Raw genomic sequence first — 60,948 nt, forward strand, 5'->3', positions numbered from 1 at the left:
CAACGGAAAAAAATGGGGTTTCGTTTTTTTCGGAGCCCTGTTCGACAGAATTGTTGAAGTCAGCGCAGCAGAGCTCTTTTCTACAGTGCCGTATGTACCGTCTCCTCTCACTTTGAAGACATGTTAGACTTTAAAGGTGGTATGATTATAATTGGTCTTCTCTGAAACGCCGTATGTGTGGATTGTCTACCTCTCGTGAGTCCATGAGTTTTTCATGAAACTCTTCCAGCTTCTCCTTTACCCTGTAAACCAGTGTGGTATTGGCCTGGATCCAGTGGACTTAGTTTGGCCGGTGATGGATAACCTAGTTTCTGGCCTATCATCGCCCAGAAGCATGTGCGATGTGGTTGCAAGGAAATACCCCCCACACAGCGTGGTCTAGACACGGACACAGGAAATGGCAACATCCAACTTCCTGTCACTTCTCTGTGATTGAAATACATATTGCTGAGCGCTAATATGACATGGTAGCTAGGAACCACTTTCAATGCACAGTGCTCATCCATGCTAACTATTTAAACAAATATATATATCAGTCCTAACCCTAACTTTGAGTAGCCTAATGCAATCAGTAAATACAGTTTGCCTCAATCATATATTATGTACATAAATAATATATATACTTAAACTGCCAAGCTATTTTTATCTATTTGACACTAGAAGGGTTTATGTGTATGAATGTGGCATACAGTTTCATAGAGCTTACAAAACTATTGCGGTACAGACATCGGTATCATTGCCTGGAACATGGAATCTGTGCCGCAACATCTACAAGAGCAGCTTCTGGGATCCATGTTCTGGACAGTTATTTTCTCTCAGTCGAACCCCACGTGGCCAACGTCTAGTAGGACAGTGCACACAACTTTCCTTACGAGGAAAAAAAAAGATTTAAAAAGTTTCCCAGTAGGGTTTGTATTCAGTGTCTATAAAAATAGTAAGGGAGTAACTCACACCTCAGTGAAACAGAATCTCTCACTCCGCCAGAGCTGGGTTAGATCCATAGCATTAAAGACCTTTTAGTTTGAGTTTCAGATTTACAATGGGATTATGTCTTGCATTTCTAGCTAAAAGCTAATGATTATACTACCATCTCCTCTTGACTCTGCACTCCCTTTTCACTATCTGCTGTGTTTTCTAAATCCTGTGGAAAACTAAGTAAAGTATTGAAACGTGAACATCGTATCAAACGTTATGAAACGTGAAATGAGGGACACATGTTTGGAGCATGGCTGAGACATAAACAGCATAAAGACTGTGTGTGTTCCTTGGTGCAGGAGTGAAGCGCTGGCAGCGGGTCACAGCCCACAACACAGCAGAGATTTACACATGACACATTCGAGTCAGGCTGAGTTTTTATTCAAAAGAAACTTAAGCAAAGAACCACACACTTGTTTTTTTCATATTCACACTTTTAACATTTACAGTCTGTGAGAGGATGACATTTCATAGCCCTGTCCTCTCTTCTGGCTAATTCTTTTTAGACCCCGGGACATTACTAATCCCCGCCCTTTTTTTCCATAAGGACTCTCTTATTCATACAAGGAAATTTGGAAGATATCCGACTGGCATCACGTTGTAACCGTCGTGCATTTGGACTTGTGTAAACCGTCCGTAAACTAGACACACTGGAGTTCGATTGGTCCCCAACTTCCTCAGCGCACGAGGAGGTATCGCTCTCCATCCACAAGACATTTACTTCTCAGCATCAAAGTGCAGCTTGGCAGGTTTAATGGTGCACATCTTTCTTTGGTTAGACAGGACAGCTCACTGAGGAACCTCATGATTTATGCTGGGGCGGGTTGCGTAAGACTATGGGAAGTATCTGTGGTTTTTACCACAGGGGGGCCTTGTCTTACTGGAGGACACAAGGACGTTGGAAGAAAGGGGGGGGGGTGTTGACCTGCAGCTGGGATACGAACCAATAAAGGGCTGTGATTTAGACCGATGAAATTTCATTAATACATGAATGAGTCCATACATAACTGATCAGAAATCAATTTTCCTGCAAGATGACCAGGTCATTCTCATATGTGTTAGGTCACTCTGGCCAAGGCTAAATGAATAATGATTGAAGGGCTCGTTTCTAGGAGCGGCTGGTGTTGTGGTAATCTCCACCAGCCCCCCTCCCTTTTCCAGTTCAGATACATGGCACACACAGTCCTTCGATAATGACCACAATTATTAAATTTCACATTCACCATCACTCATTTAAATATTCACCTCAAAAATAGATTTTATTATGAACCCCAGCACCGCAAGGTCTCACTTTTCCGTACCAGTACGTCTAAAAGAACAGGTTTTGCTGCCTGCTATTCTATATTTAAGCCTTGCTGTCATGCATGATCCTCTATGGGATTTCACTGGCACCCATCATGCCTTGCACCCGTATCAAACCACCCGGCCTGCTGTCTCTCGCACCGAGCCCTCGCACAGAGCACCGACGCAAGGTAACCCTCCTCCGCATGTGTCCCGTTACTAATCTGATCTAATCTGGAGACTTTTGGAGGTCTTAGAGGGACTGTAGGGGACATCAAAAGGAAACATGTCTTAATTCCGGGACAAAGACACAGGGGTTTAGAGGGCTGGGTCTACTGCTTAAAATGCTTCTGTTGATAAACTTGGTCGACTGTTTTGTTCTGGCCGTCCAGTTTTAGATTGTGGAGCGGCAGGATTTCTGACCGTGAGGAGGGAGAGGGGATAGGGCCGGTTGTTGTTGTGCTATCGAATATTTATTAATTTCCACGTAATAACAAATACGTTTTCATAGGTGAGCTACGGCGATTCAGAGTGTTGGGGCATGATTTCTTTGTGGTGCGTTGGTAGAGAGTCAGACTGCACCAGGCAGCGTGTAAAGGGCAGCAGTAATGTGACTAGCAGCAGAGGAGGAGGGTTAAGCTCGCTGCGCTGACTGCCCAGCAGTTTAAGAGCCATGGGGGGGAGTTGCTCTTTAACGGTCAAGCACTCAATGTCCCTGCGCTGCATTTTCGTCTATTAACACATCCACCGTGTACCCTCTCAATCTGGGACGGTAACGGGAGGCAGATGAGAACGACTCTGTCGCCTCACACGGCCTGGAGGAGGGGGAGGGAGGGAGGGAGGGAGGGAGGGGGGAGGGAGGGAGGGAGGGAGGGAGGGAGGGATGAGTAGGGAGAGGAGGAGAGGGAGTAAGGGGAGTGTGAGAAGGAGGAGGGAGGGGGAGGAGGAGGAGGAGGAGGAGAAATTTGTCAGAGTGAAATCACCTCAACAGGGGGGAGCCCTTGAGGTCAGCGGTGCTGAAGTTTGGGGTGAGTGGAGCGCGGCTCCTGAGGGTGAGGAGCAGGGTGATCCATCACGCCCCGGAGACTCCAGTGCTCCCCGCGCTCCCAGCCACGGCTGCTTGATCAGCGCTGAGCTGAGCCACGTGGGGGACAAACGGCACCATTCATCACAAACACAGAAGGCAAAGTTTTTTGAAAAGATCCTCAGATGGAGGCTGATGATGAGGGCATAAAGCATTTCACTTGATGTGAAGTTGAAAAAACTCATATTTGCAGCAATCATTGATATTAAAATGACGATATATATATATAGTATATATAGTGTATGACTTCTATAGTGTGTTTTGGAATAACAAGAACTTTATAATCTCCACCACCACCTCATCTCTCAAATGTTAGTTTTTATCTGAACTTTCTCTCTGATAATCAAATTTTCGTCTATTAATATCGTGCGTAACGTAGTAAAGATCATGGACTCTGCGAGCATGGTAAGCTTTATGATGAGCTATTTGTAAAGCAGCCACATAAATCGAGTATTTTTTATCCCAGTCTGACCTGCGGCTGGTCCTGGCTCAGGACCTGAAGGTAAGAGGCTGGCCTCCTCCCAGGCTGGCCTCCTGCGAGGCCGGCCTCCTCCCAGTGTCTTCAGCCCAGCCTGGGATGGATTAGCATGGGAGCTACCGACTCCCCTGTGAAGAATGCTGCTGCTTTAAAACAAATGTTATTGTTTGTCACAGGAAACCAATGTGATTACTGTTTTTTCTTGCGCACACACTCATGCTGTGCGCAAAGCCATATTTATGCATGTGGTTTTCATTCCCCCCCCACCTTCCCCCCTCTCCCCCTCCCCTGGTGAGGCAAGCAGGCACCTTGAGTTTTTGTCTTGATGAAGTCACACCTAGGAAAGGTTAAACAAAACACCAGACTGTTTACTCAAAGTATTTGACATTCGGGAGAAGGCAATCTGTTCACTTCAAACAATAGATTGGGTTTCCTTGTGGCACAGTTTCAAAAGTGGGAACGAGCAGCTCTGGAGCCGTCGGTGTCTGTGTTATCTCAGACAGACAGTTAAACTGAGGACTTTTCACACAGTGTGGTGTCAATTCTGGAGTTATTTTAGGGTCTTTAGCTGTGGAAGTTGGCTGCTTTGGGAATGCTGGGGGTCTTCATGTGTGTGAGAGAGAGAGAGAGAGAGAGAGAGAGAGAGAGAGAGGGAGAGGTAGGGAGAGAGAGAGAGAGAGAGAAGGAGGGAGGGAGGGAGAGAGAGAGAGAGAAAGAGAGAAGGGGGGAGGGAGGGAGTCTTTTCTCATGTTTGTTTGATTTAACAGATGATTTACAAAATGAAAAGTCCTTCCAAAAAAGTGCCCCCCTCTACCTTCTCTCTCTCTGTCTCTCTCTGTCTCTCTCTCTCCCCCCTCTCTCTCTGTCTCTCTCTGTCTCTCTCTCTCCCCCCTCTCTCTCTGTCTCTCTCTGTCTCTCTCTCTCCCCCCTCTCTCTCTGTCTCTCTCTGTCTCTCTCTCTCCCCCTCTCTCTCTGTCTCTCTCTGTCTCTCTCTCTCCCCCTCTCTCTCTGTCTCTCTCTGTCTCTCTCTCTCCCCCCTCTCTCTCTGTCTCTCTCTGTCTCTCTCTCCCTCCCAATGTTTCACTTTCTCTAGGGATTAATAAAACACATACACACAAAAAAGGGGAGATAAAAAAAAAGAGAAACCGTAAAAACAAGAATAAAGGTCTTGAGAGGCGCATCTCGTATGGAGGCAGAGAGGCTGTCGGCCTGGTCTGCCCAGCCTCAGAAGTCAAGCTGTTTGTTTTGCCGTATGTCGACACCATCTCTCTGTTCTCCCAGTGTGGTTCCCTGCCACACAGCCTTCCACCGCACCATCTCTACAAGCTCTCTGCTCGCTTTCCTCCCTGCTCCTCCTCTACGATTCACCAGCCAATGGGCCGCCACGAACCCCCCCGCCCCCCAAAAAAGAGTATATACACGTTATGAATAGAGCCAATTAAGGAATTGATCTTGTTTGAAAGTCCTCGTAATATTTTAATTCCGAAAACATGTTCTCTGCCTCCCAAGTAATGCTTCTCATGTGAGGCTGTGGTTTCTGGAGAGGGAACTTGAACGTGCTTGGTGGCAAACATTTGTTTATGTTCTCGCTTGGCTGGTGCGTCGTTTCAAAGGGAGCCGTGCGTGTCACATAATGGGAGCTCATATCTCCTCCCAATTGAAAACACATTGGTGCTCAGAGCTGAGATGTCGGAGCAGCAGGCTTGTTTTGTGCAAGGCTGAATGGAAGACAGATTAGTAGAAGCAGCATTTTTTTCTTTCTCTGTTTTTGAGGGTGCAGAATGCTGATAATTGACCCATTCAATCTGCGTGTCAGTTGATTGGTTTAGTCACACTTGGCCTTACTCTACCCAGACTTGCAGGCCTGTGTTATTACAGTATGTGGACGTTATTTAAATGTGTGTGTGTGTGTGTGTGTTGGCTTGGGGGCAGTGTGGGGGCGTGCAATTAGGCAGAGGTGGAAGTCATAATTTGAGGCAATGAACATAAGGATGTTAGTGTGTGTGTGTGTGTGTGCATGTTTTTGTGAATGAGCTTGTGATTTTGTGTGTGTGATGTGTGTTTATATAGCAGTGTGTATATGTCGATGTCTTAGTGTGGCTTTGGAAGGCCATGAGATGACAATTTTTTTATTTTTCTCTACTTAATTTTCCACTTCCACTGTGCTAAGCTCAAGCACATGGTTAACAAGGCGACAGTTTTAATTGCTCCCACCGCACTGCTCACACATACGGCTTGAGCGATGACGAGCAATGTCATTGACTGGACCACCAACCTCACTGCTAGACTGTGGCAAGCTCACTTCCTCCTCCTCTTCCACGACACCCACATTTCATTTCATTCTAATATTCTGCGGAATGCAAGAGGTGCTTGGCTCTACAACTTTGATTGAATTTCTAGAATTAATAAATTCTGACATTTCGTTTATGTTTCATCACATGAAATCACAAGTAATATGTCTTCCTTTTTATAAAAGGTGTGCTGTTGAGTTGAACAGATTTTAAATTAAATTAGTATTCTTATGAAGTCACAACTTCACTGGGTGACATTTACAATGTCCTCAAAATGGTAGTTGACAAGGTTTTCATTAAATACCAGGCAAGTTATTTTCAGCTTGAAAGTAGGTTTAAAAAAAAAAACCCTGTTTATTCTCCCTTATTAGTGTTATGTGTTCTTCACCAGTGAAGCAGTTACACTTCATATTTAACACCCTACAGTATATAAAGTTCTTACGCAATCACCTCTTAATAAAACAAAACAAAAAAACACACCAACATCAAACTAGATATTAAAATGACTTGTCAGGTGGGTCAGGTGGTCACAGCGAAAGGAGTTTTAATGAACCAACCATATTAGATACAATACACTCTTATTACACTTAACTCTTCTTATTACCTGAATAAATACAGGCTCCAGCGCTCTGAGGCGATAAGCCTAATAGCTTCCCTGCGTAGCAGCGTGTTCTGCAGACAGAGGACAGTGGACACAGGGCTGAGAGACGCCCTGCTGTCAGCTTCCAGCCCTGCTCCTCCGAGGGCAGGGACAGATGGTCAGCACAGAGGCACAAGCAGGAGGACCAGGGAGGGAGCAGGGGAACACGTTTTATCTCCACTTTAATTTTTCTCCTGAGGTGAGCGTTGAGGAGATCAGTGACACTAAACCCGTGGTATTACCCGAGATATTGCCCCCCCCTGTGCTCTGCAAATGAAATCTTGCCGACGGCCGGGGAACATCATGGTTAACACTCTCAAAATCAGTTTCTGTGCCTCCAGACCACAGCTGGGTGCAACAGGGAAGGGTGGGAGGTGGGAGGAGGAGGAGAAGAAAGAGGGGGGGAGGGAAGTCAAAAAAGTCAGAGAGAGGGAGAGGGCAGGAGAGTGAGAGTGAGTCTGGAGAGGGAGAGAGAGAGGGAGAGTGACAGTGAGCCTGGAGTGGGAGAGGGGGAGAGGGCAGGAGGGTGAGTCTGGCAAGGGAGGGAGAGAGGGAGAGTGAGCGAGTGCCTGTTGACTGATGGATGAGCGAGCCATCCGCCAGCCCAGCGTCGGTGTGGAGCAGCTTCCTGCAACTGAGCGTGCTCCTTGTCAAGCGCAGGGAGTTTGATTTGAAAAAAGAAAATGGTGAAACTGGAACCATGGTCCACCTGTTTGGGGGGCTGGGGAGGGGGGGAGGGGAGGGCATCTGGTGGGAGTTGAGGTGGGGGAGGGGAGGAGGGTGGGAGGGATAGGAGGGGCGATGGAGCAGTGGGGTGCGCAGAGGAGCCCTCGCCAAACCCCTGTGATCATAACCTTCAGCATGGTGAAGTAGGCCAGCTGTGTGGGTCTGGGTGTCTCTGTTTCTAGTCTGTTCTCCTCATCGATGCCACTCCGCACTACCTCCACCCCTGCTAGCGACCCACGCTTCGCTTACACTCCCCAGAATGTTCAGTGGGAATCTAGAAGGCCATGTTTCCACAAACACACACACACACGTGCATCTACACATGCACACAGACACACACACACACCAAGTAGAGGACCTTTATTTATAGGCCCTGATCAGGAGTGAAAACAAGCCGTACTGTCTGTAGAAGACCCCCTGCCCTGTTCTCCTGAAATAGAAGGTGCACATCCAGTTAGCCAGCCGGGGGATTTGTGGCTTCTAAATAAAAAGCTGGATGTTTACTCATAGCCAAATCTACCTCCACTCTGTTCCAAGACCAAAAAGGTGCTAATCTCCAATCAAGTCAAAAAAGGCAGATAGTTAGCAAGGAGAGTCTAAACATAGATGCTGGGGGGAGGGGAACATATTCCACTTGAGATCGAGCTTAACTTTGATCTAACTACATGTTGGACCTTGTGCAGCAGTAATGGGGACTTCTTCTGTGGGGCACTGTGGGTAACATGCAGGCTGGAGGATGCAGATCCAGGAGGGTTAGGTTACATCTCTCTGGGATGGAAAGCACCCCTAGTGTGAGGGTGTGTTGATATAGAGATGGAAAACTGGGGCCTCAGTTTAGAGAGAGAGAGTGCAAGGCTGCATTACATTTACATTTTATTCATTTAGCAGAAGGTTTTATCCAAAGGGGGGCACATGTGGTGTGTGTAGCCATGGCAGTGGGACAGCAGGGACCAGAGGAGGGGTTGCTCACTGTCAACTCCAACTGTGTAAAAGATTATTGTTGCGCTGCGTTTCTTTAACCACAACGTTTATCTAGTTATTTCCTGGATTTCTGTATCTCAATATCTACCGCTCCATTTGTAGTAGTAAAGTTTGAGTGTGTGTTGTTAAGTGATTCATAGCAATTCAAAAGGCCTTAATCAAAAACTTTTAAAAAATCGATCTGGTTGTTTGTGAACACAACTTCCGTTTAATTGATTTATCTGCAGTAAAATTTGAGCATGGCTGATGTCCATGGTGACCAGAACAGCACAGGTATACAGTTCCTGCCTCCCTCCTCTCTTTCCAGCTGGTGTTTCTGACATCTCATGTTGCGTATCCCTAACACGTTACAGACAGAGAGGGCAGACGTCGTAAAAAGAAACGCACACACTCGCCCACCTGTCGTTCCGGCGTGGGGCTTCGTCGGCCTTCTGAAACCCACCTGCGATGCCTGGGTCTGGGGGAGCAGGAGCGGGGCTGCAGGGTTGGGTGGAAACCCAATCAAGCAATCTACGGATACCCTGGACACAAAGACCCAAACAGGTGGGGTTCCCCTGGACCCAGATCAGGTTTCCTCCTTCCACTCCCCATCACAGGCCTCGCTAATGTCCTCCGCCACGCAACCACTTTGACGGACAAACAAAACTCTGGCATGAGCACACCTCCATCGAGCTCGTAAGGACTTCACGGTTGTTTGACAGCATGTGCTTCCACATATGTAACGTGACCCTTAGGGGAAAACACACAAGCCCACGAGAGAGAAACTGGCCCTTGGAGACTTCGGACGGGTCAAATGAATAGGAACAACGTTGTGACTTCAGAAGTCTGGATGACTTCCTCACACACCCCGGAGAAAATATGATATCTCTCTCGTTTCACAATCTTTGCAAGGCATTACGTTTTCAACAAAGACAAAGGCTTTCAGTGAATGAGTAGGAGTATAATAATAAAAATAGATTAATTCTGTGAATGTTCAGGAATAATGACTTCTCCCCACCATAATGGAGACAAAGGAAATTGGGAAAGTGTAAAAAAAGAAGTCTCCAGAGCCTACGCACACTCTGCAAGTCATTCTGGGATCTCTCCCCAGGCCAGGGAACTTTACACCACATCTTAAGTGCAACCCCTCTGTGGACGGCCTGCTCTAATTTGCGCTCAAATCTGTTTTCTTGACATTGATTGGTTATTGTTGAACTCCGAGGACACCCAACACTCTGCCCCCGAGGACTCCAGTTGTGTGGTGACTCATCTCAACGTTTGGCTGTTGACACAGTGGAGCGGGCCGAACTTGGACTGCACTTGACTCCCTCCGTGTTCAGAACGGGGGGCGTCCGATATCCACAGACATGTCTGACATAGCTCCCCTCTAACAGAACAATGCCAGGGATTAGGACCCGGAGCTAAATTTAAAGAGCTGAAGCATCCGTATGTGAACTGGAGGGTCAGTTCGAACAACGACAGGAACATATGTGAAGTCAGCCATCCAGGCCATCCTGCAGTTTGTCTACCGTCATTCCTTAAAACATAACACTGAACAGGAAAAACACTGAGAGACGGCGCCCCAAATAACAGCGAGTTGGGGGAACACATCTTTTCGGTGTTTGTGTGAAAGAAGAAGCTGGAACAAGACGCTTTAATGAATTAAAAAAAGAGACCTGGAAAATAATCAAGAAAAACGTCACTTTATTTATGGTGACACATACATTGACCTATTTGAAAAGCAATTGTGTTGCTCTGTCTGGGCTCTGGCATGTTTTAGTGGCCATGGGGCTTGTCTGTCTCCCAGTGCCATGACAAGTATTAATGTGGAAATGAAACCTTGCCTGATCAACAAGCAAATGGGATCCACTTGTGTGGAGTTGTTTCAGGGATATCCATGGCACTTATTTTTAGTGAACTACCCAGTGAACCGTCCAGTCCAAAAACACATTCATGAGATAGTTGTGTTGCTATTGGCATTTTTGAAGCTGACTCTTGAGCCAGGAAAAAAAAATCTATAATATTTTTTGTTTTAAATATATTCCATAGAGAAGGATGGAATGGAGTTCGGAACTACCGGAGAGTTCCGTCTTCAGCGTATGATTTAGCTCTGGTCAATAGGCTTCCTGGAAGACTGATGGTATTTTTGGCCTCAACGTTTGTTAGAGCGCTCTTGGATGAGATTCACGATGCAGAAGCATCCATAAATTCATATTTTTTGTTGTTTCAAAGTAGCAGCAAGTGCCAAAAAGCTTACAAATCTAAACAACGTTATCAAATGAAGAGCAGTCCCTGTAGAATATCACAGCACCTAATGTTGTTTGTGTTGTTAACCTTTTTTTGTTTTTTGGGGGGGTAGTGGTTTACACATGCATCACTGTGGAGGTTAGCACAGGACAGTTGCTTGTGTGAAACACAGTGAATCCTCCCACCTCTAATTACCAAGGTCAGTAAATCATTACCCTCTGAACAAACCCGTTGTATCCCCAGTGCTAATTTACTGCAGAGAAGAAAACTCTAAGGCACAAGGCAATATGAGAAGACGAGAGAAAACCTCCCCCAAACCAAAGATGTGTTTTCCTGTTTGCTCGCCAAACAAAGCACAGGAATTAATGATATGTTGTTTGATGGAAAATTATATTGATCTTTCCTTTTTTCTTTTTTTTTTTCATTTCCCCTCTCGGAAACCAAATCCTCCCACGCAAGCTTTGTCTCCGAAAGATCGTTTTCCGAGAGTTTAAAGATGCCAGCCTTGCACCCACTAAATTAGGCTCCGAGAATATTTCCTCCAAATCCATATTGACTCCACTTATAGAAATGAAGCATTATGTGGGTGTTGAGTGGAGCAATCGGAGTGGGTTTGAAAAATGACACGGCGTTCTGGGGTATCAGTTACAGCATCTGACTGGGAAACATCTGGTTGGGCCGAACTCCAAAGATCCCAAACCCAGCTGAGAACAAAAGACTCTATAAGGAGGATAGACATCCTTCTGAACCAACACCACTGAGTTCTAATTCAGACTCTATTTGCACCCGGGTTCTTTATTCTGGGTCCTACTGTCGTACCGTTTTTGGTCCAGATGGTGAGAAGGACAAAGACTTAAGTAGAAATTAAAAAGTGAATGTGGGTCCTGCTCCGACCATGTGTTCTGAGTTTGATTCGCTGGGTCTGTTTGTAGTGTTAAATGTGAAAAATTCATCATGTTTTTTTTTATTTCTTCTAAACCTTGTCATGTCTGATGTCCATTTGGCTGAATCTGAACCTCTTTCACAGAAAGATCTTCAAGCATATCAATCATGTGTGGTCTGTTTTCCTTCTAAACAGGACTATATGGCTGAGAGCCAGATAGTGACACACAGTGACTAAGCACTGTACGTCTTAAACAGTAAGACTTCAAGCATATCTAGGTAGAGCTAGACATCTAACCCTTTCGGTATATGACCGCTCTCCTAACCTTTAATCACCAAAGACCAAAGACTATGACATTATGTTCACTCCACATGACCAGCAATGTCATACGCAGTCATCAGAGTGGAGTCTTCTGAGACAGTTTGCCTCAGGAATGTAGCATCGCAGAAGTGATTTACAACCCTCGGGAGGAGTTCATGACCTCACAAAACACCTTTCAAACGTTACATCCTCTGAACTGTAACTCTCTGGACATCCTCAGGTGGATCCATGACAGTTTTAAATATTTTGTGGATCTGTACCTGAACATGTAGAGGAAGGGAGTCTGTGTAGTTACTTAGATTGACATTTGATTCGTTTAGCGGTAGTCAGAGGGCGGGCTGTGTATCCTCGGGGCGTTGCAAAGCTACCACATCTCAGGTGCCAGGCATGGTGATCAACAAGAATACCTCATCTACACTGAAACATATTTATTGAGGTATAAACTAATATATTACAGGTTTCTAAAACAGAAATTTGAAAAAAAAAAAAAAAGTTTGTTGTGGCGAACCAGAGAGAGCATATTCCTTGTGAAACCAATGAACTCCAGAAATCATGTTTTCATAAACCTCCATTGTTGGTCTATTGTTGCCTCTTTGAACATCGTACATTGCTCTCTTTAGAGTAATCTATCAGCCCCCGGGTGAGAAATAGCCTTCTATATTTGGTTTTCCACTACTGAGGGTCACTCTCTCAGTGGGCTCCAGAGCAGCTGAGGCCAGCCTTTCTATCAGTCACAAACTCTGGCCCAGAGCCTGTATTCCCTGTCATCAAAAGGCTTACGCTAAAGAATCTCCATCCTAAATCTCATAAGAGCCGTGCAGGTCAAAAGGTTTTAAAACGATTTGACACAATCTTCCTTTCGTTGTGGATGAGGTAGTGAGTTTATGACTAGAGGCCGTCGTTGGTCGTGTGTCTGTCAGAGTTCCTGCGCCAACGATGTTTTGAAAACACCCCCCGTTCCTAGAAGGTCCAGCTGCAGGATGGGGTGAGGGCTGGGTTAGGATGTGATCATCACCTCAAAAGACAAACGCAGCCTTAATCCCAACAACGCAGGATCCAGCTCTTGCTTATCAGCAGCATGGGATTTCTCCTCTGTCTGTCTCCATTAAGTCAGATACACAGACCTTGCGACCACTGAGAGAAGAAGGAGCTAAACGTGTGTAAGACCAGAGTAAGAAAACATTCAAGGAAAAGAGTTGAAACTTGGAATTGCTACTGTAATGCTGCCGGCTGACCACAAAAATCTGGCTGTGAACCACGTTAGTCTGTTATCGTTATTTTGCTTTTTTTTCCCTCTCGTTCTTTTCGTCTGCAATCGTTTACCACTGTCTCAGCGTTTTTCCCTCACATCTGAAGGAAAGGCTTCCCACCCCGCGCCCTTAAGAAGCACTGGAGCCTCCATCAAAGCTGTAATGCTCCTCTCTTTACTGTGAGAAAAGGAAAAGCAACGAATAAGGTTTTGACGTCCCCCATTACAGTTATTCCGTTTTTATATGGGCCGTAAACCCTCGGGAGTGTGTGGACACGGAAGACGGAGCAGGAAAGGGAGAGAGAACTGAGGCTGATGTTGACGTGGAGAGTTCTGCCGTTATATCCGATGTTTCCATGTGCATGTTTTTTTTTTTGGTCACCACACTAAAGACTGAGCTAATTAATGACACCAGCAAGGGCACCAGTTGTATGTTGGTCTCTTACTTGCCAGTCTAGACTTTCTTCTGCAGGCTGATGTGGATACCAGAGAAATGAGGTACCAAGAAAATGTGGTGCAGAGTTTTTCAACAAGGCAACTTCTTAAAACAACAATTACCTTTTATAGTTGTGGGGTCTTGGCAGCTGACAAGATCCTTCAGTTTGGGCCAATTACTGAGAAAGCACTGCTGAAGATACCAAAGCACATAAACCCAAATGTTCAGTCAAAGCTCTGTGTAAATCTAGTCATGCTCCCTGCTTTGGGGTGACAAGGAGCTTACATTCTGGTTGGTGTTGGTCGGGCTAGCTGGGAGTCATGACTGTTCTGATCCACTCATGGTGTCTCACAATGTGAAATTCGCACCTCATAATTTGCTCAAAGCAACTGTGGATGGTGGCATCATTTCTCAATAGGAACATGAATGTTTCCTGGCAAAGTCACGAAGGATCATTTTGTATGTCGAGGGAGTAGTTGTTGGATGAACAAATCACACAGCTCCAGCACTCTCTTTTAATCCCAGGGCAACACATTCTACAACGCTGAAGATTAATTGTCACTAATCTGTCTCTCATTTATTTCTCCTTCCTTTGATTCATTTGCTATTGTTTGCAAGTTCGAGTTCCAGATTATTTGCAGTATCTGCTTTACACCGTGGGAAAACAAACAATACAAAACTCACATTCAAGGTCATTTTATTCCATTAATTAGTTAAACTTGTTTTGCAAGTATAAGACATGTCCAGATTAATTACTCTTCATAACACAGTCCATCAGGAGTGCAATCTCCTTTGGCGATTAATAAAGTACCACTCTCTCTACTTTCTGTGCTTGAAAAGCTGTGTTGGCACTTTGAGAGTGGGATTCCTGCTCACTGGTCAGGTTACCACTGTTTCACGAGTGAGGAAGGGCTGAATGAAGTCATCACACAGGAGAAGACAGCAATAGACTGCCCGGATGGGGATGTTAGTGGGAGAAGAAAACTTGGCAGAGACCTCGAAGGTCTCTTGAGTTGAGTGGGGAAGGAGAGAGGAGGCGATGGGAAGTGAAAGGAGAGAAGAGGGAGTTGAGAGGGAGGAAGGAAAAGGAGAAGACAGGGGAAGCTTGGGAGAAAGGGAGTGATAAGGGGGGAGGAGAAGGAGAGAGAAGTAAGGCTGGATCTAGTTGAAGCGGGAGAGGGGAGGCGGGCGGAGATAAGAAGGAAGAACGGATGGATCCTAAGATGGAAAGAAGTAGAAAGGAGAGCGTGGCGGAGCAGAGAGACGGCTCATCTGGCTGCAGGCCCAGCTGGTGTCTGTGCTCCACCGCTGAGGGTGTCAGATCTTTATTCCCCCCTGGAGACAGCTGAAGGTGTCAACACAGAGCCTCAGTTACCTCCCCAGCAAAACTGGATCTGTGTTTGTGCTCACAACTATTCCACTGTCACAACACACAGATCCCATGTTGACATGGAGTGTCTCATGCGTGCTCACAGAGGAGGGCTGGATTTTTTTTTCTTTCACTTTTCCATTAGTCACGGCGAATTACACGACAGTGATTCCTGGCTAGGAACATTCAATCTCATCAGAACAAACAAAACTGATAACCGGTATTGCTACCAGAAATTGTATTGTTTTAAAGAATAAAAAAGGTTTGTTTCATTCTTGTGTGTCCATTGTAAGAGACTCTGAAACAGCCATATGCAACAGACACTGTTGAGACAATCCGGCATGAGGGGGGAAACAGCACAGGCCTAGCTACCATGTTGAAGTTACGGTTCAGATGAACATTCAAGCCCCACCTACTACAAAACAATCCTTCTTGTCTGGGGTTTCAAGTTCTCAGAGATTACAGACAGACCGTTTAGGGGTTAACCTCCTAATAACAAATCATGCTGCTAGGAAGGCATTTAATACACTTCTTAATGGATTCCAGAGAAGACATGGTCTGGCGATTGAATGCGTTCGTCTGAAACACATCCCCATTTCGCTTTTTAACTTTGACAACTGTAAGAGGAGTGAGAAGAGAGAGCGTTTTAAACAGATAAGAGGAATCCATTTCCATTGCATTTGATTCCCTTAATGTATTGCGAGCTGTATAAAAATATAGTCAGTGGCCTTTTATCAGAAGATAGTAGAGGAGAGAGCTACAGTCAGAAACAGGAAAGGAACATTCCTGGGAAATGAGGTTAGTTATGGTCCACGAGGTTGGCGGGAGTGGCAAGGATTCCTCCAGGCATCTTTCTCATCCTGATGGATATGAATAACAGTGATATTAGGACAAACGCTTTATTTTTTTGAAGACACTGAGTATTTATGCGAGTACTTCGCATGTGCACTGAAGCTTTTTGTTTCAATCCAGTACAAATAATCCACTCTTAAACTCACACTTAAAATATATCATCCATGTATGATATGTCAATATATTGTACAGAAATGTACATATACACTGTGTAGTAGTGTGTGTATGTGTGTATGTGTATGTGTGTATATATACATATATACACATATATATGTAGAGAGAGAGAGAGAGAGAGAGAGAGAGAGAGAGAGAGTCTAATAACAATTTCATAAATCTCAAGCATAATGTCATTGAATTAGCAGGGACTTAGGTGCCAGCTACAATATTAAATCTGTATTTTCCGGTTCACTGATCTCGGTGGCCACATATCCAAGTCCCACATGATATACTTAGAGATCCTCCAGCGTTTTCCATCACCTTTAGCAAGGCCTTGGCAAGGAGACACAATAAATAATAAATGGACTTGAATTTTCTGATGGAATTCCGATTTGCGCATGGTACAATTTTCAGGAAAGAGGATTACAGTTAATTCCTCACGGTGGCCCTATCAACAGTTGCTGTTTGTAGAGCAGATTACCTGTGAGATCTCCATATTTTCATGACATGATACGATATGCGCTGTAGTTTAAAGAGATGCGTATTAGTCCAAAGCACACATTCAGATATAGCTCTCATAAGCTCAAGTAGAATTAAAGACACTTTCCCCTAGAATACAGGCTGGCTTCAAAGCTTATCTTAATTGTGCATTTGCACTAGAGCAAGCAACATAGAAGATGGTTGTGCATTAACTCGGCTAGAATTGTTTGTCAGTCTGAACCTATCATTCCGTAGCCAAAGTTGGTCATTTTTTTCCATGCGTTAAATGGAACTGGTCCCTGTTCAAGATCCCATTCACCTTGTAAACTGTATTAAGATAAAGACACTCTGTGTTGGATGAAAGCCGTTGCTGACATCACATAGGAACAGTGGGCATGTCTTCGGTACATCAGACTGATTTAGTGTCCCATCTGAATAGTGCTGACAGCATCTTCAGAGAACTACACAGGAAATGACACACACAAACACAGATGACACCCATGATCACAGACAAAACAATGTCCCAGCCCTCCCTAATATGGGGATGAATCATACAAACACACAAACATACACACACACACACGCACACACACGCACACACACAGAGCCACAACAATGTCCCAGTCTTCCCTAATACGGGGATGAATCAGATGCCTGCATGGCCGCGCCATTCCTCATTACCCAGCATTCCAGTGGGCTGCATGCCTGGCGCTGTGGGGCGAGGGAGGGTGGGTGTGGGGCGGGTGAGGGTCCTGGTGGGTTCTGGTGGGTCCTGGTGACAGTGATTGATTGAAGTAAGATTGATGGCTGCAGCTGATCTGCCAGCTCCGTTTTCAATTGTTGTGGACCGGCACTTCTCACCTTGTAAAGCCCTGAGAGAAGAGTCTGGCCTGGGCAAGGGCTAGGCGGTGGGAGGGGAGGGGTGGGGTGAGGGGTTAGGGGGAGGTGTGGGGGGGGGGGTGGAGAGGCATGATGTTTGGCAGAGGTGAACAGGTGCCACCCTACCCTCCTCCCCCCTGCCAGCGCCTGGCACGACATCAGCCTCCTCCAGGCTTACAGGGGCACCGTCGCTCAGCGGCCCAGCGGGGAGCACTTGGCCCTGGGCAACCGGGTTGGCAGGAGACCCATGGAGCTCCAGACCACATCACACCGACCCCCAACCCCCGTCCAGCCCCTCCCGCCCCTGGCCGTGACCTTCCGAGACACAGCCCTCTCCTGCCTTAACGGCGCTACGCTGTTCCCACATTCCAGAGCGTCGAGCCAATGCGGCCGAGCCTCTCTCTCTCTCTTTCCTTCAGCGTTGTTTGATGTCTGCTTCAGCCTCCTCCGGTTTCAACACCATCTTTTATTTGGCTCCTCTGGTCCTGAAGACGGGGGAATCTGCGTGTGTGTGTGTTGGACGCCGGGGTAATTGGACTGATACTTAATTGGGTGGAGAGAGCTCAGCAGCTGCTCTTCCTGCTTCCAGCCTTGATTTGCTGTGAAACAAGGAAAGGAAGACTTTTGTTGTTTGTTTAGTGTTTTTTGCTTTCAGCCCCAGTGTGAAAAAAGCTCATGGTTTTGCTGTCGCAGACTTGAAGTGACTGCTGGCATTGGATTTAAGGCCTGGATGTGGGTGAACCATGCCCTTCATGATTTATGATCTTATAGTTTTTGGCTGGTGGATCTGTCATGGCAAGGCATAGCAGTTGATCGATCTGTTTCCCCTAAAGATCCTAAGTTGAGTGGGATTGGCAGCAAAGCCTTGAACCTGTTAGTATACTCCCCTGATGACCTGGCGGTATTTGAAGTGCCCTCCAGGTCCAGTGAGCAGAGGATTGGTGGACCAGGGGAAGCGGTGAGGGTCAGGTACGGTGGTCTGCAGGGGACAAGCCTCGGACACGGGGGACTTTCTGCTTGTCTCTGTGGGGAGGAAGGGGCCCCCCTCTCAGACACTGTCAGAGCACCATGTCACACACACACACTGTGCACACTGTCAGAGCACCATGTCACACACACACACACACACTGTGCACACTGTCAGAGCACCATGTCACACACACACACACACACTGTGCACACTGTCAGAGCACCATGTCACACACACACACACACACACACACTGTGCACACTGTCAGAGCACCATGGCAACCATACACACACACACACATCGCCTCACCAAGGGTATAGGTGTAGCACACACACACACACACACACACCATGTCACCCCTACTGTCCTAGCAAGAGAACAAGCCAGGAGTGTCCCTTCCCTGGTCGACATCAGGAGAACCCAGGTCTTGTCATGTTCTGCCTGCTCCCTCACCGGGACACTACATGGTTCGTGTTATCTGGTGATGTGTCACGTTAGGATTGGGTATATTGGAATTCTGTCCCTGTGCTGCCCAGATACGAGCATCGGGCAACACTCACGTTCCGTTCAACTTCAATCTTGCCCAGGAATGCATCGCCAGTCAAACCTGAAGGGGTTACTTACAACAGGACCCAAGAAACGCAATGATCATACATCTGTCATACATTTATCTATCATACATAAAACATACAACTATCTATACACTGTTATATATATATACACCTAGCATACATACAACAAAGAACTATCTATTTATATACACACAGCTTCCAAACTCAGTCCACATCTTCGGCTTGGGTTACAGTTCCTTCAAACAGTGTTTGCTCGGTGCAAATCCAGTTTACAAGAAAGAAATGTATCCCAGCGATGCGTAAGGCAACAGATATGATGTTAGTTTGACCGAGGATCGTCTGGTTCACAGACATGATGGCTTTCCAACGGGAGACCCCTGGAGGTGCATTCATCAGCAACATGACCTTGTGTCTGGTCAGGGATCGGTCGACATCACTGTGAACTTCAGATAACTGTGGTCGAGATGTAAGGTGCTTTCCAGGGCTTCGGTTTAGGCTAATCAAAATGGAATGTGATGCAATAACATAGCAATTAATAACAATAATCAAATTCGTTTGGTGGCTTGTTCGCTATTAATTCCAGTTATCGGAGAGGGGACGCACCAGAAAGCTACAGGAGGGCCAAACATGGCCAAGATGAGACCCTCACCCCACACATGCAAAATGAGTCATCACAGGGGAAGGGAAGTACAGTATTAATATGATCTATCAAGTCAGCCACTATCAGCTCAGAGGACAGCTGTGCTCCCCTCCATGCTGTTTGGTCTCTGACTCTACCTCTGAGAAACCCTCCTTTTATTCAACACTCAAAGGTTTAATTTGAAATAAACTAGCCAACCCACATATTGGACACAGATAATGTAAATATATACATAAATAGTTACAGTACATTTACATTTATGCATTTAGCAGATGCTTTTATCCAAAGCAACTTCCAAAAGAGAGCTTTACAAAAGTGCATAGGTCACTGATCATAACAACGAGATAGCCCCAAACATTGCGGGGTAGCCAAAACATGAGGCATACATTAAGTCCCCCTTAGGGAAGAACCATAAGAGCATGTAGTTGAACAACTTACAATTAAACAATTTAATAGCGTGAACCTTTAAAAAAATGCAAGGGTGTACCTGTGGAAAAAAGCAGTAAATATATACTTTGTTACATACAGTATACTTTGAAGTGGCGTTCGTTAGGTGTAGGACAGGGAACAGCTCATGCTTCAACCACAGGAACGAGGCGGTAACGATCATCTGTTGAGGGGATGTCATGGCTGCCTGTGTCCCTGTTTTGACGTGTCCTTGTCTGTGTCCTGGCAGGGCAGGAGGGGAGGGGAGGGGGCACGTGAAACAGCCTGGAACAAGATTTAACACTTCTAATTACATCTATCAGCGATATAGGATTTTATGTCAAAGCCGGTGTGTTTCCTGTTAGCTAAACATTACTCGTGACAGCCCTGCAATTAATTGTAACCCCAGAGAAGGGGAATGTGAGCAGGCCTCATGTGGCCTTGACTGACACGCATCCAGGCCCCGCACACACACCACACACACACACGGAAAGCACAAGACATCCAACGACAGCTTAGCTATCGTGAGTCGACCAGCTTTCCCTCCCTCCAGGGGGCCCAGATGTAACTTAGCTCTCAGCGTTAGCGCTCGCATCGCACAGGGGCCAGCGCCAGACAGACCTCCAGCTCGTGACAGCGTTATTGCTGCGGGGTGTCATTTTGGAGCGGCCCTCTTAAGGAAGATACCCAAACAGGAAACGGAGCCGTCATCTGCTTAACGGGGGTGAGGTGATTTATTGGCATGTTGAAGCATAACTGAGAGAGAGGAACGTAAAGGTGTGAGATATGGAGGAGGAGGTGGCGTTGTGTGACTCATCAAGCATGCCGCTCCCCCGTGAGAAGCACACTTTGAACACATCTTCACACGGAGAGCAAACTAAATACAGGCTTTCTTACCAGCCAATCATCTACTGTATCTAACTGTCCAACGGGGTCATACTTTGTTAGATTGACCACAGTGAAACATGAAGAAGGGATTCAACATTTATTTCTTGTCCATCTTCCTAAGTGATACCTGACTCACACTGAACACACTTACATACGTTATGACTGTGTCTTCTGGTGTGTGTGTGTGGCATGGGGAGGGTATACGTTGTGTCCCCTGGTGTGTGTGTGTGTGTGTGTGTTTGCTGCCGCACCTGTGTGTGTGGGGGGTGTGTTACAATGGAAACTCCATTTACGTTCTGTAGCATGACGAGCATGCCAAGGTCACTGACGCAGCAGTAAACTAAGGTGTCAGTCACCAAGGTAGACTTGGGGACTTTATTTTCAGCTAGATTTACGAGACAAGCAACTGCCATTATAATGAATTACGATATCACCTAAGCTTAGCCCATTAAGCTTTTATTCAGTACTATGTAGCACCTCACATATCAACGCTGTCTTGTTGGTGTCGCCTACACCATCCACAACAACACAATTACATCTGCAAGCAGCTACAATGGATACAGATATGTAATATGTTGATTCTCCTTTCATTGTCAGACTTTAAGGTGAAGTTGTCATTTAAAACTTTTAATTACTTTTAATTATGACCTCAAATTGAAACAAGTACGAAGGTGTTGGCATTTGTTTTAGGAGGCCTAAGTCAACTAGCCGAGCAGTCAGACCCTGTTTCAAAGGTTCAAATTAAGGAGCAGTTTGGCCATCAAAAGAAGCATTCTCTAGGAACATGGTAGTAGAAGCGTTCTCTAAAGGAACATGGCAGTAGAAGCGTTCTCTAAAGGAACATGGCAGTAGAAGCGTTCTCTAAAGGAACATGGCAGTAGAAGCGTTCTCTAAAGGAACATGGCAGTAGAAGCGTTCTCTAAAGGAACATGGCAGTATTCCATCAACAGCTCCTCACTTTTCAAAATGAGTCCAATTATGTGCCAAGAAACAGTGTTGCTGGGAGAAGCTTTGACGCCTGTCACTAAAAGCTCCGGTGTAAGAAAGTACGAACTTTGCCGTCATATTGACAGCTAAAACCAGACCGTAAGCCTTCATGGTGTTCACATTTATTGGGTAGTGTTTGTCACAGGCAGTGTCACTGCATACTGCAATGATAATCCCACGAGCTGTTTATAAACATGAAAAGGTAGTAGGGTTAGTAGTGACCCTGTCAGACATACAATGTTCCACTTTGCTAAATCTTCTCTGGTCAGATTGCTGCAAGGTTTTGTTATTTTGATTCAAGACAGAAGGTGTATCTTCACTGGGAGAGTTTGAAAAGCATGATTGTTTTGGTATTCAGACAATTGTAATGATTATCACACAACAAATGAATCCTAGCTAAGCTAAGCATTATATCAAAGTTCACGAAAGAGGATAGAAAGAGAACGCAACTGTGAAACGTTCTAGAAAGAGATCAAAGTCCAAATTACTAGAGATGGTGGTTGTGGATTCTCCTCAGGATTACAGCCCTCTCCCTTTGAAATCCACAGCCGCCCAAATGAGACAGAATCACCCACACAAAGACCTCAATAAGGGATCTATGTAGATGGGCCGCGAGCCTGCACCAGCACAAGAGGGTAAGCTACAGAATCAATTATTCTACCAACACAGTATCTACACACAGCCCAGAAAAATGTAATTGTATGTTAGATGGAAGAAGTTTTAAATGTTAAGCTTTGACGAGGCTTTGCTCGGTCCTTGCCCTGCTTTGGTACCATTGATATGAAACAACCACGTCAGTTCAGAGATTGTGAAATACGTGGCGAGCTAATCCTCCCATCCTGCTGTCAGGGCAGGGAGCAGTCTCTGTCTTCCGTAATAGTCGGCAATGAGCAGCTTGAGTAAACACAATCAATGAAAGACACCGGGATATGCACCGCCGAGACTCCCAAAGTCTCCCCCTATTACCTTCCCTCCCCCCTCGCCCCACCCCCCACCCCATCTCACCCTTCCCGACTCCCAGCGGCACTTAACAGCCCAATCTTTGTGAATTCTAAACAAATTACAAACCGTGACAATGGCATTGATCCAGAAATGAATTAAATAATGAATAGATGGCAGGTATTGGTAGCGTTCCGAGGCGTCTGTGTTGTGTTACCGTGAGTCGGTACTTCTGTCTCTCCTCTGTGGCCCGCAACACTTCTGCTCTCCTGCTCCCAGATTACATTGTCTTCATCCATTATTAATGAAGTTAAACTACTAGTGGCATGCTGAATGTGCTGCATGGGAGATTTGTAGCTAATCCAGCGCAAAACAGGCCCAGTCACATAATAAAGAAAAAAAAGAACAAATGTCAACAGTTTCACACAGGGACTGGATTAGCCCCCCCGACCCCCCCACCCCAAACACACACACAAAATTCACAGACTTTTGTGTCTGTGAACACACAGACACTCACAACACACACACACACCACACACTACTTACAAGCACCTTTCACCGGAGGAAGCTCACCGTCGGTTCAGTCATTGTGTTGTAGACTGGAGGAAAATAACACAAGTCTATCCTTGTCTGTTTCTCCATTAGGTCTTTAGAACACTAACTGTGTTAGTACAGAACACCAACTGTGCCTAATTTCCAGATGCTAGGACCATAAGGCATTAGACCCCAGCACAACAAAAACTACATTTAGTGCTTTAATCGCACGTCATCGGCCGTTTGGATTTGAAATAAATCAAGAAAAGGCTAACAGAGAATGGATGTTTCCTGTTTCATATTTACAGATGAGCGCGGTCAGGTGACTGGTCAGGTGACTGGTCAGGTGACTGGTCAGGAGACTGGTCAGGAGACTGGTCAGGTGACTGGTCAGGAGACTGGTCAGGTGACCGGTCAGGTGACTGGTCAGGTGACCGCAGCCAGGATGAGCCTGGATCAACATGACAAGTTATCACTGCGTATCACTGAGGGCCAACAGGCTTCGGCCAGTAGCCTGGTTTGTTATTCTACTCTGCTATGAACACACATACAGTTTTTAGGTAATGGTAGAAGAGAAACTAGACCCAGTCAAGATCCAGTTACCTGTATTCATTTGGCAGATACTTTTATCCACAGTGATGTACAAAGGTTCACAGATAAGCGCAGCAGGTAATCGAGGACTAGAAGTTCACAATTCTAACAATTTCACGGTAGTCAACGCCAAAGGACAGTCTGTGTTGACAAGCTGCGTGTCTGTACAGTATTACAAGTATCTCACAGCTCGGCAATTTTCTGTTTTTCTTTGTTTGGCCTCCTTTCCACCTCTCCTCTCAGATTCTAAATTCACCTCAGTGTTTCTGTCACCATCAAACCTCCCCTCTCTCTGTTTCTCTTTCTTCTCTCACCCCCCCTTCTCTCTCTCTCTCTCTCTCTCTCTCTCTCTCTCTCTCTCTCTCTCTCTCTCCCCCTCCTCTCTCTCTTTCTCTCTCTCTCTCTCTCTCTCTCTCGTTCCAAGCCGCTGTAGACCAATTAGAGCTAAGCTGCCTCCCTTTGCGCCCCCTGTCTCCACCTGGGGCACGTGGCCAGGGGAGAGGCTGTGTAGCTGATCTGTTTAACATGTTATTGATGAAGCGAGGCATCGTGCTCCTTTTATTACACCAATTTCATTCTCTGCCGATTTCCCCCCTCAGCAATTGAGCGGCAGCTTTGCATTGATTTAGCATGCGATTGATCAGCGGCTGCTTCAGCAATTTATTGGAACCCTTCCACCTGTAATTAAGATCACAGCAACATCCACAAGTGTATGTGTGTGTGTGTGTGTAGTGTGGTTAATATGACTAACTGAATCTACGAGTGTTGGATGTGCGTAGTATTCTGTCCGTGTAGAGTAGTCTGCTTTTTAAAGGGTGAGTTTAAATCATTATTTACCAAAGCAATGTCATGTCCTAAGTCACAAGGAATACAGTCTGTCTTGTAAAACTGACCAGAAATGACAGTAGTTAATGCGTTCACTTGTAAACGTAGACCAAAGTTTAATTTAAAGTTAATCCTTGTGCATTTGAAGCAGCTGAATGTATGAGATTAATATTAGACCAGCAGAAGGCCAAAACCACCATGACATCAGCGATTCATTTTCTTTGGTACTCAAGGATGGGATAATTACAAAGAACACAGAGGCAAACAGCCGAGTACTTTTTAAATATACGTTGTATTAGCTGAGCTTGTGAAGGAGGAGAGGAGGCAACCATGGGAGCAGTGTCTGGGGCCTCTGTAGGATTGAAACCTCGGCTCATGTTGCCCTACGAGTATAGGCTCTCTGCTCTGCCCAGCATCTTTCCTCTTAGCTAGAATAACAAGGATCATCTTAAAAGCCATTCAACAAGCTCAAGAGCTGTTCAACAGTCATCCTTTTAATTTGGTGAATATACAAGCAGCTTTCCGTGATTAATACACCTAGATTGCTACTTGAACAATTGAAAAACCCAAAGACTTTTTTTTCTTTCATTTAAGGAGGGTTTGCTGGCAGCTAGAAATATATATATTATTCTTACCTCCTCTTCTGTCTCTCTCTGTCTCTGTCTCTCTTTCTCTCTTTCTCTGTCTCTCTTTCTCTCTCTCTCTCTCTCTCTCTCTCTCTCTCTCTCTCTCTCTCTCTCTCTCTCTCTCTCTCTCTCTCTCTCTCTCTCTCTTGTGTGTCTTTCTCTGTCTCTCTCTCTTTCTGTCTCTCTCTTTCTGTCTCTCTGTCTCTGTGTCTCTGTCTCTCTCTCTCCCTGTGTGTGTCTCTCTGTCTCTGTCTCTCTCTCTCTCTCTCTCTCTCTCTCTCTCTCTCTCTCTCTCTCTCTCTCTCTCTGTGTCCTTGTGTAGTAGAGAAGTTACATCCACAATAAAGCTGACTTCCAAGTCATTACTTTCTGTCCAACGTATTAGCAGTACATAAAATGATTTGTTTAAAGATTTGTGGCTTTGGAAACACCAATTTGAATCCAAATGTTATTGCATGGTCACACTGCGCCGGCCTGACAGAATACTAGGCGACAATCACTTGTGGTTTGGAACTGGGGCAGAGAATTACTCAACAGTTTCTTACGTAACTGAATAATGTACTACTTTTCTTTGCAAAGGACCTGTGACATTAATGGATGATTGATGGTTGATGGTACAATTCACAAACTGGATTAGAATACCTATTTATTTATTTTTATAATTTTTTGTTTTATGTAATTCTTATCGTAAGTGGTAATGGGTGTCATTGTATGCGAGACCTTAATCTGGTAGCTAACATAACTCTTAGTTTTGAGATGTGACGATGTAGGGAATTTACAATTAAATGTAAGAATCTGATTGAATTGTCCATTAATGTATTCCTTGTGACAATTTATATATAATAGTATATATAATATATATATATATATAATATAAATATATATATATAATATAAAAAACAATAAACATGTGCATTAAAAATAAGCAATGTATCTTTTGTTTTTAAAGAAGTATTTCCATTTATGAAACATTATCTTGTGAGAGACTAACGTTGCTGACTTAAGGCTGAATAGAGACCTATTTCAACTATTCTTCAGTCAAAAGTGAAAGGATACTATGAACCAGAAATTGTAGGTTGTCAATAGATCAATATTTATTTGTGAAAAAAGTGATTTGTTTGGTCATAGATTCAAAGCAACAGATGTAACAGCTCATGCGTGTATGCAAATGTATAAAGCACTGTGTGATGCGGCAAGAACGTCTATCTTGGGTACACACTGTGTCAACTGTCGTGAGTAGTCATAGAAATACCTCAAGATTTAATTTGGTTCATTTTACGTAAAATTTTATATATTTTGCTGGGACTTTAAGGATATTAAATAGAAAGATTATACCCAAAACACTGGAACTGTACACAGTGTAAACTGTAGTAAACGCATGAAATATGGCAATGTAAAAAGCCTACAAGAAAAACTATTTAGCGCACTTTCTCAATTCAACTGAATTGAGACCGAATTTGGATCTATATCGGGTACGTCAGATTGCCTCGGCTTGTAAGGTAAAGGGATGCATGCTGATGAACATGAAAGGGAAAGGATGTTAAAAACTCCTATTGAGTATGCACAAGTAAAGTTTGAATGTCCAACTGTATTGCTGTCGGCAGCTTAATGTGTGCAAAGGGGTTGATGTGCTAGTTAAGAGTCTGCAGAGCGCGCGTGGTCAGGTCACCTCCTTTCTCACATCACAGACCCATCAGAAATTCTTTCAAGTGTCCTTCGGCGTCGCCAAAGATGACAACAGCGAATCGATAAGTGCTTGAAATGAAAAGAAGCCGTCGGTTTGCCCTCGAGGCAAAAGATTTCATACCCGCCAGCCTTTACTGAACTTCAGGCATTCCGTTGCACCTTTCTTCGTGAGAAAAAGAAGACTCTCATTTTTATTCTCTAGATGAAGGTAGGAGCGTGTACTATCTCAATACGCCGCCTTTTCCCCTCTGTGGTATGACAGCAGGGGCGCGGTGTGCCAAAGGCGTGCATGCAAGGTTGCTGTCGGAATAGCGATGTGGGTTTCAAATTATGCGCCCTTGCAGTCTGGGGAGATACTAATCACAGTATACAGGTCATCTTCAGACAATGTAGGGATGATAGCCTTCAAGGCGTTACAGAACTTGAATTTTCTCTCAATTAATTATTTAGGTTGCTTGTATATTTGTAACTATAAGCCTGCATGTTTGTACTCTGCCTACATTTTCTTCCGACCTATGACATACAAATATAGACTGTGCGATGGGCCTCTTAAAAACAGCAGTTATTTTATAGCCTATTAAACGACTAAACCTATTTAACCGTTTGCCTAGCAACACCAACTTGCACCAAAAAAAGCCTTATAAAGATAGTATTGGCATCTTTGAAATGTGCCTTTAAACTGTGCCTGCATGCATCTTGCATGTAGGATTTGTTTTCCCCACAAATGTGTTTAAAATGTAAACCGATTCCGCCTGTAACCTCACGACATTGGAGGGGTCTGTAGAAGAACACGGCCCTTTGTCGGCTTCGTGTTTTGCTTCAGTGCTTCATCGCCACGAAATTCCCATGTGGTTGTGTGCATTAATTACTTGTTTAATGGGAGTATGACTGAAAATGTAAAAGAAGGATTAGGCACGTGAAACGTAGGCCCACGTCCGGTCGACTTGGCTCACTTAAGATGCGAATGGAAAATCAGTCCGTATTTTACGGATCTATAAAGACCATTTGCATCTTAGCCAGCTGTTCACTTCATCTGCGCATTAACGGAGATTTTCTAAACTGGCCATATCCCTTAAAAAAACAAAAAAAAACTGCAAAATCGTGGTCTTTTTGAAATTGTAGTTTTAAATGCATGTAGCCTATTAAATGATAAACAATTAGGCTTTGTGTTAAATTTTATACTGTGTGGATGCTAGAAGAGTTTATTCCATTTTTGATTTAGCTGTTTTTCAACGGTAGTAGTTTGGCCAGTAACTTATGTAATTATAAACTAATTGCCTATTTATTGTGTTAATTGTAATTTACATTACAGCACAGGTTAGTGTGAGCATGGTTGGAGAGACCACATCGAATCACATTTTATTTGTATAGCCCTTTTTACAAGCAATGTCACAGAGGGCTCCTCAGACGCCCGTAGAACTGCACCTGTGATCGGTATATTTTTATTAGAGGGCCTCAAAGAGTTTAATTGTGATTGAAAGATACTGGTACTTTAATAGGAAAGTAATCACAAAGCAATAGCATTGCTTGTATTCAAATCACAAACACTTAAATATAGTTTCATTCAATGAGTCATGACTAAAGCCATTTGTTATGATATACTCTTATATTTATTACTCTATTTTTATTGTTGTAAGTTGAGAGCTTCTAAGTTTACACTGTCTTCATCTGCACGGACATACACAAACACACCCACTGAACGCGCACACACACCCTCACGCAGACACAACCACACGCTCCTTCTCAAAGCTCGAGAGGGAGAAAAAAATGCGCCACTCTTGGAGTGTCTGTCTGGAGAAAAAAGTTGTTGAAACTGAGGACGAACCAAGGAGAGAGAATCACCTACTGAAGAGACCGCGTCTGCTTGGCTAGGCTACTTCTAATTGCTTTGTATAGGTATCCTAACGCGCATATGACACAATCTTACGCTTGGCGTCAGATTTTTGATCAGAGAAGTGGATACGCGACGTTGATAACTGTTTCTTCGGAAGGCGGACATAACTTTTATATCTTGGACCGTTAGTTTCCCGTCCTTACTTCATATAACAAAGCCAGCGCATACCGTTGCTGTGGACTTTACATCTTTATCAGGCAAAAACAAAACAAGAGAGAAGAGTGATTAAACGCTGGTGTCCTACTAGCCAACTGGTAAGTCCGGGGGCCACTTTTAACCGAAATGTGAGTCAATGCAAGTGAAGGAATTCGTTCCACCTCGGGTTAGCTTTTTCGGCGTAATCTGTGAAAGTCTGATGTGAATTTCATCACCACCGCAGTAATTTAAAGGGACATGATAAGTGAGATCGTGGCAGGTTTCACCTTACAAGGAGGATGATAATGCTGTATCGTTAGCACTGGAGGGAAACTGAATTGAATCGGTTTCATTGTCCCGTGCCTATAATTAGGCTAATACAAAATCGTGAGTGTATTCAAAAATGTACTGGCCGAAACTCACTGTAGACTACATTTAGTTCAAATAAAAACTTATCTTACCACTGTACGCTGTGTTTACGAAACAAAACCTTGAAACTGCTATGAAATTCTATTATTGCTCAATACAAATGTATCAGCTAATTTAAGACTTGGTTGTGATGTTTTGATGTTGACTGGGGGTAATACTGTGCAAAAAAACAAAGAGATCTATGTCTTGGAAGTTTCTTTTGAGTTGATTATGTAATTCCTGAAAGTAGCTAAACTATTATGTAGCCTATATAAACATGCAATGATTATAGGCCTATTTGAACAGTGACTACAGTCTTTTTAAAATACTTTATAATTAATATTAATTGTCTTAATTATTCATATCACTAATGATTTTTAGTTATTCCTTATTTTAGTTATTATTATTGTTGCTGTTGTAGGCCTAGTAGTAGCCTAGTTGTGGCCTTCTAAATAGGCGCTATATTTTAGTATTGATAATATCACCATAAATCGCTCAGCCTAGAAATAATGCATCTATCATAATTGATTTATTATTGTTTTTGACTAGCTTTTGAACTGTAACACCGATTGCAAATAACGAGACTAAGAATTAGGCCTTTTGGTTGTTATTATTTGGCTTGACAATCATTATTAGAATTAACAACCATTTCCGTTATGCTTTGGACGAAATGAATAATAACATGTTTATTTATCTTCGTTGTAGGCCACTAGGCTACATTTATTTAAAATACTGTTGAAAGGTAGGCTATGGCTTGGCAAGAGTTTAGGCAATTTCCTTGCTTATTTTTTAAATAACTGCATAAAACAGCATAGGTTCCTTTTCATGTATTTTAGGCGTGATCTCCTATCCTTCTTTTTTATTATTCAGGCCAATGCGTGAACATTGTCGTTAAATTAGATTTAAATATATTGCCAGTGTGATTTGCTTCAGACGCGTTCAAACGGAGCTAGGTGGAAAGGTTGTATTGAATGAAATCTCATTACAGCCACTGATTAGGTAACACGGGGGACAGACAATAACCTTACACCTTCTAGTCAGAAACACGATATTTAATTTTGCTTTGGGATACCCGATACTCTGCCCCACTACTACCAGGGTTACCCAGGTATACACCATGTAGAACTTAACCTCAAATGTCTCTCTACTTTGAATAAAATCGCAGATGTAGAACGCAGGTGTGTGAGTAGCAGTTTCTCGTGCATAGGGGCTGCGTCTAGAGAGAGGAAGAATGAGGGAAAACGGTTAACAGCATGATTGCATGCAAATTTCCCCCATCTTGAATTATCATAAGCAAACAGCGGAAGCCTTGACTAATAAAATCCCATCTGTGTTACTTCATATCGAGTTAGTTTAGAGCTGCGATAATGAATTTTGTAATATTACACCGACAGACATCTCAATCAGACACTAATCCCGTGATTTCACTGCAGAATCACTCATATTCCAGCAGCCGAACTGCTGCAGCTTGGCGCAAACACATCACGCTCGCATACCTGGATTGTGGCTGTGTGTGTGTGTGTGTGTTTGTCTGTGTGTGTGTTCTGCCATGTATTGGACCTCCTTTCGTAACGGTTAAAAGAGCTTCAAAACAATAAGATAACAACATGTTTTCAGAAACACTGTTGTATAGGCTGCCATTTGATTGAAGGAACTTAAGAAATAAAGAAAAGAGAAATATTGGCAATTACAACTTTTTTTTTTGTTGTTGAATAGTTTAGGGTTCTGATTGGGTCTCGTCTACGCATCTGTATAGGCTAAGCATCTGGAAAGCCTAGCTGTTCGAGAGAAAACAAATTCAGTAAGGTGAAAATAAATGATCGCTGAAGTAGCATAGCCCATTTGATTGTGTGTTTGATTGTGTTACTAAATCAGACTTCTTTTTCTTTTCAGAGGCAGTTTTCAAAAATCTGATAATGGAATCCCACTGCCGTAAACTTGCGTCAACTTGTGCACAATTAGGTGAGTACGTGAGCAAATATTATGGTGTCATCAGCATGGCCAGAATTAATTAATTCTGATTGTCATTAAACCTACATGTAACCCAGGCTACGAGTAGGCTTTAATGGGCCTCCTGAGTAGCGATGGTCTCTCGCTCTCTCGCTCTCTCGCTCTCTCGCTCTCTCGCTCTCTCGCTCTCTCTCTATCTCTCTCTACCAGTCAGAACAGGTCAGATTAACAGGCCCGCTGTCCCACAGCCCTCGCTGCTCTTGCACGCGGGTCTGTGTGGCAGGAGGGGCGACGTTCCCTGTCTTGGACTGACACCTAGCTGTTGGTCATGGAAGTGCAGGAGAACACGTTAGGCTGGAAATGGTGCATTAATTCATGTTTTAGATGTTCCTTGTGTGAAGTCCTTGATTCAGGATAGACGATCTAACAGACTACTATATTAGTGGTAGCCTATATTTTATGTGGGCGACAATTATTTCCAAGCTATTTGTGTTCAATAGTTGATACTCTTCTTTGTTATGAGTGCATTTCATTTGACATGACTGAAGCAACTGGTGCAAAACTTCAAAAGGACTAAAATCTATTTTAAAATGTGCGAATGTACACGCCTTAAATAGCAGAATTGTATTAATTGTCATCTTTGGACTAAACTATGCAAATACAGTTAAAATGCTTACAAGGTAATATTCAAGCTCTATTAAAAATCACCCGGTTAATAATACGACCGGAAGTTCGGAGGTTGATTCCATTCCTAGTTGTCAAGAACAACCTAATCTTGTTTAGTCTAAACGAATTACCAATAATTCATAATTTAGCTCAAATAGAAACGATTTATCGGAGTGAGAGGGCAGCTGTACCGAGCAGGGACAATTTGTGATCTTCCATTGATTAACAATAACAAGATAAATAGACACATAATTATATGAGGTATGCAATGATGACTTAACGAGGCTTGCGAACGTAGACACCGGACTGAGGAGACACTCGAGCGTCCAGATTATTGGCGATCTTCATACAACTCTTTTACACCAGATAATATATGCAGGATAGATTGACTCCAGGGAAAACGAATTGTATAATGAAAGCGTATTCGTGAGGAGGAATATACTAATGGAGGAATCTGATGTCCTCTTAATCCTATGTAAAAAGCCTTGTCGTCCCCACCTATATTGACTGAATTACTAATTAATTGCCCTCTATGGTATTAGAGGCATAGCGCATTATCTGCAAAATAGAGATAGCGCATAAATTGTCAAATGAAGAGGGAATGGTTAATCCACTGTAGGTCTAGTATTACTTGAATCAAGAAGTGAGCAATCAACAGTCTCCTGACTTGTGTGCAATGCAGCCCACAACAGGCTACGTAATGTGCATGGCTGCTCTCATGAGCATCACAACATGCATGGCCAAGTAATAATAAATTCATTAAGATATAAGGCTGTAGTTTTGTTAATTATCACACACAAAAATAATAGCAAGTCATTTTCATGTATTAGCTAATTAGTTGTATTGCCTGTATGTATACAGTGAGGTAGGTTGACATCTCAATAGCAGACAGAACCCTCTACCCCTTTAAGCACCTCACTTTGACCTCTCACGGTGTAGTAAAGGGATTTATAACTGATATAGCCGAGTGGAGATGATGCGCGAAAGTCATAGTGTCGACTAAATGCTATTTTATTATTAACCAATACATGAATTTAATATTGGAATAAACAAAACAGGGAGGTAATAACCATGCCATTGTTTTTTGTCTCTTCCGCCTCGGTTCATCGCCCCCCTACCCAACTGCAAATGAGGTGGATATCAAGTGCTTTCACTGGATTAGGCTACATTTTAACTTGTTAGTAGCGCCATGTGTCGGAGGAGAGAAAGTAACAATGCTCATGTTTTGACTGTTTATTCTTCCGTTTACTTAGCGGGGATAAACAGTGCCATTATATTAGGCACATTTCAAATGAAGGTTAGGTGTTGTTTGCTTGATATTTGTTAGAACTGTGGATAAACCTGTTTTTCGTTTTACTGGATGGCAAGCATCAAACCCATCTTGCTTCGTTTTCTGTTCTATTGGATTATGTCCAGTAGGCGTCATTGATAAAACTAAATATGTTTTACCTGTCCGCGTGTTACCGACAATCAGGGTTAACTAAGGTGAAAAAATAGTCTGGTACAATGAATGTTTACTTAGCGTTTACGCGCCTTGATCTAGTGGGAATTACTGGCAATTCAATGAGATCAGCTCAAACTCATTTAAAGTCCCTCTTCAAAATTCTTAGGCAAATGAGAGTCTTATCAGATTAAAACTAGTACAAGTGGGATCAGTGAGAACCACGGAGGGGTGTAACGCAGCGCCAGGGAGACATACCCTGACAGAAGCATCGAGAGGCCTCATGAATGAAAGTCTTTGGTCAAAGAAAAGCCACAGTCGTACCTCTTTATTGTGCTTATATAATTGTTAGGACTACGTGTATGCACGGTCTGACAACCAAAAGAATGACTTTGCTTCATCGTAATTTTTTCATATTTTTGTGTACGTGTTTATCAGATGGCTGACATACACGTTCGAATCCCGGCTGTAAAAAAAATGCTGTGTCCTTGGGCAAGGCACTTCACCCTACTTGCCTCGGGGGGCAATGCCCCTGTACTTACTGCAAGTGCTGCTAAATGACTGAATGTAAATGTCTCAACAGGGGCGGGTATTATTAGAAATTATCTGCCGCCTGTGCATACTAGATATCCTCCCCAAAGGTGTTTTTTTCCCCGGTATATCATAATGTCGGAATACCATTTATGTAAAAATGACTATAATGATCAGCGTACATTGGAGTAATGTTGCAATAGGGTGAACCAAGTTTCCCTGTCAATAGCATACAGAACACAATTGGGGTGTCTACTGCGCAACCAGACCCTGGTAAAAACGTTAACATCAAAGTAGACCATATTATTATCTTTTTCTTTGTCTCTGGGTGCAGCAAAGCGATGCTCCGGCGCGTCTAGGGCACAGCATGCGTCTCATCTCTCTTTACATGCTTTTATTTGGAAGAAAAATAAGCACCAACCCCGCACAAACACACTGCCAGAAATACGTGTCTTATTTCTCTGGGCGCCGGTTGGCTATGCAAACCGTCATGTCCACATTGATGACCTGTCAGAATATGGGAGGGTGCTTGGTGACGTCAAAGTCTACAGAGAGGCACAGTTGGACAGCCAGGGCGCAGCTGAAATGAAGAGCGAGCTGTGTAGTGTGTGTATACTCCTGGATCTAATATCGCCTACCTGTCCTTGTCACTCTGATACTCAGCGCAGCTAGCAGTATCAGAGCGAGATATAAATCTTCTCTTCCTTCAGTCTAAAAAACGCTTTTGTTTGCCTGCGATTTGCGAATAATGGGATTCTTCTAAGAAATTTTAATCCGTTTATTCAAAGGTGGTTGTGAACTTAAATGCAATAGGAATCGCACTACTGTAAATCTTGACACCGCTGATTCCCTTTCGAATCCAACGGACGTGTTTTCTTTTGTGTGGTTTTCTTTTCTTTTTTGGTTCCACTGAGGGAACATAATCTGCGTCTGACAGTGCTTTCCTATCGATGAACTCTATGAGGGATCCACTGAATTTGGACCATCACCACCACCACTTGTCCGGGAATAAACTCGCGTCCACGCACCACACGGCACTTGCAATGGCTTCTAGCCTGCAGCCCTTGCAGCGGTCTGTGGACTCCAAACACCGGTCAGAAGTGCATACTGTATCGGACACCTCCAGTCCAGAGTCTGTAGGTAAGCTCTATCCCTCGGTGCGGATAGGATCGAATGGTGCGTTGCGGAGAAAGATGGACATTCTAATGTTAACATCAAACAAAAGATGGCTACCTCATTCATACCCGCAAAGAGTTTGGGGCGAAGAAAGTTGTAATATTGTAGTCCTGCAAATATAAGGAGCCTTTCACATTGATGGGGGGCCACCTATTGTTTGCGTGATATTAATTGCTTGGGAGGCAGCGCTTGACGTTTGTTTCACTCTTGAGAGATCATGTTTTCTATAAACTAAGACATAATCGGACTATAAAATGTAGGCCTGTCTAACATGTTTTCTTTCTTCAAGAGTGTGTGACAATAAATATCGTCTGGATTGAACCTTAGGCTGTATGGCATAGGCTACACCATGTGTTTGCTTTGCAAAAACTAAACTAAAGTCAAACTAAAATTAAATACTAAATTAAACTAAGAAAGCATCTCATGTATCGGTAGCCTTAACTCTTATTATGCATTTATATATAGGTAGCCTATTGTTTACACCAGTATCAGTGTTCAGATTTGTTTAATTCCAATCAAACCTATATTTACTTTTAATTAAGATACCACCGAGAATACTTCGAGCTAGAGTTAAACTAAACTGTTTGACTGAACCTCTTGTTTATTCCCCACAGAGAAAGAAAAAGGCCAGAGTAAAAATGACGACTCTTCAGATGACCCTAAAAAGAAGCGACAGCGGCGGCAGAGGACTCACTTCACCAGCCAGCAGTTGCAGGAGCTCGAGGCAACGTTCCAGCGAAATCGCTATCCGGACATGTCCACGAGAGAGGAGATAGCTGTTTGGACCAACCTCACAGAGGCCCGCGTCAGGGTAAGCCCCAGGGAATATACAAACACCATTTATGTCTATAATTTGAGGTGATTTGTGTCAGTCTTGTAAAAAAAAAAAAAAAAAACGGTTTTAGGAATTACGCACTAACTTTGCGCATGATTACGCACAGCCTAAAAAGTCATTCAACAAAGTTGAAGCTGAACAATTTGGAATAAATAATCAACAAATCGTTTGAACAATTTTTCTAATCAAGCAGTTTGACTTTTAAGTTACTAGAGGTAAAAGCATCTACACAGTCTTTCGCTGTCATTTAGCCTACTAATTAGGCTACTGAGTTGAAATTTAACAATTATGTACTTTTAGGACGTGGTAACGTGCCTACACTTTTTCCTATGCCTAGCTTTAAAATATGAAAGTAAAGACGCAAACTACGTTCTTGACTTTAGAAATTAATTAGCATTTAGTTCGTTTTAGCGGAACGACTAATAACGGGCTAATAAAGATGTTAACTGTTGGGGATATTGACTTTAGTCACTGACAGATACCAATCGTGTCACTACATTGGTGTGAAAGAGGTGCAAAGCTTGTATTTTACGTTTGTCACCCGTGTTGTGTAATTAAGGTCACCGTGATTGTCTAAGCTGGCGGAGGAATACACATCCGACACCACATTAAGATGTTCAAATGACAGTTAGGCTAGTCTGGATGTGTATTGAGATTCTACAGAAACCAAAACAGATAGCGCTGCCTGAGTAAGAGACGCTGGCGTAGGTTACGACACCAGTAGCTATGATGCCATAACAAAAATATACGTTATAATAAGGAACTTTTGACAATTATGAAGATAAAGCAAAACAAAGGAATAGGCATATAGTCTATGGTAGCGGTAGACCAAATTGTATATTTTTCGGATTGATTTATACAACGCTCCTATGGTAGGCCTATTTGATTTACATTGCGAAATAATTAATGTAACACAATAACATTTTCAAAAAAAATCATTAATGGTAGGCTAATATACTGAATTGCACAAGTCTGTTTCACACCGATGCAAAGCCTATGTCTCACATTTAAATTCCAAGCGAAACATTAATATAACATATCCTTTGTTGTAGGTGTGGTTCAAGAACCGGCGCGCAAAATGGAGGAAAAGGGAAAGGAATCAACAAGCCGAGCTATGCAAGAACGGCTTTGGTCCTCAGTTCAACGGACTAATGCAGCCCTACGACGACATGTATCCCAGCTACACATACAACAATTGGGCCGCCAAAGGGCTAACTTCGGCCTCTTTGTCCACCAAAAGTTTTCCTTTTTTCAATTCCATGAACGTCAACCCTTTGTCATCGCAAACGATGTTCTCCCCTCCTAACTCTATCTCCTCCATGAGTATGACCTCCAGCATGGTACCGTCCGCAGTCACCGGTGTACCCGGCTCGAGCCTCAACAGCCTCAATAACTTGAACAACCTCAGCAATCCCTCTCTGAATTCGGGAGTTCCCACGCCGGCCTGCCCCTACGCCCCGCCGACCCCTCCTTATGTGTACAGGGACACTTGTAACTCCAGTCTGGCTAGCCTGAGACTGAAAGCTAAGCAGCACTCGAGTTTTGGATATGCCAGTGTTCAGAACCCGGCCTCTAATCTGAGTGCCTGCCAATACGCAGTGGATAGACCAGTCTAATTCCTGAGAAAACACAAATCCCTAGTCACCGGAACGAGACACTACTCTTTCTTTCTTCTTTTTTTTTCTCCAAAAGGGCACTAGAAGACTAAACCACTGAAACGGGCCGAACTCAGCCATGGAGTTTCAAACTTCAACGGAAGTAATTAGACGTTTTTACCTGATGAATATTTTGTTCTGCATCGGCTAGTGCAGAATACAGGATACTTTGTTTCCTATAAGCTTGTTTATTTTGAAGTTTCACATTTGGACTCAAAGGTTGTACATATCTAAATATCTTCTCCAGTTTATAGAAGCGAATGCTATAGCTCTCCTTTCCTCTCAAGGTTCAATTTAACAACGCATGTGGAAACCCCTAAAATGAATAATGTTTTGCTTGCAAACAAGGGAATGTACATACTAAACGCACTAGTTGTGTGTTTCTAACATATAAATTTATTATTAAGTGTCTGTGTGAACATCGATTTAGAATAGCAATCCTGGGTATTAAATGACGCATCAAATGTTCCTGCGAGATTGAATTGGTTTTTTTTCTGTGTATACTATTTGGTACGGACTCTTGTTTCGTTTTTTTTCAACATCAAAAAAATAAACTATTGTGTTTTATTTAATGGAAGTAAATATATTGTTCAAAAAGTTTTGTTTGCCATTTTTGTGCTGATCTAAACATACAAACAACAGAACTGAACTGCAGTTCGATTAGCCGAGGCTGTATTAACTACTAGGTCAAGAAAAGGTGTCTGCATCCAATACACATAATCACTAGACGAGACTAGAGGTCCACTGACCGGTGAAGGCAAGATTTCCCGGCAGATTAACTGCTGAATACATGTCTGCCTTCTTAGCCAAGTGGAGTGATCATTGATGCTTGAAATAACACTGGAATCAACAAACAAGAATTGGACCACACAACAAAGGCGCGAGCTTGTTAGCCTTACGCGCTGTAGAGTCTCGAGGCCGGATCGTGGAAAACAGCAGAACAGCAAGGCCACTGCATGTATTTCCAGGACACCAAATAAATACCCCTTTGTGTTGATTAGTCAGAAGAGACGCATTATATACAACTTAGATAGACAAAGACAAAACACACAGAAAAAGAAAAAACAACTTTTGAGCTAATATCAGTCAACAAGAGTACTAAAGATTTTTTTTTTTTTTAAATGTAGCTAATGCTTCTCAAAACATTTGTAAGCAAAAATAAAAACAGCAACGTTAACAATAGAACGTTTGATTAATTAGTTTAACTATTCACAACGCCGATCACGTTGTTATATTTCCCCCAACATATTTTTTAATTGTTTAATTTATTTGAGCACTTTTATAAAAGTCTGACATGCCCAGAATTTACAGGCTAGCTTAGTTTGATTCATAAATTAGAACAAACAAATAACTGAAGGGTATGTAGCTTGAGTTGGAGATGGAGGAGGCGGGTACGTGATCTCATGCCTGCAGGGCAGAGCTCATTTAAGGGTGCAGATGAAAAATGGAAAGGCTACCTCAGCAAGACAATCCACATCTAAACTCTTGGCACGACGGTCGACTTATGCATCGGAATACTTCAACTGAATACATGGCATCTGTTTCAGGTAAATTATCTTTGTTCTTTTGACCAAAATAGCCTACTGTATCTTGTGGCAAAAAAGCCCTACGTCGGGTGTTTTGCCCATGTTATAATGTACAGTATACCTAACAATAATATTTTGTTAATTAATGGGGTGACAAATTATTGATTGCTTTATACAAATACCTACTATGGATTCTTGTGGTTTCCAACGAGCAGGGTCATGGTTAGGGAACCTAAATGAGAAATGGAGGAGACCCCGGAAATGTATTGTAAGTATTTTCAGTATGAACTCATTACAAGTTTTTCACAAAAATGCAAAGGACGTAAATTATAAATTTCAACCCCTGGTAATTTGAAGCAATAATAGGCTGACGGGTACGAGTTCTGACAGGAGGGCGAATACGCAGTCTGCGACTCAATACACATCCCAATCAACATCTGGGGGCTGACGACCAGAAGAGAGTCAAGTTTTCTTTCTCATTCACCAAGAAACCACTCAAGACGTCAGACTACAGCTCCCCTCCCGTATGGACTGCCTGCAACAAGGTAAGAAATATATCTAAAAGTTCAATAACAATATTGCAAGAGCAGATTTTGTGACCTACTTTTTTTTACTACAGCGCTTGAACTTTTAGTTGGTCAATGTCTAGTTAAAACTGTATTCTTCTTGATGACTTTTTTCACCTATATTAGCCTACATTATTCGTTAATAAAATGACACTAATAGCCCCTGCCTCCTGTAAATTCACGTGCGAAAGGCCCATGTTAGAAGCTCTAGATAACTGTGAAGGGCCTCAGTTGATTTGTCTTGCTTGAGGTGAAAAGTCTGTCGTTCGCGAGGTGGACATTCATCCAAGAGTAAACTGAACTCGTGTTATTCGAAGCCTTTGTTATTCCAAGAGCTCATCTCACAATAATCCTTAAACTACTATCATCTCCTTCCTATTTGCATAACTTTTGTTATCAACCTTTAAAATATTCATAATAAATAACTAGACTTCAACATGCCATCGACTGGAACACATTGAAAATAACTTGATTCCCTATTTTCTTTTTGCTTCAGTAATAAATGTTCTTACTTAGGCTATTATAATACAATATTTTTTTTTAAGCGTGACAAATGCGAGAGTGTTTAACTTCTAACAAGGATAATTAATACGGAATCAATATTCCTGTCATGATGCGCCAAACGTGAGACGGTTTAGTGGTGGAATCTATTTTGTTATACCCTTGGTTGTATGATTTCAAACCACATTACCACATCATATTAAGATACATAAACTGTTTGATAATAATTAAACCCAACAGATCTGTTTTGGTACATAGGTCTCCACTAGACAATGCAGTTATGGATCTTGCATTTTAATTGAATGGAGATTGTATTGTCCCCACATTATGACCGACAAACATTTTTTATTTTGTATTTATTAAACCTACAATTTACCAGGTGTATGTAACAGCATTTCCAAACTAGGGAAATCGCGTATAATGCTACATTGAATTGAAAATGTATTTGTTTGGTTCACGTGAAATTAGCAAGCGTGTGAAATACACGCGGGGTTGGGTTTGTGTGTGTTGAAATTCAATGTAAACTAATTAAGTGTTGAAATAATGTTTTAATCAATGCTACCATTGCAATTATTGGTTCCGTGATGGTAGCATAGCGTTGTTTTGTTTAGTCTAAATTACGCATTGCTCTATATAAGGTTGTTCTGGGTTGAGGGATCCCTTGATCAGTGCAGCTGTTGCATCGTTTAAATGTTAAAACATGGAAAGCTGATGATTGGTTAAGTCTTTGGCATCAATACAATTTGAAAAGTGAAAAGTTGTGAAAAATAGTAGTTTCATTCAAAAAAAACTGAATGCAAAACTATTGAAACTATTAGCATTTCAAAAAAAAAAAAAAGAATTAGGCCTACCGGTTAAATATCACGGTTCAACACGGAGGCAAAAGAAGTGTAGAAGGTGTTGCAATGGATAACAAAGCACAGTTTATCCTCTGCTGAGTTTGACCATACCTCTTGTGGTCAGTGGGGGTTTGGCCATGGACCAATCACAGCACAGGGGCTGCAGCATGAGGTTACATGGGCTGACCTCACACATTCTCACCCTCACCTACAGCTAGAGACCCCCCCCCCACACACACACACACACACACACACACACCCCTTAACAAGACATACTCCTACACTCCTCCTCCACAGATTCCTCAGGCAAAATACTATTTTCAACAAAAAAAATCTGCTCCTTTTTGACATTTTTCAGTAATTGATTATGTTCTGTCTCAGTTAACGGGGAGGTTAAATCACAGTGAGGTTTCTTGTTGTTGAGTACAACAACTTCTATACACAGAAATGACTCAGTTTCCACATCAGCACCACAACCTGCTTAAAGTTTTTCTTTTCACTGATTGGTCCCAAAATTCTAGATATATGTCATAATACAAATCACAGATAATGCAAACAATGCTAAACAAACCTCTATCCATAACGTGTATTCTTCTCAGGCCATTGATGGTTCTGTGAGTGTGTGCGTGTGTTCATGCATGTGTGTGTGCTAATGAGTTGTGTGTACGTGTGAGTAAGTGTGTGTGTGAGTGTACTGTATGTGTGTGCTCATAAGTGAGTGTGTATGTGCACGTGTGTGTGTGTGTGTGTGCAGCTCCGTCTACCGCAAGCAGCACGTTTCTGGTCGCAGGCGATACGGAGCGTGTGAAAGCAGATAACGGAGGGGAAACTTCATGACTCATACACTTCCTGGTCTTTGAAGTCAAATGAAAGCAGGGAGAGAAAACACACATCTTAGATGTTTTCAGTTCAAATCCATTTCTACACTCCAGGCACGCTAGTTCTACAGTGTGTGTCCAAAGGATTTGCACAAAATAATTAATATTCCTGCAACAGCCAAACAAAAAAGATAGTTCCATAAATCAAATGAATAAACATGTTAATTAGACGTGTCTCATGTTAAGGGTTCAATTGAGGTTTGTTGCTTTGAGCACAAGGTCTATGCAGTAACTCATCGCTTAAGTTCTTATGGGTACATTCATAAGACAGCATTACAGAAAATGATTACGTTCAAGAATTACGTTCACACAAGTCTGTGTTTCATACCAGCTTCTGCATGACCATAAAACATAACTAACGGTGTAACAATATCTAAACAGAACTTCCTTACCCCATCTCTGACAAGCACGTGTCAGTGCATTTAGATGACAACTTCCTAATTCCACAGTTACAATCAAAGGCCAGATCCATACTTCCATACCTGTGAGGATTATGTCTCTTCCAAAACTCTGATCCATTTGCGTTTCGAACACCAACCCAAAATATTTAACATGTCTTTTCATGTTAACCCAATCATACCAAAGCTCAGCCCATGATGTGACTAATCATGTTCAGACACCTTTAGTTTACACTGTCTGCCGTTTACACTGTCTGCCGTCACACTGTCTGCAGTTTACACTGTCTGTGGCGTCCTAGAATGTTTTCTTTTCTGCTGTCAACTGCTGGAAGGTCTTTATTGACGTTTAACTCTGCTCCTCTCTGACATCCTGTCACTGACACACAGGGAGGACAGACTTCTCAAGCATTGCATCTCACATCAGGGCTAGCATCTTTTAGGGTTTTGCATCGACACAAAAAAAAGAACGACAGCAACGTACGTAATACAATCAATCTTTGTCGAAGATAGAATTTGACAATTCCTCACCCATTTTGCAATTGCTCTTTAGGTTTGTAATTAAAGGTAGTAATGAAAAAGTTGTTGTAGTTACTATTTTAACTGTATATAAATGTGTACTTATTTAAATTAACAGGTTCCACACTAATTGTTCAAGACCATTACATCCTTGCTGTGCTCTGACATGCTTCACACAGTGCCCTCTAGAGGGTGGTTTGGGAGTTGCAGCTTGTCATTAGACACGTTTAGTCCTCCTGTGAATTTTAAAATGAATTAGATCCCAGGCAGTTTGTATACCAGACCTATAATGCACATGAGACCTGTGGTCTAGTTCACATCTAGAATCCTGACTCCTTCACACGACCCTGTCTGACTTGCCCTTGGGGATATAAAAGTGAATTACCAACGGTAGTATAAGCAATATAGTGGAAACCATTCCTAGACAAAGAAGCCATATCTCAGCCCAGCGACTTATTGGATAGAAGCCCACCCAGAAGTGACTTATATGCTCAGCCTATATATGTCACAGATGGTAGAATCTCAGAGGGTTAATATAGGAAATCCACTAAGGTGTATTGATCTGTTGAAACGTCCCCTCTATTCCTGATCTCCACAGGATCTGGACGAGCACAGGGGACGTGGTGGGGGAAGCTACCAGGATCTCCTCTCGCTCCCTGGGAAGCCAAGCAGGCAACCAATCTGCTGTCTAAATGAGGATAATATCTCAAAGTAGCATCCAGTGATACGATGCTGCTGTTGCAATATGTGATGAATGTATTTTCAGGTCAAAGGAGAGAATTACATTTCATAATGTTTTTTGTAAAAACGTTTTTCTAAATTGATAATAATACTTAAAAGCAAAACATTGTCTGAATAGTGTTGAGTCTTATTCCAATAAAAACACTTTTGTTCTGATCAAGTCTGTGATTGATGAAAATCTTACATAGTAAGATGATTACATTACATTAGTATGAATTATATATATTATATATTGTAAATGAGGTATGTTAAATGAAATGATTACATATGACTGTAATCTACAAAGCAAGAACCAGGCAACTCATTCACATTATGATGACAGTAAATGTGACCTCTTTGTGTTATAGAGAACCAACATTCAGAAGCATAAAAATGTGAGGAAAAATGTCCTTATGACATTATCAAACAGATTTGTAACAATGGAGTCCATTGTTAATGAAAGGAACATTATGACATCAAACTGGTTTGTAACAATTGAGTCCATTGGAAATGACCTGAACAGCATGACATCATCAAACAGGGTAATTCCTGATTGGTCCCACGTGTCAGGTTCTGAATGCACGGTGTTCCGAGTTCAGACAACCATAACCCGTGACACCAGGCCTTCTGCAGGTTTATATCTCCTCCACATGAATGTAAACCCATCAGCCATGGGCCAAGGCCCTGAGCAGAGACGAATCCTCAATTGTTTGCTGTGAAATTGCTCATGTTTATGAGACACAGCACGTGGGGGGGCAGGGTGGAGGTGGAGATTACAAGCCAGTAAATGGGCCTCACACTGGGCTTGCATGTCTGTACAACCACCCTGCACTCACCTGCTTTCCTCCAGCCAGTTTTAATCTTTAATAAGGCAGACATGTCCAAATGCGCTCTCAGTCTAATAAACTCTGGAAAGCAATCTTCCGCCCGCTCTCATTCCACACCCCCACCCCCGAACCCTCCCCTCATTACCGGGAACGCCAGGGAGAGCGCCGGGGAGAGCGCCGGGGAGAGCGCCGGGGAGAGCGCCGGGGAGAGCGGCCGTAATCCTGGCTGGAAGACGACTCATCATTAATGAAATGGATGGAACGGTAAGACAAGACACACACGCACACGCACGCACACACACACACACACACACACACACACACACACACACATATTCAAACACTCTCACACAGACACACATAGAGAGATGGAATGGGACACTGATGTGACAGCCTGCTGCAGATAACGCTGTAGGGGATACGGATTCCCTGGAACACACATCTTCTGATTAAGCTGATGTTTGTGTCAGTCATGTCTACGTTGAAGGGGGGGGGGGGGGGGGGGGTGTTCAAGAAATAAAATGTTTCTTGTTTCACGTGACAGAAGGTCGAGGTATTTAGAAGCATAACAAACGAGTCAAAGGGATCTGAGCTGAGCATTGTGATGTCATCAAGCCTGATTGAACTGTGATGAGGGACGGTCACAATGGTTGACCTTTTGACCTTGTCATAATTGTTTTAGAGGGTGGAGCAGAGTTTTCAGTCAGAGCTCTTTCCTGTATGGATGACCAATGGTTTGATCTTGAAGAAGTCACTAATGTAATGTTCTGATCAATGTAGGCATATAATTAATCCTAGTCAGGATATTTAGTTGGTAGTTCACATCTCGCCACAAGAGGGCAGCAAAACTAATCAAACCAATTAAAACAATGAAGTGGGGTCATCACAGGATAAAAAGTCACTGCATATCCCAAATTCAAGTAAGATGTTTCTTTTGTCATTTCTGTAACCTCTCTACATGTTACACCTGCAGTTCTCAATGCTAGAGTCATACAAAGGATAACCTGCCTCCAAAGTTGACTAACGTACACACTTCCTGCACTCAAGTACAGATATTCATGTTTAAAAAGACTGGTAGAAGTTGAAGCACCGACTATTCTTATTCACTCAAGTTAAAGTAAATAAGTATGGGCTCTGAAATATTTTCTACTACCTGTTTTAGAGTCACCCTGGTAACTGGATATCACATCAAAATAATACATTAATACAAAAAGACTATGCTAAGGACCAAAAGTAAAACAGTTAAGAAAAATAAATTGTGAAGTAGGCCCACTGATACCAGAAAAATCTACTCAAGTACAGTAACAAAGTATTTGTACTTCGTTACTTCACATGCCTGCCTCATCTGACATGACCTAAATATTTGAAATGTATGTGGTTTATCTAGGGTTAATGAGGCGGAAAATGTATTTTATCCTTCATAAACCGGTACATTATATTTCCACTTCCCAAACCACAACACTGTGACAGCACCTGGTGTCCTATGATTGAAGCAATGACTAGAAATGATCGTGACCCATCACCTTGTTCACTCACACATCAGAGACAGATTGAAAATGTCACACACATATCGAGTATTATCGGTCTTATATGACTCAAAATTGTGTTTAGGCTACTGAAAGGGAAATTATTTTGCGAAGGAAGATATAACTTATTATAGCTAATATAAAGGTGAATATTTGCAATGCAATATGTTTGGGTCAGTGTGTCGACACTGGCGAGCTGAAAAGCCGTTTAGTGTTGTTTGATGGTTCAGTTCTCACTAAATCTAGCCAGGTGGCGCTGCACCAGAGCACATCAATTGGACTACGGAAGTGGTTCGCAGAACATCGCTACGGCAACTAGGCAACATAATAACTACAACGCGACGAGTAAACTCGCATCGCCGAGAAAACTCAAAAGCGGCATCTGGACCAAGCATGGTGCCTGACGCCAATTTCATTAAACGAAGAACACCAAATGGACGGTAGCCTACTAATCTCTCGCAAAATCATCTCGTAGTAGCCTACTTCCCTGGAGTTTAAAATAGTTTGGAAGAGTCCACAATTACTGCTAGTTTTATACTAGTTAAGAGTTTTATCAGTGAAATGCACACATTGCTGTTACTCAATTAGCAATCCTATGGTGACAGCAACAATCACCCCACCCCTGCAAGTTGCACTCATGGTGATGTGTGCAGGTGAAGGAAGTCTCTACTCTTTAGTGTCTCCACCAAAAGGGAATAACTGCATTCATTACATGAATACAAATGCATTGCAAATACTCTTAACAAGGTAGAAATCGGATTAATGAAGCATAACCTTGCATTGATTATTTTCAACGTGAAAATGTTGCTTGGAGCATTGATTTCTCAGAATAATCTCTGTACATCACCCCAGAATATCCGTTTCAGAACTGGACTGTGCCAGTTCTGTGTGGAGACATGAGGGAAGAACAGACGTGCAGATTCTCCCAGTGGCTCTTCTGATCAACTGCCATGGTCCATGTCAGAGGAGGAGAGAGAGGGGGAGAGAGGAGCAGAGACGGGGGAGAGAGGGGGAGAGAAAGACAGAGAGGGGGAGGGGGAGAGAGGGGGAGGGGGGAGAGAGAGGGGAAGGGGGGAGAGAGGGGGAGAGAAAGACAGAGAGGGGGAAGGGGGATAGAGAGGGGAAGGGGGGAGAGAGGGGGAGAGAAAGACAGAGAGGGGGAGGGGGAGAGAGGGGGAGGGGGGGGAGAGAGGGGGAGAGAAAGACAGAGAGGGGGAGGGGGGAGAGAAGGGGAGGGGGGGGGAGAGAGGGGAAGGGGGGGGAGAAAGGGGAGAGAAAGACAGAGAGGGGGAGGGGGGAGAGAGAGGATGAGAGAGGGGGAGGGGGGAGAGAGAGGAAGGCTGAGAGAGAGGGGGAGAGAGAGGGGGAGAGAGAGGGAGGGGAAGGGGGGAGAGAGAGGGAGAGAGAAAGAGAGGGGGGGAGGGGGGAGATAGGGGGAGAGGGAGGGGGAGAGAGAGAGAGGGGGAGAGAGAGGAGGAGAGAGGAGGGGGGAGAGAGAAAGGGGGAGAGAAAGGGGGAAAGAGAGGGGGAGCAAGAGGAGGAGAGAGGGGGAGGGGGGAGAGAGAGGGAGGGAGAGAGAGAGGGGGAGAGAGAGGAGGAGGGGGAGGGGAGGAGGGGGGAGGGGGAGGGGAGAGATAGGGGGAGGGGGAGAGAGAGAGGGAGAGATAGAGGGGGAGAGTGAGGGGGAAAGAGGGGGAGGGGGGAGAGAGAGGGGGAGGGAGAGGGGGAGAGAGCAGAGGAGAGAGGGGGAGGGGGGAAAGAGAGAAGGAGAGAGGGAAAGAGGGGGAGAGAGAGGGGGGAGAGTAGGGGGAGAGAGAGGAGGAGGTTGAGAGAGGAGGAGGTGGAGAGAGGGGAAGGGTAGTATAATGAAGCATGATGTGTCCTCACATCATATAAAATTATATTTCTGTCTTGTTCCCTCTTTTGGCCGTGTCTTTCACTGTGCCCACATTGTGTGTGTGTGTCAGCCAGCATGTTGGTCAAAGTGTCTGTCTGTATCTGTCTGTATGTGTCTCACTGTGACTTTATCTTTTAGTCTGTTGGTCTGGGTGTCTGGCCAACATACTGCAGTATCCCATCTGCCGAGATATGAGCCAATGTCTATGTCCTCATCCACCATCAAAAGAACAGGTTTTGTAATAATCAAACATGGTGTAATACCGGGTATCGATGCAGGTATTACATGCATTGGCATTCGAATGACATTTCTTATGTCATTCAAGGACAAAATTACAAACCCACCAGATGTCTGGGAAAGAGGGATAGATAAGTATGGGACAGGATCACACCATCAGTCAGAGGTTAAATGGTGCTGTAATGGATCTTAGGATGTCCCTGACTAGCTTTTTGATTGGCAGGTCCACCAATGTTAATAGCAGGCCTTAAACCAGGTTGAATCAGACGTGTCCACAACGTGTCATTGATGACTATGGGGTGTTAGCTGAAGGGCAAAGTTTCAGGCTAAATCTAGTGAGAGCACAGGGCCGGCCCAAGGCATAAGTGAACTAAGCGGCTGCTTAGGGCCCCTGTGGCTACCAGAGGGCCCCCAAGAACAAATGAAATTACAGTTTAATGTGTTATGTAAAAATGTACTTTTTTTTTTTATCGGCAACGGTAAGCGACGCAGAGGGGCCCCCAAATCAATTTTGCTTTAGGCCCCATAAAGGCTTGGGCCGGCACTGTGAGAGCACCTTTTACTCCAGTATCTAGGTGAAAGGTTGATATGGTTATGACAGAACTGACTCATCCAACATATCTAGTGGCAAGGTAAAATTACCTGAGCAAGTTCTGAACAATTCTGGGAAACACATTTACAACTAGGTGTCGGGTAGGCTACTCTGAGAGGTCGAAAACAAAAGCCTTCCGATCCAGAATTTCAGCCGTCCTGAAAACGGACCAAAGGTTCACATGCCTAAAGCCTACAAAAGACAAGTACTAAAGCCTCTATGTATCAACATCAAAGTACATGTTCTCACTGGTTAGCAAGGGGTTCATTTCAGGGCCGGGCTGTATTGTGTCTAGCCAATAAATGCACCCCCTGCTAACTCTGACTAGGAAAGTGCCACATGCATGAAACTTACTCTGGTTACTCATACTAGTCGCCTCAATCTAGAATAAAAATCATTTGATGTTGGGATATACAGAACAGAAATTACATGGGGGCAGCATTTCAGGGCAGGGCTGTATTGGGTCTTGCAAAGAAATTAAGCGACAGCAAATCATCTTCCCACTCGATCAAATTCCAGATCGCTGCTTTTTACAAATCTGTTTGTTTGGTCACCCAGTATTTAAACATCCCCCTGCTTGCAACACAAACCAGAAATGACTGGATCTGAAAGCTTTAGGACCCTGAATCCACCTCCTAAACGGAGAGGGCGTGTGTATAGCAACCGGCTCGAGTTGGAAGCCATATAGCCGGGCGTTCGCGTATAATTGCGAGCTACTGACAGCCACAAGAGCAATGCGAGACAAGGGGTGTAGCTGAGACAAAGCAGAACCCAGTTTTTAAAAATCACCTCATTAGAATATTATTTTGTATTCGTTTACAGGAAAGCACGCAGCTAACATGTCGGTGCTGGCTTTGCAAGAGTATGAATTTGAGAGACAGTTCAACGAGGACGAAGCCATCCGATGGATGCAAGAAAACTGGTACGTCCAATAAAGATATGAATGATCCTACTGTTAATGTAAGTTACGGATATATGTAGGTCGAACAATACATTTGCTTCATGTTCCCGGAAATAAAAGTCAGGTAAGAGCATCTGAATTAAAAATAGAAATCAATGAGGCTTCATCAAAGCTGCATGAATTCAGCCCGGATCCTAATACAATCCCTTCTCACATGCAAGATAACCTACTGTTCTCTGGTCATCCGCAAATACGAGGCTGTGCTCATCCGAATAAAACTGCCCATGCAGTAGTTACAATGAAGCAAGGAAGTGTCCCTTGGTTAGCCGATTGAGCAATGCATTTTGTTGTTAGCCGGTTAGTCGGTTTAACGTGATTGGGTTGTTCTCAGTTAATCAGGAAAATATGCCCTACTGGTTACAAAGATGTGAGTTTATTTTTGGCATAACTGATTATGTCAGATCATCAAGGTGGTGTTGGAGGATAGGCTAGTCAACCGTTATGTCTCCGTGATGACGAGAGAATTTCTCGCGTTCATCTCTGCCCCCATGGCCGTATGGTTACTGTTATGAATGAAGCGGAATATTGGCAGGCACTGACAACCATTGGTGTGCATCTTGTCAATCGTATGTTGTGTTCCAATAAGTCATTAAGGCCACACAAAACCTGCCGTAATTAGTCACAGACGTCTTCTGAAATAAGCCACGATGACAAAATGAAAAACTTACCAAGTCGGTCGTTATCTGTCAATGTCCTTATTATCATCAGCCGTAGCTTAGAGAGGTTGTCACTCTATGGAGTTTCCTAAAACTGCTGAAAACGGTGACTTTGTTACTTAAACTAAGTTTGTCATCACGACAAGTAGGCTATAGGCCTAAGACACTGACCATCGAGTCGTTTATTTATTCTACTGATGATAAACAACGTCTGTCAGTGATGGCCTATAACGGTGGTTTTGTAACACCCATCACTTTGTCAAGAGATTGAGAAGATGAAACGTGCTTTTTGGACTAATTTATTTTGGACAGTATAATCACTGTCCACCATATATCTACATGAAATAATTGGGTTTTCAATTGTCCCGTAGGCAAGAACTTGAACTTAAAGTAGGCTAACTATCCATTTAAAGCCTATAGCAGGCGATTATATGCAAAGCGACGAAGAGGAATATTGAAAGCAACGTCTTTATCTGCGTCAAATGCTCGACCACTGAGCGATACCTATCTCTAGTAGTTGTCGTTTCATGTTAACCATACTTTTTATCTGTTGACGCGCTGGACCGCGTGGAAGCATTTTGCGGGAGCTGTCCATATCTTGGTACTGACCACTGACCAATCAAATTTATCTTATGATGTCTGCTGACAGAGCTTTAGCCAATCACAGTGCAGTTGACCTGTGCCGTGTACTCGCCTTGGCAGCGTGGAATGTCAGACACAACTCACGCCTTTAAAGGGAGGAATTACCACCACAAGTTCGTTTTTCCTTGTTTTGAACAATTAATTTAAGCAATTTAAAGATTTACTCTAAAGTAATTGATCACTGAGTGCATTTGAATCATGATAGACGAGTAAGGGATGTTTTAAATACTAAGTATCAAGAAGATATAATTGTACACATAAATGTATGTATTTTTGAACCTTGGCATACTTTCTTCAATTTATACATATTTTACATTGTTTTTACCACACAAGTCAACGCGTTTGTCCACACATTTTTGTGGGTCAAACTGTCGTGTATTGTGGAATTCAGTTCAGTGAGCGATTGCCTCTGTAGCTGTCAGTTGCCCTCAAATAGAGACAGAAAAGTGCATCTGAGTTGAACAAAAGACATACCTCTCGAGGACACTGAAGTCAAGTGATAAACTGTACAAGGTTGATAAGTAACGATTCAAACAACATCACGGCAACCACATATTTTCTAACAGGCTTTTAAAGCAGAGATCTTTAGAACTGTTAGTACCATAGTTGAGTTTTTCTAAATAAACCATCTGTGATATGGTTTACCATTACCGATTTCAGTCAGTGTTTCTTTGGTAAATCGGTTCTAGCCTGTCGAGACTCGAGGATGAATATTGTGTACATTGTAGCTATGGCCTCAAGCTAGGGACCAGTGTGTTTAACCAAAAAAGAATCACAATTTGCTTCCTAAGGTACGCCCTTGCTTTGAGGTGAGAGTGTTACAAGCTGAGGTTGCATCACTGGTGTTTTTTTCACTGGTGGCTTCAGGCAAAACCATAAAACTGGTCAACAATGTACAGTAAAGCTCTTTATTTTCCATATAGTAAACCATATAGTGGCCTTATGCACCCATTAGAAAAAGCATAATGAAGGAGATGCTTGAGACGGGAATAAGCGATGCTCACAGCTACGTCACTGTAACCTACATCATCGTCCCAAGGAGCCAACTCCCTGTCATGTCCCCAGACCCCAAGAAGGTGACACTAGAGACATCGAGAACGTTTATAAAGTGTGTGTGTGTGTGCGCGCACCCGAGCGCATGCAAATCTTAACATACAACTAGGGCATGTTATTGTGTACCCATGACAGTTTTACGCTACTGGCTAGCTGCCTTTGCGTTGAAGTAAGATTGGGTCTCGTTAGTCCCAGACAACTTTCTGGCCGCCTGCCACAAAGATACAAATACTTAACCTGCTGAGTCATGCTCTGTTTCCAGTGGCATCACCATGGCACAGGGTCAAGGTGGTTGCTTTGATTCTGTTACACCTCAACAAGACCGCCCACTGATACACGAGACTTGTGGCTTACTGTCTTGTTTCGTTATGCAAAAGATCCCAGACAACTCATATAGTTCCACGGCTGGGGTTTTCTTGTGATAGTGGATACTACACTGAAACGCATATTACACTTAGTCATTGAGCAGACTCTCTTATCCCGAGCGACTTACAGTAAGTACAGGGACATTCCCCTCGAGGTAAGTAGGGTAAAGTCTCTTGCCCAAGGACACAACGTCATTTGGCACGGCTGGGAATCGAACTGTCAATCTTCTGATTAATAGCTCCATTCCCTAACCGCTCAGCCATCTGACCCCGTATTATTGTTGTTATTATTATCGATCCCCGTCCTCAACCGGAGAGTAGACGACTCGCACAGTAAGATGACTCCTGTCTTCTCCAGTGTCCCATTACAGCTCCAGTCCTCCTCTGTTCCACTGCTTTGTTTCACTGCCAGCTGCAGCCTTCTGTCTGTCTTATCAGGGATGTGGGTCACACACACACAGGTATCCTGTGTTTGTATTTAATAACACTGTTGATACACTGTTAGCCCTCTCTGGCCTTTTCAACCACGTGTTTCCATACAGCTGTTCCCTCTGTTGTAAAACATCAACACTCTTGTTGTAGCTATCCGAAAAAGGTTCGAACATGCCCCGTAACTCTGACGGTTCCGTTGGGCAAAGTCAGCCCTCGCTGTGATGTACACGTATTGCAGTGATGGACTCCATGCTGCCTTTTGGAGATGTACAGGAAGTGGTGATTGTGATTGATCCAGACTGCTTCCACCCGGAGCGACACTCGTTCTGGCTCTCGAGTTGCACTGCTTCTCTGGCACGATTAACGTAATCAACATGAATATTATTTAGCAGACGCTTTCATCCGAAGAGACGTACATAAGGGGAGTTGAACCTACAACCCCTCGATCTGCAGTTAAATGCTCCAGCACTGAGCTGGGGCAAGGCTAGGGAACGGGGATGTAGTTTCGCTTGGAGTCAAGGTATTACAGGAGCAAACTCTCATTTAAAATACCAATGTGTTGGATCTTATCTTGACTGTCACAGCACAGCCAGGGATGTTAAATATGCAGAGGAAAAAGAACATTAGGTGCAGTAGTGTCAAGATAGTAGCTCACGTGTTATGTCATTAAAGGACTGGGAACTTATTTGAACGTGCCTTCATGACATACACTGCAATTTATAGCCCCTCTCTGCATCTGTAAATGTGTATCTCAAGAGGCTCTTAGCCTACATGAATCCGTTGTATGCAAAATTGTGTTCTATCCATAGTACGTTTTAAAGTGAATGATGAAAATATATATATATGTTAGCTACCAACATATCTATTTATTAACCAATGTATACTAATGTAAACTACTGTAGTGAACTCAAGGCTGATCCTTCTGGAGGCTGTAAACTGGAATATGCATGTCTTATTGATATCTTATTTATACCTCCCCCTCGTCTAGCAGTTTCCTCCCCAGTCTAAAGTTTGGTCGGTGTAGCAGGTTACTCTGAGAGTAACTGGACCCTGCTGCTAGGCTCCTGGCCCCACTGAAGCACCAGGGAACAAAACCGCTCACCCTCAACCCAGGGCAGCTCCAGACACACGGACACAAGCACACACACGGACACGGACACAAGCACACACACGGACACGGACACAAGCACACACACAAATGCACACACACTCACATGGATACAAGAACACACACATAAATGCAAGCACACTAATGCACGCACACACACACACAGCCTCATCCTCACACTACAAAGTCAGGGTTACGTAATGGGTGAAGTCTCCTGCTCCAACTAATACAGATCCAAGTTAGACAGCAGGTTAGCCAGCAGCTTTATCCAGCACAGACAGTGGGGGAGGGGCAGGGCAGGGCAGGGCAGGGCAGGGGGATCAGCCTCTAATGCTGCCAGGAAGTGGTTCCCTCACCCACTGGAAGGTCCTCAGCACCTTGTCCTCACAGAGAATACTGCAGGAGTGTCCCCCTTCACGAGGAGCTTCAATAAAGGAAGGTTGGCTCCTCTTTCTGATGAAGGACCAGGCTGGGGGTATGGCTTGATGAGGGCCCGGGAGGGACATGGTAGGGTTAGGGTTGAGGTAGAGATGTGGTTAGGGTTAGGACTGTGGTAGGATACTGTTAGAACTATTATATCTCATCTGTAAGGTTTAAGGTATGGAAGGGTAGGGTCAATAATAGGCTCATAGTTAGTCCCCAGCTAGTCCCCAGTGTCCCTCCCTTGATTATAAATCATGTCCTTTTAAATGTGAACCCAGCTCTCAGTGTTAAGCAGGATGGCCTGATGCGCGAGGCAGACACAGGACAGAGAGCGGAAACCCAGACATGGGCTCGCTCGCCCAATCACCAAGCATTAGATCAGCTCTGGTGTTTGCTTAGCTTCATCCTGGCTGTAGCTTTAGCCCTGACTCTTAGTGCACACACTCGTCCCCTGCCCAGAGTCTCACCCCAGAGAAGCACTAGCATGAGAGCTGACAGAAAAGGCTATGGGTGCCCGCAAACCGGCAAAACCTGTCTGGTTCCTTTTTTATGTACTGTTCACAGCAACAGCAAGAATCACCTTTTTTTAGGTTTTTAAATTGGAATTTTCAGTTGGGTTGTGCAAAATGGGCAGATTTGTTTTGGGAGCAAATCACAACTGGGGAGCTTAGAAGGCGGGGAGGAGGAAGTCTTTGCTGAATCTGTCACCTGTATTACAAACAGCAGCTCTAACCTACAGTATGGATGCTGCATCAGCTCTGTTCCACAGAAATGTCTTTGCCAGACTGCTCTCTCTTGCTCTGCCCCTTTCAGTCCTGCCAGTCATGAAACAGGATGATGTCACAGTGCCCAGCTTCAATCTTTCCTGTTTGTTTTCCAAATTAAACTTGGCAGACCGCTTGACTGCAAAGAATGTATTAATCTAAATATATCCTGTCTCAAATAGCTTTTTGGCTCCTTACTGTCTAATGGGAGTAAAAAAACAAAAACCATTTGAATACTGCGAACAAAAGAAACAACTGTCAACAAATCCAGACTAACATTTAGGTCGATGCTAGTGAGATTCACAATCCTGATGGCCCGGTAGGCCTAGTTCTCCTGAACAGACATTTTAACTTGAGGAGAGGATTGTGTCACTGTGATGTCAGTGATCCAATACAATTCATCTTATGCATCTTTCACACCAGGAACCATGGTTTTACTAAGGTATTTTAAAAGTGTCAATACCCTTGATTTGACCCATTTATACTGAATCTACTACAGAAACGAGTACCATGTCGTCCCTGCCCATAGATTAAGTCACCATGGATGTTTGGACAGAAAGAGCCACAGAGTCTTATCACAAACCTGTGAAAACTTGTGGTTGTTTAGTCTAGTGGAGATCCTGATGGTGTACAGTTATACAGTATCTACCATGCTGAACGTGGTCAGGTTTGAGGAACACAAACAGCCGCTACTCCAGCTGAACCTCCGACTCTTAATCCTCTCGCCACAGTGAAGATACTGGGAAGAGCGGAGAGATGATGTGAATTCACACTGACGTGTCCAAATGCATTCCTGCTACTGGAAGACGAGCGTAGCCCACAGCTGGCTCTGCAAAGACAGCCCTCTGCTGGGTCTGCAAAGACAGCCCACAGCTGGCTCTGCAAAGACAGCCCTCTGCTGGGTCTGCAAAGACAGCCCACAGCTGGCTCTGCAAAGACAGCCCTCTGCTGGGTCTGCAAAGACAGCCCACAGCTGGCTCTGCAAAGACAGCCCACAGCTGGCTCTGCAAAGACAGCCCTCTGCTGGGTCTGCAAAGACAGCCCTCTGCTGGCTCTGCAAAGACAGCCCTCTGCTGGGTCTGCAAAGACAGCCCTCTGCTGGCTCTGCAAAGACAGCCCTCTGCTTGGTCTGCAAAGACAGCCCTCTGCTGGCTCTGCAAAGACAGCCCACAGCTGGCTCTGCAAAGACAGCCCTCTGCTGGGTCTGCAAAGACAGCCCACAGCTGGCTCTGCAAAGACAGCCCTCTGCTGGGTCTGCAAAGACAGCCCACAGCTGGCTCTGCAAAGACAGCCCTCTGCTGGGTCTGTCAGCGTTGACCATGCCCCAGGTTTGCTTTGACCTTAGAGGGGCGTTTGGTCCTCTCTGGTCAGCCACTCATCATGAATTATGGCAGATCATCTATGGTCCTCTTCTCTGTCCCTAATCCAACAGGGAGTAGCAAAATATTGTTATTTCATGTTTGGGTAGGATTAATAATCATGTACTCTGACCCTTAGTTGATTTCTGACTATTTGTATCCACTGTTGTTGGGCGGAACAATGTGAAATCATTATTGTGGCCACTGATCGACATGACCCTTGACCTTCTTAGCTCTGAAGACAGGGTGTGAGGAATTCTGGGATTGCTGCTCATCAGGAATCCGCTTGTCTTTGCCTGGCTGGGTAGCCTACAGCGCTGCATGTCTCCATTCTTCTCCTCTGCTTGTTTAGCATGGCAAACAACGATGTCATTCTGCGCTCCCAACCCGGTCGTCGTTGTGTGAAAGCAGCTTATTTTGACTTTGACTGTACTGCTTTGTCCTTTGTGCTACGGAGGTGGCTTAAATCAGTTCACAAGCCGGCAGCAAGCACAGATGGATGGCATGTTCTGTCACTAGGGCACAAAGAACGTCCTAAAGAACGTCCTTTGTCAACGACCAAAGATGCCCTCTCAGGGCATTTGAACAGCATTAATGGTATGGAAGTATTGGGTATTTGGTGGAATACAATTATTGCAGCAAAGTATAACACTACTATTTTCTTTTTAAATTATTGGTGGTTTGCCATTGATTTCTAAAAACTGAAGGAGTCTAATTAAGAACCCCTTGACACAGGGAAACAGAACAGCTCCCTCATTTTGCATAAGCTGTGAGGAGATATTAATGTTTTTATGGGGGCAACATCCGTTTCTCTAGTCATTTAAGGTACTATAATACTATCGATGGCACTATAGCATGGTTTAAAAGTAGCTCCTTGAACACTGTGACAAAATAAAGACGATGATTCACCTGAAAACTATATTTTTTGCTGTTTGTCCTTTCCACACAAAAAAGTGCACTCTACTTGAGACACCTAGTCAGCGAAATAAAGCAAGAAATAGTGCTGTTTTCACCATATGGAGCTGAGGATGCAGAACTGATGTGAAACTATCGCTATTTATGTTTTCCAGACTCCAGGGAATCTAGCTAACATATGGATCCGGTTTCTAATGAATAAAATGTCAGAAAATGCTCGAACATGTGAAATCTTTCAGAAGGGTAGTTTACTGCACATGATCCATTAGATTAGCCTGGAAAACAGACCAATCTGCAAGGTCATGGTTTATTGCTCTGGCCTCCCTCCCATTCAAACTGATTCCCCACCGACAGGAAAAGTGCCGGGCCAATCACAACTGTTTATCTGGGGTAAAGGGGTGGGTTTAATCGACACGTATACCCTCTGTATACAGTCATTTAGTCAATTTCCTTTTTTCATCTCTTATTTTAATTATATTCTTGTCCTGATGCAGAAATCATAATATCAGCATCTGAGTGAATGTTGAAATGCGTAAATCCAAGAATGCACCACTTACTCTCCATTGTTACAATTGCTTCTTTGAGAATGTGGTTGAGACCTGTTCACCTTCCCCACTTTCAGCACCCCTCCTCCTACCCAGAATCCAGTTCATCCAGTCAGACCACTTCCTGTTTATGCTGAGCTGCAAATGTTTTGTAGATGACGACAGGCCAGGTGGGGTTACGTCCAGAGCTCCACATGGGTTTGCACGGCCTCTCATCATTTCATGTATTTATGATGACACGTGCTTGCACGTACACACACGCTGAAAATGTTGATGCAAGAAGGAAAGTGGATGAATCAGAGGTTTTAACTGGGGTCCAGGATCAAGTTGCTGCAAACAGGAGTTCCACTGTGCTCCATGGTCCAACATTATATCAACCATGTATCAATAATGCCAAACATATTTTCTCATTTCAGTTTTTGTTTAAATCCCCCCAGATGACAAGGTAATGGCTAATTCACCGATTGTGATTAACAAAAGCACATAGGAAATCCAATTTCTTCCACCCCCCCCACACACACACACACACAGCCACCGTCAGTGACGTAAACCCTCGGTCCATTCTGTGTTCACAGGAAGAAGTCCTTCCTGTTCTCGGCGCTCTACGCCGCCTGCATACTCGGTGGACGTCACGTCATGAAGCAGAGAGAGAAGTTTGAGCTGAGGAAGCCACTCGTGCTCTGGTCTCTCACCCTCGCTGTCTTCAGGTAAACACCTCGCACAGACGCAAACACCATCACACCCAGTCAGTATTTATTTTGCACTTGTTTGTATTGTTCACAACTTTTTATGTTGTTTTTACCTCGGTTTGCTCAGTCTAGTTGCGCTTGTTTTCAGATTCCTTGTATGTGTGAGCATACTTGGCCAGTTAAGCTGATTGTGATCTGACCTCAAACCCCTTAAATCAAGATATCCTTGTCCTGCCTGCATCAAAGCGGGAACGTTGGGAATCTGTTTTGAACCAGTGAAGATTACCAGTTGATCCACAGCAGTCAGTGCTGCTGATGGAAACATGTTCAGTCCCCAGTCGCTGTGTCCAGCTGTTCTGACTGTGTTTCTTCCTCTGTCTTGCTGCAGTATATTTGGCGCCGTACGAACCGGAAGCTACATGACGTACATCCTGATGACCAAAGGGCTCAAGCAGTCTGTGTGCGACCAGAGTTTCTACAACGGGCCGGTCAGCAAGTTCTGGGCATACGCTTTTGTTCTCAGTAAAGCACCAGAACTGGGTAAGGATATCAGACTCACCGGATGCTATTTTTGTTTTTGTTTGTTTATTTTGCAAGAGCCTTTATCAAACTCCGGGGTATGGGGGGGGGGGGGTCGTTTTCTAGAGCGGTTACCTGTAACTATAGCAACATCTATGCGTATCAGGAACATCGTGTTAGCTACACCTATTAAATAATTACGCAGCGTACGTAATGAGCCTGTAACGTATGCGAAAATACAGACAGATAAAACCTCAATACCGATTAGCAATCTCATTACCCAAAGTCTGAGATAATCCCCTTAAAATGCTTCGGAGACGTGAGATGTCACATAAGAAATGTCACACTCTGTTACACGCTCAGATTCCAACAGACGACACGTTAGCCGTCTTCTCTGACCTGTGACGTCTGCTCTCGTCTCCTGCCTGGTCCCTGATCCCTGGCCCTCGCCTCTTTCCCAATGTCTGTTGTTTTTGTGTGTGTCTGAGAATCCATTTTCTGCCCTTGTGGTCCTTTTGTGGTCCTATTGTGTTTGCCCAGCTCTGCGGTTACTGGGTCTCTACACCCTGTCAGGTCAGAGTACGGGCCCAGAGCAGGAGTGCCCCATCTGGGGGAGAGGGGAGGGGAGGTGGGGCCTCTGGCTGGGTGACTTCCAGAGGCTGCTGGTCCGTGACACCTGCAAATCAAACACGGCCCCCAGTTAGCCCCCATGCTGCTCACAGTCGCCGTGGGTGACGGACACAAGTTTAGGAGCAGTGTACACACTCACTCATACACACACACACACACCCTTAAACACAAAAACACAGGCCCCACACTTACCATAATTTATCATTATCCAAGCAAACCCTAACCCGTAACCCTATCCTGCAATGGACTATTTGTCTGTGTATCTCTCAATCTAACCTCTCCCCCTCCCCTCCCCTCCCCTCCAGGAGACACCATGTTCATCGTGCTGAGGAAACAGAAGCTCATCTTCCTCCACTGGTACCACCACATCACGGTGCTGCTGTACTCCTGGTACTCCTACAAGGACATGGTGGCAGGAGGCGGTTGGTTCATGACCATGAACTACCTGGTCCACGCAGTCATGTACTCCTACTACGCCCTGCGAGCCGCCGGATTCAAGGTCTCGCGCAAGTTCGCCATGTTCATAACCATCACCCAGATTACGCAGATGCTGGTGGGGTGCGTGGTAAACTATCTGGTTTACGCCTGGATGCAGCAAGGCCAGGAGTGTCCGTCGCACATGCAGAACATTGTGTGGTCCTCGCTCATGTATCTCAGCTACTTCATACTCTTCGTCCAGTTCTTCATCGAGGCCTACTTCAGCAAGACCAAAGCCAACGCAGCCGCTAGGAAGACCCAGTAAACACTCTGGGGAGGAAGACGAGGGTCTGGGAGGGGGGGGGGGGTGAAGGCCGATGACGGGAGGGAGGCAAGGGGGGGCGGCGGAGTGTCGTTTGATGGACGAGCAAAGGGGAGGAGGGGGGGAGGTAACGGGTGGTGTGGAGGTAGCAGGGGGTCGTTCGAGGGATGGAGGGGGGGGGGGGGGTGAAGCAGTTGTTTCTGGAAGGAGGCTGTGGTGCTTTGAGCGCAAGAATTCTGCTAACGCAACAACGCACGTGCCTTCTGTCACATCAGTACGGAGGAGCACAGAGGCGGTACCATGGCAACAGGCAGTCAATGAGCTCCTTGCCTGTACGTTTCCAAGCCCCCACCCCTCCACTTTATTTGCCATATTTATGAATATGAAGCAGCGAAGGGACGTTTGAATGACAAGACACAGGAACTACAGCTATTCGTTTACTTG

At 43.9% G+C, this 60,948-nt stretch overlaps 2 protein-coding genes across 6 annotated transcripts; both read left to right on the forward strand.

The window, feature by feature from the left end:
* The first annotated feature begins 2,372 nt into the window (after nucleotides 1–2,372).
* Nucleotides 2,373–38,269, forward strand: pitx2 (paired-like homeodomain 2). Of its 4 annotated transcripts, none has more exons than XM_084695623.1 (4): nucleotides 2,373–2,447; nucleotides 31,322–31,390; nucleotides 35,807–36,003; nucleotides 37,080–38,269. In XM_084695623.1, the coding sequence occupies exons 2-4, from the start codon at nucleotides 31,345–31,347 to the stop codon at nucleotides 37,641–37,643; spliced, it is 807 nt and encodes a 268-aa protein (XP_084551749.1). In that variant the 5' UTR covers nucleotides 2,373–2,447; nucleotides 31,322–31,344; the 3' UTR covers nucleotides 37,644–38,269. The 4 variants fall into 4 exon arrangements, with proteins under 4 accessions (XP_084551749.1, XP_084551589.1, XP_084551671.1 ...); XM_084695463.1 differs by lacking the exon at nucleotides 2,373–2,447 and adding an exon at nucleotides 28,496–29,139; XM_084695545.1 differs by lacking the exon at nucleotides 2,373–2,447 and adding an exon at nucleotides 31,167–31,229.
* Nucleotides 38,270–49,435: 11,166 nt separating this feature from the next.
* On the forward strand, nucleotides 49,436–60,524 carry elovl6 (ELOVL fatty acid elongase 6). Of its 2 annotated transcripts, none has more exons than XM_084698811.1 (4): nucleotides 49,436–49,627; nucleotides 58,503–58,634; nucleotides 59,005–59,156; nucleotides 60,071–60,524. In XM_084698811.1, the coding sequence occupies exons 1-4, from the start codon at nucleotides 49,545–49,547 to the stop codon at nucleotides 60,505–60,507; spliced, it is 804 nt and encodes a 267-aa protein (XP_084554937.1). In that variant the 5' UTR covers nucleotides 49,436–49,544; the 3' UTR covers nucleotides 60,508–60,524. The 2 variants fall into 2 exon arrangements, with proteins under 2 accessions (XP_084554937.1, XP_084554946.1); XM_084698820.1 differs by lacking the exon at nucleotides 49,436–49,627 and adding an exon at nucleotides 58,088–58,097.
* The last annotated feature ends 424 nt before the right edge of the window (nucleotides 60,525–60,948 follow it).

Source organism: Hypomesus nipponensis, chromosome 1 (genome assembly GCF_054491055.1).
Source record: "Hypomesus nipponensis isolate SF chromosome 1, ASM5449105v1, whole genome shotgun sequence".
In the NCBI taxonomy this organism is placed as follows: Eukaryota; Metazoa; Chordata; class Actinopteri; order Osmeriformes; family Osmeridae; genus Hypomesus; species Hypomesus nipponensis.

What these genes read in the sequence shown, in the direction of transcription:
- pitx2 (XM_084695387.1), top strand. Translation starts at nt 34,967, where the DNA reads ATGAACTCTATGAGGGATCCACTGAATTTGGACCATCACCACCACCAC. An exon ending in CTCCAGTCCAGAGTCTGTAG is followed by an intron (nt 35,157 to 35,806) that starts GTAAGCTCTATC and finishes TATTCCCCACAG; the next exon opens with AGAAAGAAAAAGGCCAGAGT. An exon ending in TCACAGAGGCCCGCGTCAGG is followed by an intron (nt 36,004 to 37,079) that starts GTAAGCCCCAGG and finishes CCTTTGTTGTAG; the next exon opens with GTGTGGTTCAAGAACCGGCG.
- elovl6 (XM_084698811.1), top strand. Translation starts at nt 49,545, where the DNA reads ATGTCGGTGCTGGCTTTGCAAGAGTATGAATTTGAGAGACAGTTCAAC. An exon ending in CGATGGATGCAAGAAAACTG is followed by an intron (nt 49,628 to 58,502) that starts GTACGTCCAATA and finishes CTGTGTTCACAG; the next exon opens with GAAGAAGTCCTTCCTGTTCT. An exon ending in CAGTAAAGCACCAGAACTGG is followed by an intron (nt 59,157 to 60,070) that starts GTAAGGATATCA and finishes CCTCCCCTCCAG; the next exon opens with GAGACACCATGTTCATCGTG.